General features: G+C 42.3%; 2 protein-coding genes and 2 long non-coding RNA genes across 8 annotated transcripts in view; 2 read left to right on the top strand and 2 right to left on the bottom strand.

Moving 5' to 3' along the window:
- Slob (Slowpoke binding protein) overlaps positions 1 to 22,347 on the top strand; it is a 38,388-nt gene extending 16,041 nt beyond the window's left edge. For 4 of the 5 annotated variants that reach the window (XM_075873269.1, XM_075873267.1, XM_075873268.1 and 1 more), the window contains 7 exons: positions 1,769 to 1,869; positions 3,711 to 3,764; positions 4,903 to 4,965; positions 6,414 to 6,455; positions 8,116 to 8,192; positions 8,303 to 8,374; positions 9,651 to 22,347. In XM_075873269.1, the coding sequence (XP_075729384.1) occupies positions 1,769 to 1,869; positions 3,711 to 3,764; positions 4,903 to 4,965; positions 6,414 to 6,455; positions 8,116 to 8,192; positions 8,303 to 8,374; positions 9,651 to 10,155 (914 nt within the window). In that variant the 3' untranslated portion in view covers positions 10,156 to 22,347. The remainder of the gene's footprint in view (positions 1 to 1,768; positions 1,870 to 3,710; positions 3,765 to 4,902; positions 4,966 to 6,413; positions 6,456 to 8,115; positions 8,193 to 8,302; positions 8,375 to 9,650) is intronic. The other variant, XM_075873266.1, reaches the window with a different exon arrangement.
- An 8,124-nt stretch (positions 22,348 to 30,471) lies between these two features.
- On the bottom strand, positions 30,472 to 38,853 carry LOC119163571 (uncharacterized). The gene is made up of 6 exons (XM_037415591.2): positions 38,359 to 38,853; positions 37,051 to 37,181; positions 35,244 to 35,330; positions 33,663 to 33,724; positions 33,233 to 33,359; positions 30,472 to 32,681 (listed from the first exon to the last, which is right to left on the bottom strand). The coding sequence occupies exons 1-6, from the start codon at positions 38,540 to 38,542 to the stop codon at positions 31,656 to 31,658; spliced, it is 1,617 nt and encodes a 538-aa protein (XP_037271488.2). The 5' UTR covers positions 38,543 to 38,853; the 3' UTR covers positions 30,472 to 31,655.
- Positions 38,854 to 48,703: 9,850 nt separating this feature from the next.
- On the top strand, positions 48,704 to 59,054 carry LOC119163350 (uncharacterized). The gene is made up of 3 exons (XR_005108698.2): positions 48,704 to 48,891; positions 56,990 to 57,130; positions 57,850 to 59,054. It is a non-coding gene; the product is annotated as an uncharacterized LOC119163350 (long non-coding RNA).
- A 765-nt stretch (positions 59,055 to 59,819) lies between these two features.
- Positions 59,820 to 66,740, bottom strand: LOC142771584 (uncharacterized). Its single transcript, XR_012886004.1, has 2 exons — positions 66,512 to 66,740; positions 59,820 to 62,357 (listed from the first exon to the last, which is right to left on the bottom strand). It is a non-coding gene; the product is annotated as an uncharacterized LOC142771584 (long non-coding RNA).
- Between the last annotated feature and the right edge of the window lie 5,349 nt (positions 66,741 to 72,089).

Genomic DNA, 72,089 nt, shown 5'->3' with positions numbered 1-72,089 from the left:
CATGTACCACCAAAGGTTGCTTCTCTATAAAAGATACCTTGTTGGATCATGCATTCTTGGGGGTTTTCTAGTTACAGTACAGTGCACGCTGAAATGAGGAAGAACCAGCCATATTTTACTGCGTTACCCCCTCTGATTGTATGTATTCATGTTCAATATACCAAGGTTTAAGAGGGATATTGTTTGACGAAAGTGAAATGAGTGGCAAACTATTTACGTGGTAAGGTTACGAATTTCAGATACCAATTACTGGTCAATGTAATGCACATAAGTGTAAGTGTGTTATGGCGTTCTATTGCTGGCCACTATCATCCTCGAATGTTAGGTAGCACTACTTTATACGTGTATGTACAAGGAACTGGCGCCACTTGGAAAAGTAGCTTCCATTATCAAGAGATAAAAGCTGAACTGTCTTGGATAGTTGCACTGAACAGACAGAGATTAATTTACGAAAATGCACAACAATGCAGATTGCGATGAGCTAGCTGATTACAGTACGCAGACTGATGTATGTGCTCGTGTATAACCTACCACTGTTTATTGCCTGCACCTCTTACTTTGGATTGAAAACATTTGAAAAAGTAATTTAAAAACAAAACTAAAGTGTGCATTTGAATCCTGGATGTATGCTGTTTGTTTTCAGCGGACATTATTGCAAAGACTTCTAGAGTCATGGGGCTACCAAATTCCATGGAAAATGCTAGGAATGATTAGCTTTGGGAGTGGAACATTGAGACGAATGCATAGCAGTGATTAACACAAAAGCAGCTGTGAACTCGAACCTCATTGTAGCGATAGTCACACCTGCTGCGAAAATACTTCAGTATGTCAAAAAATGCATTATAAACGCATATTTGCAGCACTGTATCTATGACATGATTCGTTATATTGAGGTCTGAATGTAAATAAACACTTTAGTCACAGTGGCACTACTGTACTGCGCTAATTTGTAGCTGCAGTTCTTATTCGTGTAAGGAAAAGCTGAGACTTATTCACAAGTACATACAGCACTCTAAAGCAGGTTCCGTCTTTGTATTTGACGTAGCTGTGCCCCGCCGCGGTGGTCTGGTGGCTAAGGTACTCGGCTGCTGACCCGCAGGTCGCGGGTTCAAATCCCGGCTGCGGCGGCTGCATTTCCGATGGAGGCGGAAATGTTGTAGGCCCGTGTGCTCAGATTTGGGTGCACGTTAAAAAACCCCAGGTGGTCGAAATTTCCGGAGCCCTCCACTACGGTGTCTCTCATAATCATATGGTGGTTTTGGGACGTTAAACCCCACAAATCAATCAATCAATTGACGTAGCTGTGTATTTGCACGTTGCTGGCTGAAATTGTGCACCCTCCAGTATGTAGGCTTATTACTGTGTGAAACGTAGTTGGGGATTCTGCTGACTAATGTTTTACGAATAAGCAAAAAAAGTGTGTGTGTGTGTGTGTGTGCATGCGTGTGTGTGTGTGTGTGTGCATGCGTGTGTGCGTGCGGGCACGCGCATGCATTATCTTCTTGCAGTCCTTTTTAGCGATAACCTAGTTCATGATTTTGCCATTACTAAAATTGTCATTTTGTAATTCCGGCTTTTTTTGTATGTTTTCCATCATTATGAGTTTGTGTAATGAAATATTTGCTTTCATATGCCCTCCCTGCTACAATCTCTGATGAGATTGGCGGTATTGTTAAATAAATAAATAAATAAATAAATAAATAAATAAATAAATAAATGCGGCACCCTCTTCCTCAAATGCAGTTTTTTGTGTACTTTCGAACACCAGGTCATGCTCTGTTTGAAATGGCCGCCGGTTACGAAATGTCCACCACAAAGCCTACGGACAAGAACTATGCAGACGTTGAACACTGCCCCGAAGTGTATCAGGTTTGTGCATCTGCGCTGTTACGTACTAGTGCTTTTTGAATGATCATGCAGAGACGATCCCTTTCAATCGCTCTCGCTCGTTTTGACAGAAGAATGATGACACTAGAGACTATTCCCCAAGCTCATCTTGTAGAGTCGTATAGCATTCAAGCAAACAAGTCATTGCTGAAATTTTCAAGGGCAACAGACTTGCACGAGCGGCCGTAGACTCCTAATGATGTCGTATAACCGCACAAGACTGCCACTCTGTGCTGTGGTGTTATGTGTGTGCGTGTGTGCTCCTCCTCCGTTTCTCCCTTTTTTTTGTAACGATATAGAGCGGCAACGGAGCTCTCACGCTCGCCCAGCGCGAAAAGATGAGAAAGACGAGGACTTGTACTAATGGAAGAACCTGCCAACAAATGAGCGTTGTGTCTACTTGTTTCATGAAACTTCATACTCTTCTTCAATATCCGCCTTCTCTTGCCCACGTGTGGGGTAGCATACCGGTTATGCCAAACTGGTTAACATTCATGCCTTTCCTCTCTCTCGTTTTGTTTCCTTCCTCTAAAGGGACTCTAAAGAGGAACGACTTGTTTTGGATTGACAAAATGCTCTCAGAGAACTCTATTTCACATTTTTTACTATCATAAGTTTATTATTAGTGGAGAAAATGAAGATTAAAGTTGCATTCTTGAATTTCGCGCCAAAATCTCCATGCGTGATGTAAAAAATTTCAAAATGTGTTTGCGGTATTTTTGTGGAATTGGCTAGATATTTTCTGAAACTTCATATGCTAAGTCACTGGCACCAACAGATTACCATGTACTTCATTTTCATCAATTGGAAGCTATGTAGGACCCACTAGACGCCTTCGAAATTTCTTGCGTCATGATGTTTGGTGCAGGATGCTCAAGGTGGCTTCGCCACTTGCTTTTTCTTTTGGTGCATTTTCTCGCTTACAAAGCGTCGTGTTGGCCTAAGAGTGGCGTTTTTGGGATTGTAAAATTGTACTTTACTAATATGCAAAGATTCTTTATGCGTTTAAGTGTCGCCGGCGACTGCCATTTTGCTGTGGCGTGCCTGACGACATGTGCAGTGTGGAGCGGAGTTGCTGCCTTCTATCAGAGTTTCAGGCAGTGTGAATCGTTCAGTTTCTTTCCCAAGCTGAATCCATCGGACATTGCTGGGATCGCGCCAGCAGCTGAGCACTTAACGAAATTGTTCGCTGTAATGCAGACACTAGCACAGCAAGCAGCTCCTTACGTCACGCCATGAGGGTGTGCCAGTGTTGCCAGACTCTCAGGCCCCTTGCATGTTTATAAAAATATTAAATAATAAACTAAGTGCTCCACCAAATGCACTTAAAATTCTCCACCTTGTTTGTCAGTGTGCAAGGATTTACTCGCGTAGCACATATTAGGATCGAAAATTGGATTGTCACGGCCTCTTTAACCCCTTCATTCACTGTGTTACCGTTTATAGATTGAACTTCTTTAATTAATAAAATTACACAACAACGAACTGTTCAGGAGCACCTGTTGACAGAGATGTCTGTCGAACCATATATGCTGGATGAACATGGGGTGTTCATAGAGGCAAAAATGGGAGGCAAAGTTTGCATACTAAATGGTTTGGTTTCTGAAACTGAAAAATTACTTTGGCACATTCTTCTTTCTTTCTTTTTTCTTGCTTTTCTTTGGTTGCTTGCCCGTGAAGGGTTCGTATTTCAGTTTCAATGCTCATCGGTCCCATACTTAGAGAGGCTGTGGCTTGCATATCTAACATGGTGCTCCTAACAAAGGTTGAATCATGTACGGAGGTGTGTTCTTTAAATTTGGCTTCTTTCATTTGACATCCAGGTTTTGAGGTTCATCTTCGAGAACCAAAATCACAACTATCCAACTCTAGAAGAGGTAAGTTTTTCTTGTGTGTCGAAACTGTTTTACAAACCGTGAACATTACTAACGTATCAAACACCTAGTAAAGTGCACCAAGCAGGGGGACAGAGAAATACATAAACACATATCAATAGTGCTCTATGTACAATAAAGCTCTGGAATTCCCTCTCTGGTCACATTCATTCCTTACCCCTAAAAGATTTCATAGTTGCTATCGATGAACGTCTTACTAATCTGTAATCAACTTTATTTTCATTATTGTTTGGTTATAAATGTATTTGCCTTACCATTTGTAGTATTTCCTTGCATTTCTTGTGTTTTTGGAGTTTAGTATTATATAACATCTCAGTCCTGCTATAGCCCCAAATAAGGCTGCAATATGTATATATTAATAAATAAATAAATATGTCAACCTCAGGAGCATCGATTGACAGAGAATTCCTACCTGACACTTGTTCTTAAATCGTGGAAGTGGGAGCAGTGGGGAGTGGTAACAGCATGGATAAAAGGATGTTGTAACTTACTAAGCTTTGAAAACTTGTCTTCTAGAAAAAAAAAAAAAACATTACATGATGGTATCGCGTGGGTTTTTTTGTGTGGCACACAGAACAGAAGCACTTCAGTGAAGTATAAGTAACTCTTACGGGGGGAGCCTAAGATTTTTGAAGAATGCTATGCATAAATGAAGGCTGAATGCAAGTTTCCATTGCCAGACTCATTTGATAGCCTTTTGTGTGGTCATGAAGATTCCATGGGACGGCTTTCCACTACACCCAAGACAGTACCCAAGGCAGTACCCAAGGCGTGGCATATTTCTTGTATAGCATCCAAGCAAGACCAAAGATTCAAGATTTTTGTGTTAGATTGAAGCATGAATCAAGCACTTCCAGCTGCCACTGTAGATAAAAGCTTTGTCATTGCGCTGATAGGCCCAAAGGCACGATTTCGATTCCCACAACTGCCATATTTTGATGGGAACAAAATGCGAAAACACCTGTGCACTTTAATGTAGGTGTGTGTTCAATGTTCTCAAGCTGTCGAAGTTAATGTGCAGTCGCCGCGAAGGTGTGCCTTGTAATGATACTGTGTCTTTGTCATGTAAAACATCACAAGTTTTGAGAATTTACGATTGCGACTCTCTTTCTTTTTGTAGGTCGCCACGCTGGATTTCTTTCGCAATATTGACCTACGCGAGCTCACCACTCACACCGTGCCTGTGAGTTCCGAGGCGTTTTTACGTTCAACCGCATCTTGTTGACATTGCTAATGCTACATCAAGACAAGTTTAGCTTATGGCTCTTCGATATCTTAAATGGCAAACAACACTGTAAAAGTTACTTCAGTCATGTCATCACAAAGCCCTTGCTTCGTGTTTTTCACGATGTGGCAATTTTAGATCAGCAATGTTTTCTATAAAGTAATTACATGATATGCTGTGAATCAGACGTCACGGTATAAAGCTATATTAAATAAAGTTCATATTTTCCCACTTTCGTGCTTCTAGTATGCGACATCTACTCTGTTTTGGTTGTTTGAACTGCAGCTGCTGCTATCAGAAACATATTTTCGCCGTGATTTTTTTTTTGCTCCACATTCAATCTCTTTTATCCCACAATTACTGCAGGTCAGTTAAAGGGGCCCTGCCACACCCTTTCAGCACAGTCACAAAACGCCCCTTATCAGTCGTCCATGCTCCCGAAAGCACGCGAGCCAAATATTGTGGCATGACACGTTACCTGAAATTTACGATGAATTTACAGTCAGCCAGGAATCGTTTTTTCTTCTCTCTGCAAATGATGCCATATACCATACTCAGGTTGCTGCTCCATATACCCAAATATACGGCTATGGGCATAATGCTAGCATAATGAGTTTCATAGTTAGCATGGCCCCCAATAGATGATGCTGTGGTGTGCCCACGCACGCTCACGATCGCACCAACAGTAAGCTGCATGTTCGAAGAAAAACAAAAGAAAAGAAATTGTTCAAGCTCTTGACTTGTGCAGATGAAACGGCGCATCTTTTTACCCCTTGTTGTCCCCCTCCTCGCATAGCTTTCAGTGCGCTCCCTAGTATGAGCGGGGGACAGGCTCGTGCAACTCTGCCATACTTGGTGAATTCTAAAAATTTTTTTGTGGCGTTTGATTCGTGAGGCAAGAAGTTCTTATAATGAAGCCATTCTATACTTAAAAAAGTGTAGCAGGGCTCTTTTAAAAGACTACAGATGGCACCCCCCGTGCTTTCACGGGCTTCTTCATCTGTCGGCTTATTATGGTAGGGCTGTAAATATTCTACACTTCTTTTGTAAATTTTGTAGTGATCAGATTAATATCTGCCATGTCCCTTATGGAATAAATGTGTACTTCATGACATGAAAGTGTTGAAGTCAGACCTTCTTACACAGTTGATTCCTCCATCTGTCTTTCAAGTGTGAAGCACAATTTTTTACTCATTGAGAACAGTTAGGAAAGTGCCTCTGGCCGTCACGGCATTACCTGCTACTATTTATCAAACAAAGCGGAGCGCTGCTCGAGTAGTGAATTTTTCTAAATGAATCAAATGCATACGAATACTTAAAAAAACAAAATGACATCTGAATGTGAAATCAAATGTGGAATAAACGTTTCTCGTGACTAAAGTTAATGACCCGGCATCCGTTTACAGCTTGGCGTCTGGTCAACGGTGAAGAGCAACATGACAACAACTGTAAGGAAATGAAGACCGCATGTCACGAGTGCTACGTAGAATGTTGTGTTTGTTGAAGGAATCGAGTGGAATAGTGTTGAATCATGGCTTGTTGGCTGTTCTTTATTAGCTCGTGCCTTGTATATAAACGCTTAGGCCCATTCGAAATACAAACTCAAAGATCATTGCTTTGGCTGACAGTTTGCACCTCTCATATGTCCTGGTTGTGACAGTATGGATTTCGTTAGTCTCATTTTCGTTAGTCTCATTTTCGTAGAAACAGTCAGTAGCCAGTGGCCTACTCCTCTACACTCTTCATACATCCTTTATTAAGATGAATATATGCATTGCTTAGCAGTTTGAATCAACCCTACATTGCCCAGCACATGATTTCTGCTATGCTGAGCTTTGTACCTCAAATTTAGAGTTCAAGTACCAGAAACTTACTGCAAAATCTGCATAGTGTAAACTTTTATATGCTAGTCCTCCACTACGGCGTCTCTCATAATCATATGGTGGTTTTGGGACGTTAAACCCCACAAATCAATCAATCAAACTTTTATATGCTGGGCAGTGTAGCTAATCTAGTCATTAATTAACTAGTTGATTACTATATTAAGGAAGCTCTTGATCGTATAATATTTCATTGCATTTGATGTACAAATGTTCTCTTTTTAGCTAGGAGTAAAGGTAAACAAGTAACTTAAAAGACGACTAGCTCAGGCTAGTTTGTATGATAACAGATAGCAAGAATAGTGGAAATTTACGACGAAGACTACCGTGTTGTGTCTTGGTAGTAAATACACGCTATCTACTAGCTATTGCATAATCGCATAACTCTCATTTTTTAGTTGTGGTGTTTTTTAAAGCCAGAGTCGAATTCGTGGGGATCCGTTGCCCACCACACTTTCTAACGCAGCTGTGAGAGCGAAGCCCCGTGAAGGGGGAGAGCATGGTTAAAGCAAAGTGGGTGAGAGGGCAGCCTGGTAGAGAGGGGTAGCAATGTGGAGAAGGTGAAGCTGGGCAGAGGGGAGGGGAGCAGAGGCTATGGTGGGGGCGTATCAGGTGGTGTGGAGAGGAGACTGGAATCGTAGAAAAATGGAGAGTCGCACGTTTGTTTTGAGACTCTCTCCTCGCATTGCCTCACATTCGTGTTGGAACATTGAGCAGTGGCCAAGCTAGAACTGATGCCATCAGATCCATTCTTTAACCAGCCTTTGCGATTAAGTCGGTCGAAACCATAGGTCGGCAAAAGTGGAACTCGCTCAGACTCGCTGAAGAAATAAACCTTGCACTTTGGACTCACTCGGACTCGCCAAACTTTTCTCGAGCTGGATTCATTCGGAGTCACACTTGATAGAATTTTCTTCAACCGGGTTCACTCAGACTCAAACTCGCCAAAATATTACTCACCTAGACTCACTCAGACTGCGACTTGCGGGCTCATTTGATGCTGAGTGAGTTCGAGTAAGTCGACTAAGAGTGAGTTCACCGACCTATGGCTGAAGTTGTCAATAATATTCCTTTACATAGAATTGTGCTTGGGCATTGCAAGACGAACACCATCCGTGAGAGTCCAAGGTGTATGTCATTTTATTTGTGTTTTCCACTGTACTGAATGTGCAATGTGAAGTGATAATCTGCGAGCTTTTGTGTGCATTGCATGACTACCTTATTTCAGCCCATTCTGAGGACCAACCTGAGCTCAACTGCCAAACACCTCCTGCGAGATGTTCAAAGGTTCTATCGCAATAAAGGGTATGTTGGCAGCTCCTGTGTTTACGAAAATCCACGGTTAAAATTGCCATAACGATTACGTGATGGAGAACAGGTGCCCGAGATAGCGCCGCTTGCATTTGTCTTTTCAGAAAACTCAAAACGTCGCGATCTATATCGGTATCTTCGTGCGATGGTGGAGAGTCTTCTGACAGTGAAAAAGCGTAAGCCTGCATCGTTTCTTTCTCGACACTGTCATTGAATCAGTCGGACTTTGTGTTGGTAAAATTACAATGTAGGAAACATGTAGACATAGGTCCTAAAGTAGAAAACTACAATGAGATCCTTAATCAATACACCTTTGAAAGCAAAAGAGCAAAAGTTAATTATCATCATCATCATCAGCGTGACACCACCCGCTGCAGGGCAAAGGCCTCTCCCATGATCCGCCAATCAACCCAGGGCAGCGCATTGTAATCGAAACATATTCTGTACTCTGTTAAAACCAAGGAAAACTGTCCGCTCTATCCACAGTCACTACTGCCCCTCCTGCAGACAATTTTTATAACTGATTCGTCCAAAAGTGCTTGCTCATTTTTGCGACGTCAAGCACTTTTCAAGTATTACAGATAGCCAATATCCCATGCAGACCCACCTTTGTATCACTGTTTTTAAGTTATAAACACGAATTCCATGGTAAATTTCATAAAAAATTGGCATTGCTGCTCAACCAAATATCTTTTTTTAATTAATAACGATGAATCTTTAGCTCTGATTATGCATAGTATTTACATCGGCCGAAAAAAAAAAGCTCTTTTAGTTCGAGCACAAACCAGCTAGCGTGGGCGTTTATCATGATGAAAAGCAGGCACACCGCATTTCTGTGCGGTGCAATCTTTAGCAGTGTTGCTGTTTAAGTCGGACATAAAAACATTGGTGTATACAAAAACAACTATCATCATCATGTACTGGTAGGTCAGATAGATAAGAACTTCTTGCCGGGCGAGCCATTGCATGTCTGTGGTGGGAATCTTTCCACATACAAAAGAAAGAGCAGAGAAAGAAGAATGAAGTAATCAGAAAGGGTATGTGTCGCAAAATTCTAGCAAATCCTACTTCTTACTGCTATTTTACTAAAAATAAAGAAGCCAACAGACGGGTGATGGAAGCCCTATGCGAATGACGACATGTGCCTAGATCTGCGAGAGGTGTGAATGCTCTGTTTCAGTGTAAGTTCCCGTCTGTGCAGCATGGACATTCATGTTGTGTCTGTGATTGATTGTGGTTTGACACAAACCTCTCTGCACTAAGAATCAACATATGAACAACCTAGCATCACCTAGCTAAATCCCAATAACAATTTAGAAGCAACCAACTAAGCACAGAGTATGGTTACAATACTGGTGAAGACCACATTGTTGCACTGCTTTCTGTTTAGCCTATCACGGCCAGTGCAGAGGAACGGGAAAGTGTGCATTGCATGAGTGTCTCTCACTGCAGAGACCTGTTGCCCCGGGGCGTTCGGGCCAAACGGCGGCCGCCAATGAGTCCCAGTCAGGCACCGCTGGTGCTTAAAAAGCCTTGTCTGCCACCGCCGTGTTCCTCGGAGCTGCTCAGTCCGCCCCACGGCTCTTCGTCTTCTCCGCCTCCGGAATTTTCCTCGTCCCCTCCGCAGGCCGAGACCCCGCCTCCCAAGGGCACGTCGACGTGTCCGCCCTCAAAGGCCTCGGAGGACACGTCTCCTGCCGACACTGAAATCCCACCCCCTCTTGACGTAACCAGTCGTGATCGCAAGGCGGAGCCTCTTCAGAGTGATGATGCCGCAGTCACCAACTTCGTCACGCCTATCTTCGAAACCCCACCACCCAAAGTTCCACCCCGTCCGCCCGTATGGATCCAGTCGCAGTCCAGCGTCAGCACCTGTGGCTCCGTCGAATTCTGCACACCGCCGTCCAGCCCGCGTATCGACGCCACCGAGTGGTGTAGTTCGGAATGTATCACGTGACCGTCTGTGCTACAACTACGTAGTTATGCTATTCTAAGCGAAAGCAAAGTTTAGGAATATTTTCACGTGCACTGGGGTCACGTCTGCGAATGGTGGTGCTTAGCTACATTTGCACGAAAGTACAGTCACACCCAACATGAGTAGCAACATGCTACCCATTGTCAAAGCGGCGTCAGCACTGCATGGTGGCAATGACATAAAAAACAATCACTGACATAAATACTGTTTGGACTACTGGTATTTTTAAAGCCAATTTCATATTTGCCAGTGTTACAGTATAGGCTTGGAGCACCTCCAACCACGGCCACAGTGTAGCAACTCATATTAAGTGCCACTGTTCGCACGCAGCCGTCACATTCTCCTTGCTGTTGAATAGGAGAACGTTGAGCGCAGTTTGACTCTGGTTGACATGGACGCTAGCTGACGCTCGTTCGTTCCAGACGTAGGTAAGAGACGAGCACAGGCCAAAGATAGTGCACTTATCTGTACAGTCATCACCAGTGCAATGCCATAGCTGAAGCAACGCACACACACTTGTGCCTCTGCCTTCGCTGTTTGATATTACTGCAGTCTGAATGTTCCACATCAGTTAAGGGGGGTAGGCTGCAACATGGTCATGAAGGGCACGAATTTTTCTTAGCATCTGATGGCATCATCACACAATACTTTTATTTAACACAGTGTTCTTTAACCTCTCCCAAGACACAGACGAGCTGTGCTTTACCTAGCATTACCGGTAAAAATGACCACAGAACAGCTAAGTGTCAACGAATCTTTATCTTTTGTGCACTGCCACATACATCCTGGCCTCATCTCAGTGCTTAGTCGTGCTCTGGTAGGTTGCAGCACACATACAATTAGTTTGTGAAAGTAGGAAGGAGTCCAATAATGAAAATTGGGCCATTTTTGTTCATAATTTCGGATGCTAGTAAGGCTGGCACTGAAAGCGTTAACGTACCTAGTACGAACAGACTAGGCAGTAGTCATAATGGTGCCCCGCAAGCTTATCAACATTTTTGTCATTGGAACCATGATCGAAGTGAAGCTATCTGAAGCTGTACGATGGCTGCAGTGCTTTAACCTTAAATGTGTCAGGCATTCGTTTCAACATGACGTTGAGATCGTGTCACGTACCCTTCAGTGCTCTTCATTATCTTTGAGAAAATGGTGACATCACAGTAGTATCGTTATTTTCTGCCAGGTAGCGCCGCTTGCACAAGTTTTTGACTTGAATCTGCCAGGCATGCTCTCTCTGGTTTCTAACGAGGACTGACCTATGAACATTAGTTCTAAGTATGCGGAAGAATACACACACTAAGTGTAGCTTATTTCAAGAAGTTCAAGAGTAGAGCAACACTTGTTTGGAAGAAACAGTAGGCTTCCATATTCAAGTACAGTAACAGTGCAGTGTTGGTGGCTATTCATGTATGTATCGTAAACCTTGAGGAAGCAGTTTGGTTCGCAGTCTCTCTCTCTCTGCAATCTTTGAACTTGTTCCTAGCAGGTCAGATCCCATGCAACTATGTTAGTAGGCGATGTAGCTGCAAACTGGCGTTATGCAGATATCTATGGAAGGGAATGATAAGTGGTCGTCCCGGTCAGAAGTTCGCAGTGTTGGGACTGACAGGATGGTAAAGGCAAACTGGCCGATATTGTGTGAACAAGGGAGGCCTCTTCTTGCAGGCAATATTTCAACAACCGTATTTTTCTTCGATTGGTCCGCAAACTAAGCAGATATTCACGCACACGAATACCTTTTGCCGGCTGTGTACTTGCTCAACATTCATTGGCAGTCACTTATGTTCCTACTTATGCTCACTCATCAGTACCAACTCGCAATCATAGTCGCCTCCATTCACGCTTATTCATACTTTGTATATTGCCTCTGTTCCTACTTGCCAGCACTCCTTCACATACATACTCACTTACCCTTACAGTTGCTGACAGTCTGTTAAGTTCATATTCACATCCACTCAAGGTCACGAGCAAAAACTTTATTATTTATTTATTTATTCAATACTGTGGGTCTTTTCAGGCCTATACAGGAGAGGGCATAGAAAGCAAATAAGACTTAATATTTCGGAAATGAAAAGAAAGGGAATATATGCAACATAAAGCAGCCAAAACAAGGATATAACAGCATAAAAGCAATAAACGCTTTTTCGGCACCCATTCATCGTTATTTATTTATTTGACTGATCGGCAGATGAAGTATGATTGTTGCGTTATTAAACATGGGAGGCAATGGCAATTGGTTGCCTTACTAGGTGACTGATTAGCACATCTACGCAAACTCACCGGCACTAACTTTGATCTATGCTAAAGCCCCCTCGCTTGCTATTTCTCTAGCTGATGCCTGTGAAATGAGCATTATGTGAGCATGAATTGGTGCGCTTACGAGTGCATCAACTTTGGTTTGACTTTGCCCGGGGCTCACCAAAATGAGTACTGGTATTGCACATAGTGAATTGTTTCCGCCAAATTACTTGGACGAGCACCGGAAGACGTACGACACACCGCTAGACTAGCAACTTGACAGTTCGGTTGCTATTCCAGGTCAGTTCAGTTCATTTTAACAATTCAGTTGCTAGTCTAGCTGTGCGTTGTACTCAAACTTCAATATATCGAACCCAGATATAATAAAGTATCGGTTATAGAGAAGTAAATGGAAAATAGTCTTGCTCTAATATAGTGTTAGGAATATACCTTTATAGGTAATTTTTTGATATAATGAACCTATCTTCGTGTAAAATGCAACTTTGTTTTAATGAGGTTTGAGTGAGAAAATGGCGTACTTACTTGGCATTGAGATTACAGAGTACAAAAACTGTTTCGCTCCATAGAGCTGCCTTACTCCCGTACATCTTTCTGTCCTCGTCCAAGTAGTTGGCTGGAATGGAACCCTTCTCGCAAAATGAGCATGTCTTGTCAAAATATTACCTCAATGCCAACGCTTCTCTTGCCGACATGTGCTATTGACTGTGACGACACATGCGACTTAGTCACCGTCTCAATTGTCACTCTACATGTTGGTATTTGAACTTGTGCCCGCGTTTATTGAGCATTGACTTGTTCATCAAACGTAATTATGCTGTTGCATAACACGCTTCTGCATAAGAAAGCATTCTCTTCTTTCAGTTCACTCAGTCTAGCAGACACAAATGCCTAATGAGGACTTTTTGTTTCTCGAGAAAGATGCACTCGTGATGCTGCTGATGTCGATATAGCAAGCGTATGTAGGCAGTTGTTCTTGTCAATGGCTAATTGAGTGACCTACTTGGATATCACAAGTGCCTGTGGACTCATAACCAGTGAATTGAAATTGTAATGCTTGTCAAAGAATTAAGTTGCTTTTCTTCTGGTGGGAAAACTGTTTGGTGCTCTGTGACTGTTCAGAAAGGTTACACAAATTGGTATATCTACGTTCCATTTTTTTTCTAAATTCTAGCTATCGCCATTCATTGCGTCTTTTGAAGGAAAGTACGTTTGTTCATCAGCTTTTATCATCGCTCACCAAGTGAACAAAAAAAAGTAGTAGTCGTGATATCTCACTTGCCTGCTTCTCAAAGAAACATGCGGCATATCTTCATAGCTCTTTTCAAATGCACGATTTCTCAAATTGCTGATCTTTTGTTATGCGTGGTCTCAGCGGCATCTCTGTCACTCGTCAGTTGCATTAAATTTGTTGTTCCAACGAGTTTTCTATTATTGAACCGGAATGACCTGCTGCAGAGCGCTTTATCATAATGCTACAAAGAGAGCCATGAAACTTTCCTCAGAACCTTTAAACACAGTGATAGCTGAATTGCTCATGATAATGTATGGTATCAAACTTCAAACCACTGACTTGGTTTCAAGTATCCTCAGATCTAAGTTGTTTTAAGTTCATCTCTGATCTTTACATTGATATTGATACATGTGCAAGCCCAACTCTTTTCACGATGATTCACTACTAACAAGCCTGCATTTTAGCTCATCTTTCTGTTGTCCTTTTTAAACCAAGAAAGTGCTCCTCACGAAGAGAAGGCATTCTACTCAAAGAGCTACATTGCAGGTTGTTGCTGCAACAGAACAAGTACTCATTTTACCATACACGGTACAGACTGGGATCTTGCGTTTTCTGCGTAATTATTACAGTACAGCACATTTGTGAAGACAAGCATGGGAACCAAATTTTATTTGTGCATTATATACTATACATATCTGCGATCATTATATCAGTGTTCAGCTCAAAGGTCAATTGCAGATGTACCGAAAGTAATGTCAATGATTTTTTATATAACAAACAATAAGAGGCCAACGAAACCTCGATGAACGCACTCATAGGAAGCACACTTAGTAGAGGTGTGTGGAAAGTTTCAAAGTGCTTTTTAGTTGTCGTCTTTACATTCTATCACACACTGACGACGGGAAGGTGTAAAGTTTATATCTCAGAAGCACATGGGGCAGTGCCATAATTCTGAAGTAGAATCGTTGGCGACGTAAGTGAAGAACAACTCAATCCTCCGTAAGCACAGAAAGTGTCCCCTCTTTTATTCAGCCTCTGTGTCAAAACGTTTTCAACTGTTGTTGCAACATGGGATATTGCCCTAGTTGTCGTTTTCGTGAGTGTAGAAAAATGTGAATGCTGTTTGGTGCTATTTCTTTTCTAGCATCAGCCACAAAAGTTTAAGTACGTACAGTGGTGTACATCGTTAATGGTAATGCACGAGTGTCAAGAGTGTGCTACTGTCTTAAATTTTGACAAGTGTACAATAGTTCGAATATAAAGCGGATGACTTAAAGTGGTTGGTTGGGTGACTTTGGTAACTTTCTACACTCAGCGAATCGAGGTAGTGCAAGCTAGTACTCGCATCTAAGCACTGGCAGAGTGATGTTGGAGTATTTCCTTTAACGGCTGACCACACTGTATACGTAGTGCATGTTTATCTCAGATGTAGCACCGTCCCGATACATTTCCAGTTCATGAGACTACCGCTGTTTAGAAATTTGTATGGCAGTAAACTTTTTAAAGAAGTCATTCTTATCGTGGACATTCTGAGATCTATTGGCAAAGTTTACACTATGGATATTAAAATCACCTTTCTGCTCTTTCCTGGAAAGGTTGCATTTTTGTATTAAGTCTTAGACAAAATCTAGAAATCAGGGGGTGCCTCTTGGAGATGTGTTGTTGACATTGAAGGGATTGTGTAATTTTCAGGGGGACTCTGTCCTCATGTTTCCTTCTTACCGATAGGTTGAATTGTTCCTCGAGCAGTTGTTGGAGGTCACACGTTATGGATGTGTGTTTCGTTATGAGTTGGTGTTTCCTTCAAAAGCCAGAGAAAAACATTTTTTTACGGCAGAATATATGTGTAGTAGTGCTTGATGTTTGACATCGCAAGAGGAAGGTCTTTCTTTAACGTGTAATGATTCCTGTATGTATAGAATTTTCTGTGAAAACTATCATGCAGAGATAACTCTGGTGCTGCATTTGATGAGCTGTTGCAAGAATGATGGGACATGCATGTATTTGCCTGATGTTTGAGTTTGTAGCTTCGATGTTTTTCTGTCCTTCAGACACCTTTGTTAGCGTTCCCTGTGATAGTTTTTGTAGTGAACTCTAAGCCTCTATGTGCCACCCAACACACTTGGTTTGCCATGCATACTTTGAATTTGTGTGCACCTTTGCCCCAAAAGAATTGTGCATTGGAACAAGTCATTCATAATGGTTCCGAGTGACAAAGACAGTGCAAATGCTGCATCTTTGTTCTCTTGTCTCGCGTTCGCGTCTTGCACTTGGAACCATTATGAATTATATTGTAGCTCACTGGTACGTGAAAACCTAGCGGAGTACTGACGAGAAACTGTTGCCTTGAAGCGTGCTCTGTTGATTTCAAAACATGTGTGACTGGTCAGTACGAGAGTCCAAATGTTGATTACCAATGCACGAGTCTCCGAAGTCGTGTGAATTACGCATTTATAACTACATGTTCCATGCAGTGAAACGAGAAGGAAGGGAATTCTGAGGGCTCGTTTTTTTCTTTTGACGTAAGCTCAAAAGACTTATAAACCACCTTTTGATATTTTTTTAATGTTTCAAGTAAATGAGCGCATCATGTGCAGAATGCCGTCGCGATCAACGATTCTAAACCTGGCAATGCTACGAACCGCCGGCACGCCACAAATTCCAAGAAAGAATCCCTCCTCATTTCCGGGCTTTTCATGCCTCTGTGTGACATGCCGTTCCTAGATCTCTGACGCACTGATCCAAATACGCCGTAATTGGTCGAGCAAGAGCCTGCGACTTCCGATCAGTCTGCAAGCAGCTGTGCCCGCGTGCATGCGTTCACTGACGAATCAACTGCGGGGGTTGTCTGGCACAACGTGTCCCCGAACGGGTCCACCGTGTTAGCGATTTTTTGAAGGCATGCGCGCAATGCAGGGTCCATACCGGCACGATTTGTATAGGCGTGGCAGTCACGGTTCGCCAGCAAGCACGCAGCTACAATGCCACTGACGGAGTCGGCGGATGGGTTCGTAGAAACCAGAAGTAGACGGTGTTTCAAGCAGCGCGTCAGCGATGACGTACGCCACGGGAGATTGGGAGGGGCATGGGAGGGGCACAGAGCGAGAGGGCAAAGCAGCTTAGCAAGAGGACACCATGGAGGGTAGCTCAAAAGAGAGCGAAAAGAGGGATCATCGTGGTTTCCATAATCAAATGCATCTAACTCCGATATTATGACACCGTTTCAAAAAATCCTCACGGCTCCGTGTTTGTCTCACTCTCGTGCTCAATTTCTTCACAACTGAATTTTTACCTATGGGTGCTTAAGGGCCCTATGATGGATACCTGCTGGTTTTTATGAATGCAGGAAATTTTAGCTATTGAAAAACCGTGTACTAATCTCCAACATAGACAAGCTATAGTGTTGCAAGAGCACTCTCGCTCCAATAGCAGAATAATCGAGTTACCTATGGCCCATGAAACATGCTAAGCAAGTTGTCATGAAAAAAAAAAGTACTAGGTGTGATTGCAACGTCACGGTCACGTCACATCCTTCTAGCAATCAAGATCGGCACCTGTTTTTGCAAATGTGACCTCAATCGCTACAGCAATGACCATGTCATCGCATTGTTTCACTGGCAAAGTCAGTTCATCACAAGGGAGATCTTCCAGACTGAAAGATAACTTAAAATTTAACATCGTCAGGGTTCCTTCAACACATACTTCAGTGATGTAGGGTTAAGCCTTTTTTTATTTCACTAGTTTATTCAAATTCAGTCAAACCGAACTTTATTTGCCGGATGTATATCTGTGTATCAAGGTAGTCTACATGCCTTCTTGTATGATTCAGCTGTAGTTCGCAGCCAAATACCTCATGAACATTTTCTTTTACGGCATTTTGTACTGTACTGTGCTTTGTTTTCAAGCCTAAGTTCAAGAGAGCCATGAGTTGGGGCTCCTTTTAAAACAGTGAATTGATGGTGATCATCTCTTTTTTTTTCAGTAAATGAAGAAGTTCAAGCTTTATACAAATAAGAGTTTGAATGCACCTATTGTGCACATTTGCCTTTTACACAAATGAGAACACCCCATGTTGTTGCAGAATGTTATGCTTGGAACGGTTACAAAAAGGCATTGCTAGGTATGTAGGCTACAATTGTGAAATATGTGAATTGGCTACATTTTTTAAGGTTCTAGTGCTGAGCACTAGAGGTCGTGGGTTTGGTTCTCAAGCCACTGCTGCTGCATCCTAACGTGTGCAGAACGCAGGAATGCACGTGTGCTGTATCTAGAGTAATTTGCGCATTACGTGAATCCGGAGTAGTCGGAAGTTATCTACAGCAGTCCACTGCGACGTATTTTATTGTCCCATTATATCTTCTGTATGTGAACAATCGTGAATGGATCAACTGCTTACAATGAGAGCATAAGCGCAGTGTGTCAGAATCTGAAATATTGAAAGATTGATGGTAATATGGCCAAATATGTAAACAAGCCTCCCACATTTTCGCGAGCTGTGTAAATTTTCTTTTCCCGGCTTTGCTTTTTTCCAGTTGTTAGTCACCATTTGTGTAGCACTGACTTCTTGAGCCCGTGTTTGCATGCACAGGCTTTTAGCTTGAACACCTACCAATTATCTCAGCTCTTTATTACTGGGGGAATAGTTGCTTGACACTACTTAACCTGCTTATGTTTGAAGGTTGACTGAAACCTTCAAGTTGATTGAAAGGTGATGTAATTTATCAGCTGAAATACATGCTGCATTAGTGGCTAATGCAGTGTGACTACATCAGCTCCCTCAAAATTTTGATTTTCATTTGAACCATGTTGTAAAGCATAAAGCAGTATACCAGACTAGCCTGATCTAGCACTTGCCTTTTTAAGAACCCTTGAAATGCACTGCATTTCTTTGTTTGAGCACAGCTGTGATATGTTCCACCACCCAAGACACTGCGGCTTGGGTGACTGAGTGAAGTGCTGGCTTAACTGAAGTGCGGGACATGTTTAACTGCTTCTTACTTATATTACCTGGCACAGAGAACTTTCCATGCATTGTCGTGAGTGGTGTGCAATGTGCATTTCCTTCTGTCTCTCTCTCTCTCACTGTTTTTGTTACTCCTTTATTCCCCTCTCCCCACGTCTGGAATAGCAAACTGGATGTAGTCTAGTTAACCTCCCCAAGTTTCTTATATTTTTTATCTATTTCTCTCATGCATTGCTGCACTGAGCAGACCTGGCAACAGCCTTTTAAAGGCCAACTGAGATGGAATTCTACATTGGCTGAATTAGTTATCAGTCAGTAGTATATAATTCTATAGTAAACCACATGAAGTGAAGCCTGCTTTAGTGCCAGTTTGTTTAATAACACTGCTTCAAAACTGCAATGCTTCATCTGTCAGAAACAAAAATGGGATCCGCACATTGTTGACAAATTATGCCAATGCATATACGTTATAGATGTAAGCAGTGCGAGACAAATGTGTTGCATTGTGTCAGTGAACTTGCAAACCAACGAAGTGCGAGTCCAGGAATAACTTTTGTAACAACCGTTTTCTCGCTGTTATGTCGATGTTTGTTGTTGCGCCAATGTTTGTAGAGTCATGCATTGGATAAGCCAATGAAAGTGATAAAATGTCAAATATTGCTAACAATAGAATTGTTGCAAAAACGTGACATATGCATAACGGAGAGATATTGTGATGCATGTCCAATCTAATGCTCAGAGCCTGTGTCCTGATATGACAGTTGGTGTTTGTCAGGGATTTGTCGCTGAATTGCCTTACCATAGCTGGCCTTGTGTTCTGTGATTGGGCAGTGAGAGCGTGGGGCTTGCTGATCAATACGCCAAGCTTTTTGCTGTTAATGTTAATTCTCATTATATTGCGTTTAATTCACTAAGAAGTGTCTGAGGTTATACTGTGGGTTGTTGCATTTTGCTGAAATTATTGAAACAGATGAAAACTACCTTGTGGAAAACTTTTTCGTTTAGTTGCGTGCACTGTAAATGAGGCCCTTGCGCATAGGCGTGCGCAGGGTTACTGATCAAGGGGTGAGGGGAGGGGGCAAAGGTTCATTGCAGTGCCCCTTCCCCCCATAAAGATAATGTATGGTGCAAAATTTGCCCCCCCCCCCTCTCCCCCTCTTAAGTGACTAGGGGTTATCACACACCCCTCCCTGATTTCCTCCTTGTGTACACATCTGTGCCCTTACACATGAGCAGGAAGATACAAGTCTGTAATTGCCATGCAAGCTTGTCACTAATGACCATTCTGAGGAAATTGCCTGAGAAGAGCAGTGAAGTTTGCAACTATGTGATAGAAGCAGAGGACTACTGCTTTGAGGTTGTGTAAGTAATCCGAGCGAATTGTTTCTAGAGTGAGTGCGATCGCTGTAGCTTGTAGCATGCTTTGGCTCAGAAACTACAATGGCATAGTGTCGTTACGTGCTCCGACAGAAATACCAGAGGCCAAAAGTAGTCCACTTCGCCCGTTGTAAAAAGTGCCGCTATATTTCTTGCAGTTCCCGGCAAGCCCTCAGGTTTCACGCATTCATACTTGCTTGTTCCACTTGAAGCGTAGTCATTTTTATATGAAAGCACCCTTGTAGTATAATGTCCAAATACACCTCTCCTTGCCTTATGAGACATGGCAGGGACGTTCTTCCCACAACAAAGCGAGCCCTGTAACAAACTTTTTTCTGTGGTGTGACGCTGGAAATGCGGTTTCTCCCCGAAAGGTGCATTGTCGACACCGCGTGAGTTTGTACTGAGCCCGTTTCCGTAATACCTAGTGTGTATGACAGTGGGTGAGCAACCACACAGATTAGTCTGCAATTAAGTGTCACGGAGTAAGATGCCTCTCTCACTCGCACAGTGTGCTACGTAAAGTGCTTGTGGCAGTTACTCTTCAAAAATGTTTCAAGTGATTCCTTATGCCAATGGCTTGATCACTCTCACAGGATTTTACATGGCTATCAACACCGGACGCATTGGAGTGAGGGTTAAAAAAAATCTTCCAGTGCTCTCTATTGTTTACCGGCAATACTACATTACAATTGCCGACCCCATAAGTTCTGGTTTGCTCATAGGAAAACTCGCAATAAAGAAAGTAATCTATGCAGAATTCTGCAACATAGCAAAAATTTTATGATGCGATAAAAAATAGTCATCCTCCCAAAAGCAGCATGAAGTACGATGACAAACACAAAGTTGTACTTCTGAAGGATCTGCCTGTGGTTTTGAGTGTAGTTCAGTGCTAGCTTTTCATATATAGCATTGTATGAAATGTCAACATTCTTTTCCTTATCTAGACATTCAGCCTAGCTACCCTTTCTAAGCTCAAATCGGTGATGAGTAGTGGCAAAGAGAAAAGTCTCGAATGTAGAGTAGTTGCATAAGCGAAGCATGTGTTGTGCTATAATCCTGAAACGGTGCGTTGATTGTCTTCAGTGGGGCTACGCATCAAATGAAGCGAGTAGCCTGTAGCAACAGAGCTACACCCATTACTGTGTAATCATTCCGTGTAGCATAGTCTACTGTGCCTACTGGCATCTTTCCTCGCAGCCTTATACAAATGTGGACCAAATATCCCAGGGAACACCTAATTGCTCATCCTGGCAATCATTCTTGACCACTAATGCATCCATGCTCTAGAACATGTCTTTATTGTGTTCAACATTCGTTCTTTGTGCCATGGTTGAAGCACTATGTGACATAGCGTAGAAAGGTCATGCCCAGCCATGTAACCATGCCTCAAGTTGCGAACCTACAATTGTGCAGTTTTGACTGGAAAACACCAGACACTGTGACGCAGCAATAGGCTAACAGATAACAGCTGTATCATCCTTTTTTGTTGAAAAATTGAGTGAAACTAATTGTCTAGAGTGTATGACATGTATGGTGTCTTACACACACATGATGGTATCGTGTATTTCATACCGTGCCATGCCATACGTATCTTGTAGTATATGGTACAATAGACTCTGCTTAAGTGAAACCTGAAGGGACCAGGAATATGTGTTTTGTTTAACGGGAGTTCCGTTTACCGAGGGGTGAACAAGGGTGCAGAGAACACGTATGAAACCAATCGTGCCGGAGGCAGCTGTTCCATTTACGCAGCAGTTCTGATTAACAGATTTTCGTTTACTGAGAGTCTACTGTATATTATATATTTAGGAGGTTACTTGGGGCAAACATTAAAAAGAAATGTGCAGAAACTTTTCGGGAAAAGTGTCGTGTGTTATACGTTTTTGAAGTAATTGAGTCACTTGGGGCTTCTTTTTCTCAAACTTTCTGGTGTAACCATCTCTTCGTTATTCGCATGTAGATTTCATGCACAAATAATCAGTGACGTCTCTCCAAGTGCAAAGCAGCAGGATGGAGCCTTTCGAATTCTAACCAAGTGTTCCACATCGTACCGCACTACAGTGTACAGTGCTATTGAGGGAGATATGCCCGTCCATGAACCAATGTAACTTGCATTTTATCCAGTCAAAATACTATGTACATGCCCCCTTGAAGCAGCCACTTGCATCACCCTACTACTGTTAGGCTCTTTTTCTTCGCAGTGCTCTTCACATTGTACAACTAAACTCTATTGCCTTAGTGGCTCACTTTTATGCCCGAGTTGTGCTAGTCATGTTTTTCCACCTCTTGTACAAGTTTGTTTCCCTTTCTTTTTGCTAATAAAAATGTTTTAAGAAAGAAACCTGGTTTTCATTCCTGTTCATGCGGCTGCTCAGAAAGTCAGGAGTTTGAGTTCAGCTGTAGCAGTCGTGTTTTGACGTAGGCGAAACGCTAGAAGCCTGTCTACTGCGCGATATCGGGTGCACGTTGAACTACACCGGATGATGGAAATTTTCAGAGCTCTTCACTATGGCATGCCCTGTAATCATGTGGTTTTGGCATGTAAAACCAGAAAAGTTATTTTGTTTTGTTCAGGCTATTTTGTTTTGTTCATGACCCTCGACTTCTGGGGACACACTGTGTATGTCCAGCCACATATATGCATTGTATCTGATTCGAACCCCACATATATTTAGCGATTAGGAGACACCTTAATGACAAGAAGCTCGCTCACATTACACAATGTTAAGATTCACATCAGTGTTGAATCAGGTTTTACGCTTGATGGTTTTAGTTGATGTGCGATTGACGTACAGCTTGCAAACGTTATCGTATACTATCTTAGGCCGTGTATCAGCATTGAATTGCGTGACAATTACTCCTAAACTAGAGTCACGTGCCAATGAAATGGAGCTTGCAAATAATTTACCGTGTTAATTTGTATCAAATAGGGTGCCATACTTTATGCTTTTCAAAATTTATGTGACAGCCAACAGATATAAGCTTGCTCATATGCTATTCTACATTGCATCTGTAGCTAATATAGTGGTAAATGTCATATGTCTTTTAGAAGTTAAGTGATGTGTTATGGACATAATAGCTGGCAAATGTTATATACCATACCAGCCTGCATCTGTCGATCACATTGGTTGCGATATTTGATTCCTTTCAGAAGTGATGTGCTATTGATGCACAGATTACAAATGTCATACTATGTTGGTGGTTTGCGTATTACCATCGAATTGAGTGCCTCTACTATGCTTTCATTTATTAAATTAGTCAACTTTTATGAAAAGTGACACTACTTTAGTGTAGACCACTCTCTTATAACAGACAAGAATGAAGCACCTCCGAAGTGTTTTCTAAAACTGCAAGGATGACAAAAATATTGGATGCACGCGAACAAAAAAAGGTTACTACAAGCCCAGCTAGAATGATTAATCAATTTACATGCGCACAATTCTGTCCTTACGAGGCTGTATTTTTGGGCTCGCCAACAGATATGTTTGCCATGCAATGTGAAATTATCTTACTGGAGCCAATTGATTATCATTTTAAACCACTCGCTCTCTATTAAAAAATAAATGAGTATAATTTTATTATTGACACATCACATTCAGTGTTTATGGGGTATGGTAGGGTAAAGAGGTCATCCTGGTTTCAGCTTTACATCTCCAGAACTGTACATTCCTTTAATTCCAGAAATTTTGGTTGTTTAATAAGGGAGCTATTGGATTTCAGTTTATAAAATTTTGACTCTGGTTTTTCTTACTTGCTTCTGGTGGAACACCGAATTCAACATGTAGTGGTATTATTCCGAGACTATAAAAAGTTGCTCTTACATTTATCTCTCATGAAAAAAAGATATATTGCTCTTGCCTGTGACGTGCCGTAAGGGAGATTATCCAAATAATCTATATTTTCTTAATTGTAACTAGAACAGTTTAACAAAGATTTTGGTTCAGACTATTAGGGAAGCTTTTAGGTATAAACTGAGAAAAGTTGAGCATGCTTGGTTCAATAGTTGTCCAGGAAAAGTTCATCAAGTAACGAGCGTGAGAAAAACACGTTTTTGAGTTCGAAAATGCCCGCAAAATGTATTCGCAACAAAGAGTCATTGTTACGTTAAAAATGCATTGTCGTGGGAAAATTTGTGATCAAATAGTACGAAAATGGTACGAAGTGAATATATTCAACCTATAAGATCATAATTATCGTTAAAGTTACGTATACATGCAGAATTAATGATGGAAAAGAGCCCGCACATCCGTTAGGAGACACGGTCTCTGGTGCCATTTAAAAAAAAAAAAAAACTGGAGCACTCCAACACGCTTGCACCTCTGCGTGTGTATTATTCTTTAGTTATGAAAAAAACATGAAGAACCACCATCTTGTGCTACTTACTTGATGTGCTTAGGCGTTATTAAAAAAATTAAGAAAAGAAAACAGGAAAGGAGATATAGTTTACATACACAATGTGCTGCTTTGAGAGTGTGACCCTGGTGTTTGAACTTGCACTTAATTTACTTCTGTAGAGTGTGTACGTACATGAGGGTTAATTACTAAGAGGGGAGCACCTGTTCACTGAAAAATAAAAATGGGCACCTGTGCCAGACATTTCTAAATTATAACCAGGAACTTGCTGCTGCCCACAGAGCAAAAAAGTGTACAATAACTGCACCCAGCTGGCACTGACATATGGATAAGTTAGAGGATTCATTTATCAATATTTATACCCCTTGACCGTCATCTGTACACAGATATTATGAAACTGATGCATACCACCTTCAGGAGTTATGATGCAAATGCGTTCAGTTCACATGGCATGGCTTTAAGGCACTCAATCTTGCATTTCTAGAAAAAAAATGAACAAATTTGTTGGTTTGTAAGAGGAGCTTCAGTAATTTATGTTAATTAGCAAGCAATTAATTACCTAATCTTGCAAGCAGTGAGCTGCAGTCCTTCATAAAAAAGAATCAAATATTAGGCCCAAAATACATGCACAGTTCGTTATTAGGTTGTACTCATTTCGAGTGAAGAAACAGAATATTCTCGACGTTGCTCCTGCATCGCGACATGTTAAACGGTCGTTGAACGTAGTAGCGCCTCTAAAGGTGATTCTGTGCAGCAGTACCCAGCACAATGAAGTTAAATGACTGTAAGTTATCCACTCGAGAAGCCTGCACAAATGTGTACACTGCATTTCAAGCCATTTCGAGGCACATGCGGTGCCCCGCCACGGTGATTTAGTGGCTAATGCACTCGGCTGCTGACCCACAGGTCGCGGGATCAAATGCCGGCTGTGGCGGCTGCATTTCCGATGGAGGTGGAAATGTTGTAGGCCCGTGTACTCAGATTTGGGTGCACGTTAAAGAACCCCAGGTGTTCAAAATTCCCGGAGCCCTCCACTACGGCGTCTCTCATAATCAAATGGTGGTTTTGGGACGTTAAACCCCACAAATCAATCAATTGAGACACATGCGCTGCATGACGTGCCTTGGAAGTGTGTGTACAATTGTGCACACAGCGCCTGAAGGGGATATGCAACAAATAGCTGAAACATGGAGGATTAACTCGAGCAGTAGCTAAGTAGGCAGAGTGCTATGCGACATAAAAGGAGAGGAAGACGAAAGCTCAAAATGGAGAGCAAACCAAGGTAACCAATATTTTAGTTGACACAAGGGGACAAGGGGGGGGGGCGTTAAAAAATTTGGGGACACTTAACTCCGCCTTATTTAGTTGAATGCAATAGCGATATCCTGTTCATGCTTCAACCTCTAAGTACGTGCCATTTAATTAATGATGTTACTCGAGAAGTTTAACGTGTGGATTACTACAATGTAATCAATACATTTGAAAGCGGATTGTGTCAGGGAAGCTTTCGCATATGGCTGCATTTTGTCTAATGGGTAGCGTACTTTGAACCACCGGCAATCATGCGTGCGAGATATTTTCGAACTTGGTATGCACCCACTACGGTGTCTTCAGGGAATAGTGCAGTAATGTGTGTGCATTTTATAACTAGTGGGCGTCTTTTAACCACGAAGTCCTTATGATAATCATATGCTCTGATGCCCGATGGCAATGTAGGCGCGTACCATGCAATATTATTGCGATATAGCGTGTTGTGTTGTGAAGCACATATACAGGACGCATTGTTTGTAGAGCATAAACATTATTTTCACTGCATTTCGAAGTAGATGCGTGGCTGTGTGGTAAAAGAGCTCCTTGCCACAAAAACGGCCCGGGTTCAAACCTTACTCGAATTCAAGAATTTTTATTTTATTTGCATCTTGATTTCTCGGTCATGCACAAGATAATTTTTCACTCACAGCCAATGACGCTGGAATCTGCGACACAAGCTTTTAATGTGATATATATAAAAAAACACTACTCGAAACCACTTTACTTGGTGAAGACATGCGACACCGGCAGAGCTTACAGGTGCGAAATCTCCTACGTAGAGAACGCATGAGTGAAGACTTCTACAGCAAAACTGCGGCCTTTCCTGGGACACTTTTCGATTGAGGTGAAAATGCTCGACGCCCATGTGCTTAGATTTAGCGCACGTCAAAGAACGTCAGGTGGTCGTAATTTCCAGAGTCCTCCGCTATGGCGTCCCTAACAGTCATATGGTAGTTTTAGGATATTAAATCCCACCATTTACTATTTCAGTTTATTAACTCAGAATACAATGTTCGCAGTTATATGCAGACGAGCGTTCTAGGGCTATCCCTAGAATGCTATTTTCAGGTTGGATTGGCCCTGTATCTCCTTTCTAGTGTTTGTCAGCATCATGAGTGGCTCGTTAACGACTTAAGCAGATGGCAAAATGCATGTTTGGCACAACATTTTCGCGTGCCTAGAATTTTCCTGATGCATATTATTCTTATGTCAGCACTGGAAAGAAGCAAGCTGCAATTAACGAGCGACGTTATTAGTTTTGCTACACGAAAACTGTAATAATCGCATAGAGTAGCCGTTACTGACAAATTCAAAATACTTAACTTTAGGTAAGCAACTTCCAGTAATTTAATGATACCTCTACAATGTCCTGCAACAGGTTTTGATTCCACCAAGAGTACAACCACTGTATATTGTCACGTGCGTCCCGCAAAAAGGACGAAGGCGACAGCGCATAATGCGCATCTGCACGCTTTTATGCAGAACGCAACAACGAGAAAGACGAGGAACTCTCTCTCGCGCGTGGTTAATAAAAAGACCGACCCGCTGCTGTTTTCTCAGCATCTTCAAGTACGACCTCTGTCTTGACGTCGCGACAATATCAATGGGCAGCAGTTGTGGCAGCCATGCCACCGCAGCAGCCAGTGGCGAGACGACAATTGCTACTGTTTTTGGTCTATGAGCTCAGTTTATGCACGAATCGATTTGCTGGAAACTAGCATATGATGGCCATGCTGTAAAAATTACGCCGGTTAAGCCATGCATTGCTTAGGACCGATAACTGGTACCCATAGTGACGGAAAGGGCATGCAGTGATGGGAACTGCAGCAAAGCATGGCAAAGCTAGGCGGGGTGATGAAGTTTGAAAACTTGCAGGCGTAAAATGGATGCAGCTCGCCCAATACATGGGAACTCGGTAAAACTTGTCGTTGGGCTAGTTGGTACGTGCTTATCGAAATATAACAAAGATGCATGACCATCAAGGAAGGACTTGAGACAACAGAAAAGGTCTTTTTGCGATGATCACACATCTTTTTTCCGCTTCAGTAAGAAGTGGTTAATTGGAGATCATTGAAAGAGGCTCTCGTTTTGCAGTGGTCATAAAATAGTGATTTTTTTACTTCTGCGGCAAACCAATAGGTAATAACAAACTTAATTCAAGAGTAAATGGAATATGAGATATTGCTGTGTGCAGATTTTAATTCATAGTAACCTGTGGCTTTGCCAGGCTCCCACATGTCATTGTGATTTACTGGTCGTGGCTTAGCACAATGTGTGCATTTGTTCCCCAACTGGGCAAGACACGGTTCAATGGGGGCAAAAATACAAAAACACTTGTATTCAGGTCAAAATTGAGTAAATCTAAAGTATTCAAAAATAATTTTAAGTTCTCTGCTATGGAATGTCTTGTGTTGTTTTGACACATAAAACTCTAAAAACATTTTTCTAGTCAAGCTATGTCGACAGCTTTTTCCTGCTGATCGCCAGCATCATAGACACGAGCTGCCGATTCCCCTTTTCCATTTTCCTGTGCTGCCCTCAGGGGTTCAGTAGGGGCCAGGAGAACCGGCATTGCTAGAACGAAGGCCTCCGGGACCGGGAGTCGTCTCCCGATTTCTCCGCTAGAAAAGGGCGCATGCGCCGCGCCATCGTGAAACATGCGGATTGCTAATGTCCTGGTTAGCTCAATTGGTACAGCGACCACCCTGGAAAGGCATTGGTCCCAGGTTCGATCCCTGAACGGAGACGAATTTTTCGGCAACTAAGAATCTTTCCGAGAAAACCGTCCGAATTTCCTTGTCGCTTCATGCCACTAATGGGTGGCTGTCTAATTTTCCTTTCTTAACCCTTCGGCTACTTGCGGGTCTCCACATAACCGATTTGCAGGTACAGTGCAGTCCACTTATAACGATATCGAGAAAACCTAAAAATATGATCGTTATAACCGGTGATCGTTATATCTGGACTGCCGCCAAAAAATCGTCGCCGGACGTACCTCTTGTAGCTCCAGGCTTCATTTCGCTATTTTCACCAATAAATAAATATTGTAGATAGTAGGATGTCAAAAACAAGACTTTATTTCTTACTCCGAAGAACGCATCACGGGTTCGCTGAGGAAGAGAGACTGACCGACGGCGGGGTGGGAGCAGTGGGAGGAAGAAAGCACAGCCAGAGGTACATAGAGATTGTGGTTATATCAGAAGAAAAGAAAAGAAAGGTGCCGACCCGTAACTGTCTCTCCTTACGAGGACACCTCAACAGGTCAGCAGAGGAATGGGATATGGGGAATAAAAGATATAGGGAGAAGGAAGGAGGGATGAAAAGAATAGAAGGAAAATAGACGGATAAGAAGCCGCCAGCCAACGAGAGGAAAAAAAGGAGATAGGAAAGTGGGGATCCGGTCGAAACAGTCCAAGGGCGGGGTGCCACAATGCGAGAGCTGCACGGCATCAGGAGACCGCGGAGGGCGAACCAGTCGGCGGGAGCTACGCTGAAGTCGGAGATCGCGAGGGCACAACCGTCCAGCTTGAAATCCTCCGAGCGAAATGCAGAGGTACACAGCCGGAATGCCAACGAGGCCCCGCCCCGATGCCGCCGCGCCGCTTTGCTTTTCGCTTTTTTTTATTTTCTCTCTTTTTCCCGCTTTCGCTCGGCAAGCTACGAGTAGCTTGCCGGCTTGCCGTTGTAGAAGGCGGGGAGCCGCGGAGCGCGGCGCTTTGCTTTTCGCATTTTTTTTTTTAATTCTCTCAGCCTCTCCGCGGTCGACGCGCGGCGAGGCGCAAAACGTGACACAGCTGGCGCCATCGGTAGCGCGTCGCGCCAACTCGCGATGCTCTCCTCGGCTTTTTGAACGGCCGGGACGCGCTGCCGGCGCTGTGCTGCAGTGGCGGCCGATACGTACTCGCCTACGCTAACTTTTCGTCTTGTCTCGGCATAGTTCGTTTCAGAGGAACTTATCAATCTAAATGTTACGATTATTCTGAATGAAACATGCCGTCCACGGCAAACTTTTCATCGTTGTATCCGATATGCGGTGGATAACATATCGTTATATATGGTTTTTTTCCCCATAGCCCCAATGCATAAAATGAGACTGTTAAGTCGACCCATCGTTATAACCGATATATCGTTATATGTGGTATCGTTATAAGTGGACTGCACTGTACTAGCATGTTTCGACGATGTGAATGCTTTTACAATTATATGTCCAAACTTTCTTCAGGTCTCATAAGGGATATTGATGCTAGACTATAGAGGCAATGACATTTAAGTGCACTGGAAGAAAATTAGATGCAATTAACTAGAGACTTTGTCAGTTATGCTACACTCATAATCACGTGGAAGCAGCCAATACAGACAAATGCACGATGTGCCTAGCTTTAGCTACACAATTTACAGTAATTTAACGACATCTTTGCCCGCGACGCCATCCCGTGTTTCATCACTGAGCACGAGGCATGATCCCATTTCAGTTCTCTCTTATTTGCAACATTTCGTGTCGACCAAAACCCTAGCTATAAATGGCGGTTATCTATCAAATAATGCAAGTAGGAGTTCTTGCTGTGCTTACATGATCAACTCCAGACCTCACTTATTTTGTTTAGAGATTGTAGAAAATTTGATGCAGGATTCGGAGGCTATTTTTTGGGAACCCAAATATGGAAACATGGCTAGTATTTGAACACTTCAGTCAGAAATGTAGAAACTCTGACATTGCAAGCTTCATAATGTATGTGTTCACAGCTCTGCACAGAACAGGAATTTCCGTGCATGCAAGTTGTTCCAGAAAAAATGAGACATATCCTTCAAAATCAGTTTCTTCTTTCAGCCGATTATTTACTGCACACAACTCTTCCTTACTTTGCAGAGTTGCATGGACATTCCAGTCTTGGGCTGTAAAGATCTCCCACAAGCTTTTTATTTTTTGGTAGCTGTTCTTGGAACAGCACAGCACTGCCGATGCTGTAGTTAAAGAGTTCAAAATAGCACAATTCCACACAACATGCCCCATTGTCCCATATGTAGGCATATAAAGACTTTGCATGCATGTCATGAATATACGCCATACTCTTTGCATATGCATTCAAGAAAGCAGTAGTTCACAGCATCAGTCAAATCACACAATTATAGACTACTGTTCGAGTTCACCAGGAGGGGGGTAGGTGTAGAGAGGTCTATTGTGCGCCGTCAGTCTATAAACTATGTACAATACGCCTTAACAGTGAATTCTGTACAATGAAACTTTGTGCATGAGATAAAGAGACAATGACAACATCTTAAAATCAAACCGGAATGACAGACACAGTCTAGGACAGTTTAAAACCACATTATATACAAAGTTGGGCAATGATACGAATGATGTGGGACAATTGCTGTAAATATGAATTTGCTTTTGTTTGCAACAGATCATCCACTTGACATCCGGCTTTGCCGTGTGCACGAGATCCGACAGTTTTTAACTTATTGGCACTTCGGTATGTTGGAACGCTCCCACTGGTTCCTCTATCTTTATCGTAGTAGCCACTACGCAGCACGCTTTCACGCCAATCAATCTCACACCAAGTCAACCCGATTGCAAGGACAGCACGCCCATGCCGAAAGAAAGTGACACTCTTTGGCAATGTCTCCACTAGATGCATTGAACAGAAGTCTCTAGGAATAAGCTATGCAAGTTTGCAAAGCCCCTTAAATAGTAATTTCTAGAATGTCCTTGCAGTGAGGAAGCATTTGAGGTCCTTTGTAAAAGTACTACTACAACGTGATCTAGAAGAAAAAGGTTCTTGCAGGCGTAATGGAATAAATGTATGGCGAAGCACTGCCTTCACAGAGACAGTTGCACAACAATGAGCAAGATGAACCGTTGAATGATACAGCTCTTTTAATGCGCACTCACAGGCTGCGACCGGAGGAGCTATACTCCCCTTTGCATATGCAGTGGCATTATGAATTGATGAACCCAATTGATGACACAGCTTTGAGCCATGCTCACTGGCTGTAGTAAGGAAACTGCGGCTCCGCACATGTTCGCTGCTGCATCATGGCTCCCGGAGGCGTCGACGGCGGAGGCGGACCAGTGATGGGCCGGGGCGGCGGCAGGACCGTGGAGGGTCTTGGAGGCGGCATATTGGTTGCGCCACTCCAGTGAAACGTGGGCTGGTGGCCCTGCTCCTCGTAAGGCAGAGCCGTCGCGAATCGTGGTGGTGGCTGTGGAGGTGGCGGATGTGCAAACTGGGGCGGCGGCTGGTGCACGAACTGTGGCGGAAGAGGCCGCGCTGGGGGCGGAGGCGGCGGCGGGGCTGAGGCGTTGTACGTGGCGGGTGGAGGCATGCCTTGGGTGTATGGAGGCTGCGAGGGATTGTAGGCCATGGGCGGAGCCGCCGGAGCCTGTGGCGGTGGGTACGACTGCTGGGGCGGGGGCGGTTGACTCATGTGCGGAGGTGGCTGCTGCGGGGTGTACTGCGGCGGTGGGGGAGGCATCGACGGAGGTGGCATGTTTGTCGAGGCAGCGTTCACGGCCGCCACAGCAGCGGCCGCGGCAGCCCTCTTGTGGCTGTCGTCCTGAATTTGGACGGTGATGAGGTTGGGCCGACTGACAGTGGGGTTCTGCTGGCTCTGATACGCCCTGGGTGGTGCCACCATTTGCTGGGGCGGCGGTTGCTGGCTTGCCATCACAGGTGGTGGCATGTCTCGATATTCAGGCGGCAGGGTCTTCTGCGGAGGCGGGGGTGGTGCTTGCTGCTGGGGTTGCTGTTGCGGTGGTTGCTGCAGGACGCTGGCACGAGACACTTCAAGGGGTGGGGGCGGGTGCTGTGACACCGGTGGTGGATGCTGCCGGGGGTCGCGAACCATGAGATGTTGCGGCGGCGGAGGGTGGCTGGCCACCAGTGCTGCCATCTGCTGCTGCTGCTGCTGAGAGGGCAGGCCGTGCGACAATGCAGATGACTGCGAGGCAGCCGCTGCAGCGGCCGCTGCCGATGCTGCGCCTTTGAGGTGGCGATGGGTGATGTGGGCCTGCGGTTAAACCAGCATTGCACAAATGCAAGTCACGCCACTGCCTTGCATCCAGTCACAAGCAACATGACAGTGAACAAGCAGCCCGATTTATATAGCTCAGTGCAGCTTCGAATGTAGTAGTACCAATCGTTTGTTACATAATACTAAAGGATAGCTGTACTTCATCTAAGCATACTACTCATGCAACACCTGACTGTTCCTTTATTGACAGCTCAAGTAAACACCGACGTCCAAATCATCTCTTCGGCTCCTGCGCCATAGCATTACTTCGAAACCGAGTACGATACTATGCAAAACCAAATCGAATTGATTACATTCAATGACAAGTTCAACACAAGCCTCGTATCATGTGTAAAAGCACTGCTGTGAGTAACTCCTGGCCAAATCATTACTACGAGGTCTGGCCTGTACCTGTCATATCACCGTGTATCCCTCCAGAAAGAATGAGAGAGCACTTACTAAAGCAGTAAATTAGGCACATTACAAAGCAGTGAAATGTCCATTTCTGAGTAACATTTACACAGCTGACATGGCGAACACGTAGTCACCTGAAGGTCCCTCTGACTCAAGTATGTCCGTCGACAAGAATCCTTGCCCTGGCGACTCCCACCATAGGTGCACATGAACACTGTCCCAAGGTTGCTCTGCTCAAGGCGCTGTACTTTGTCATTGCACCTGCAGGCAACGATTAATGACAGGCTGTAGACAATAACAATCGATTGGTGTGTTGCATAGATGCCACATACAAAAGACAAGCACAGTGCTTCGATGGCACATCATCAGTAGCACGATCTAGTGTGCATTCTACAATGAAATGTTCATTCTAGTCGGACGCAATAAGTCAAGGGTCCACTCATGATGCTTACGCAAGTCTTCAACAACCACGCATGGCTAGAATGAACGCTCTATTACAGGATGCATACATTAACGCATCCCAGGTAATGTAGGTAGCTGCATAAACCTGCAATGACGACGTACCTGTAACACGTCTTGTCAGCCTTTTTAGCGCAGTCATAGCAAAACACATGTTTACACGGTATCTGAAAGAGAAGGGAGACATTACAGGTTTATCAGCATTTCAAAGTAAGCTTGCATCACACTAGCATAAAGCTCTTTTCTTTCTTAGTGACAGAAATATTTATGTGATAATTGCTAGTTCAATTTTCAACTAACCAAAATACACAACAAACCACCAACCAATCTGAAAACAAACTCTCAAGATATTCTCTACAACTCTGTGTCGCAGTAAAATCAATTTCATTGTTACAGCACCCAGACGTTTGCAGCTCACCTGCTGCCATCTCACCTTTTCTTTTTTCCTTTAAACACAAAACACTAAAAGCATAATGTACACTTTTCATTTGCACTCTCATGTGCCCTGATTATGAAATGCGGTTAACTCAATTTGTGCAGCACGATTGAACAAGACGCAAGGAAACAAATGATAAACGTTGTTACGACTCGCACTGCCGCCAACACTGTTGCGTAGTGCGCTAAGGTCACAGGCCGCGAAGGTTGTTCCGTAGCGCGTTTCTCAGCTCGCGGCTGCTTCTGTGCAGAGCTGATAGACGAGCGGACAAGACACGGTGAATTAAGGCAATGTTTATGTACAACATAGAAATAGAGGCGTTACATATTCGGCACAGCGGCCAACAGCTTAGGGACTTGAAGAGCCAAGGTGTCTTCTCTCTGACGCATACGTCGGCTGCTTGGCATCGCGCCACTTGCTTCTTTATAGGCCCCTGGTGATGCCTTACGTCACCAACGTTCAATCAGAACAGCCGCTGGGTGCCGTCACGATCCTCCAATCCGGAGCCACTGCGCTGAGTTGCACCCATGAGCAAGTGGTATTGCCACGCGTCGCGTAAGACTCGCCAGACTGAATGGCGTCGATTGCATCGTCGAGCTGCTATCGGGCCCGTGGGTAGAGGGAGCTCGCCGTGCGTTGCGTAAGACAGACCGGCGCCGCGGGCTAGATGACGTCGTTGAGGTGATGGTGTCGCGCGCGCTCGCTCGCCTTGACACAGATTGCCTTTCCAGAGGCAATGACGTTCGGTGTGGACTCCCAGGCGTGAAAACGTGCGGGCGCTAGTTTTTTGCCATATGTAAACATCAAGCCATCTATTACACACGCAAGCATGTTCTCAAAACAACAAACACACACCACAGGTGACAACACTAGAACTGCAGTCAATTACTAATGAAATTTACACAAGGAGCACAATAACAACCAGCTTTAGAAATGCGAGCAGTCTTCAATCCCTTCTACTTGTGTTTTTGTATGCATCAATAATGTGGGCCCATCAATGCGCAGACAGCCTACCTAGATTTCTTCTCAACACGAATGTAAGGGGACAAGCCACGCTCAAATCAGCCACGTGACATATTTCATTGACTACCTTAAAATGGTGTAGCATAATGCTATGTTAAGAGTCTTGACATATGGCCACTGAATGCCTCAAGTGTTCTTATGTGACATGCCACATGGCTTCACCATATGTCAAATTGCTCTAGCCATGCACACTTACAAAAGAGTTACTGCTCTTTGAAAAGACTCACCATGCGTCCGTAAGTCAGAATGGGCAATGTGCACTTGTCGCAGCAGTGAATCATCGGGTTGATCAGCTTCTCGCCGATCAGATTCACCTGTAAAATGAACCCAGGCAATGAGCACGACAGGCACAAGATTCCAGGCACAATAAGAGACACTGTCAGCTACGTGCAGTGGACGTTACTTGTGCTATACTATGCCAACAAATAATTACCAACTATGTGTAATAGTACAGTTACACAGAGTCAAAATCGTTAACAGGTTGTTACATGCTACAACAAATGAATCCTAACGATTATTTGTAAAGCAATCTGCCGCAGCGGCTAATACTAGTGTCAAATGAGCACTTTTGATTGCTATGAAAGCTGACCGATATCGTCAATGGTCGGTTCTAGTGGTCCAAATTCAGATTATGTCTAGCACTTGCCAGCCCAACTGCGACGCACAGATCACAATTAAAAGTGATCGTGAAACAGCAACTGATCCTGATCAAGACTATTACGCATCAGCCCCCCCCCCCCGATTATGATAAAATATGGCCGTGCGACAAAGGTACTGCACGTGTCATAGACGTGACTCCTGGTTATGAACTCGAATGGGTCAAATGCTGCTGTAATTAGTTCTAGATGCATCTCATCTCAATATACCCTGGCTAGCTGAAAGTTAATTGATAGGCCTCGCAACAGTGCTTTTTGTAGCCTGTGCTGTGGGTCGACACTATGCACCCTGTTGAAAACTTGGAACATTTCCCCGGAGGGAACCTTGATGGAATGCGAAGCAGCAGCGTTGCGCACTAGTTGAACAGCGCTAATGCGGGTGCTGCGGTAAGCAATGGGAGATTCGTTTGATGCGATGGCTAGCGTAGGTCTTGTAGGTGACATGTACAGACATGTTTCAGCGCGTACGTTAGGCACGCATCAGGTTTATTGTCTATGAACCGACGAGTCGGCGGTGTAACAAGCGGCGGTCGCGGGAGGGGAGGTTTTGCGGGTGAACAGACGAAGCGGCAGCTGCGGGCGCCGCGGTGAGCACGCAGCAGGCGAGAAAGAGAATGACATCAGCACACACTGCGAGGGGAGCGTGACATCAATGCGCAGCAGTGGCATGACCTACTTGGCACTGCGCCAACAGCTGCGGCGCATTCGTATCGAAGGACAGCATTACACAGGCTAGCCAAAGATCTGCTTTGCATCTAATACCGAGCAGAAAAACATGGGCAGAAAACATGAACAACCCCCTCATAGGTAAAGTGCAAAACCAACACAACCTAAAAGGCAAAAGCTAAAACCAACTCACCAGAACGATTGCACACCTAAGTTAATATCTAAACACATGCAGATCATGCTGAGAGTTAATCTCGAGTACTGGGCAACATTCTTAGACACTACAAACCAATTACCCACACCTCCACACATTTTACGCTGCTCAAAGTATGAATAGTACGTCTGAACTTGATTGTCTACAGGGTCAGAAGAGATTGCCGAGCCATGTTAGACTTGGCGATCTGGAACATCACTCTTGCTAGGCGAGGACGCCAAAACATGGTATTGATGAATTCCAGAAAAGAACGGAACAAGATAGTCTTGCCTACGTGCTTTGAGTAGCACCTGTGCAGGCATTCGTGCTGCCTCTCTCGCGATTCAGTGCTTTGAGTCAGTACACGTTAGGTGCAAGCAATTTATGGGAGAATTCGCTACATCCACACACACATGCACAACAGGTGAACTCCGGCACACTGCAAGTTCGCCAGCGTGAGCGCAGTTGCAGCGCGGCTTCATTTTTTGGGGTTTTCTACGAGAAGTTGTTTTCCCCCACCTTGTGGTCCCATCTAAGCTTCTTGTTCTGGTGCAGCGGTTCGGGCGGTCCCGTCCGACCCAACGGTGAGAAGGTCGGGGGCTCAATTGTATCGGCTAACAGACTTCGGTCATCTTCTTCTTCCTCAAGCTCTGCAAAAGGGAGTTGTTCGAACATTGTGCCTCATTCAACAAACACTACGACTTTAAGGATAACTGCGATTTGGGAATGTTAGTATAGGTTTATATACAAGAGAGGACAAGTCGAAAGCAGGTTAAGAACGAACACAGGATGAAACATTCACTAGTAAGTGAAAACTTTTACATGGGAAAGAACATTCCCGTATACATGTGATATGAATCTTAAGACACCATGAGCCATCATTACCTAAAAACAGTATTAATCAATGAATGTTTAAATACAACAAAAATGCGTGTGTGAAAACTGGATGCGGCCATTTGGTGACTCGCAACGTTTATATATAACAACACTCTTTTTCACAAATGTTCATTTGCTAGTTTCATGCTCCATCTTGTGTTCTCTTAGTTTCCGATAAAGTCACTTTTTTTTTTTGTTTTCTATTACGAAACACCACCGCGATAGCAACATTTCTAGAACTGCAACACAAGATGTGGGCATACTGCAACAACACTCCACGCGATCCCGCCACTCACCGCTGTAGTTCTGAGGTCGGTTTAGGATCGCACCGAAGCCGTTTCGAATTATATCAAAAGGATCGCGCTCACAGGAGTCGGTAGTGCCCAGGTCGTAACGGGGCAGCGGCGAAGTCGTTCTAAACGCGTCGCCTCCGTTCGGCAGTCCGAAAAACGGGTGCCTGTTCGTAGTAGTAGCGGCGGCGAACTGGAAAACACCGCGACCCGCTGATCCGTTGGACACGGGATTGTCGCAAAACGGGAACCTGCGAGGCGGCGGTGATTTGTACAGGTACATCGTGGGCCCGCTACAGAAGATCGTGGATGCGTTCGGAGTGAGCGCGACAAGCGTTGGTAGCAATACAGCAGGGTCGCGGCACTTATGGCGACGCGGGAAAGGGCTGGGTTCAAATGAAAGCGAGATCACTGGAACTACAGTGGCGTTCCACCTGCACGCGACGCAGTGAAGACAAAGCAGATTACGAAACGCACGTGCACCTCGACAATAACGAAACACCGATCCTCAGCGAAAGAGGAAGAAGAGGCACTCGGTGGCACGCGCGGCACAGCACACATTTCGGAAACCGGCACACAGACGCACCACACTTCGCGCGCGGGTTTTCAGCCCGCAACCAATGATCCCGGATGAGATGAGAAGGCATAGACTACTACGTACTGTCGCACACGGTGGGCTCGTCTTTCGCGTTGTTCTCGCCATCTTCTTCGGCGGCCGATAGGTTCTGTTCGAGTTCTTCCTCTTCTTCGATGGCGGCGGCATTCTTCTTTCCCGCTGCGGTGGACGAGGCTTTGCGTCCGCGCGCGCTCTTACGACCGCGCCCGCGGCCCTTGGCTTTGCCCATTTTCTTCGCCGTAGTCGCTGGAAATCGTGGAGGGGGGCAAGCGTTGTGATTACTGCGGCAGGCGAGCAATTGGTGTGGATTCGAGAGCGGCTGTTGCCGGCTTATTCGTTTTGCAAGATACGCCGCGCCGTACTGAGCGGCGACGTGGGTGAGTTAAAAAAAAAAAAAAAAAAAGCTTGCGCCTTGGTTATGACAGCTGTGGTTCACGTATGGGAACTAGCAGCCGCAGCTTCGCAAGGAAGTCTGCGGAGAAGTACGAAAATGTTGCCGCTACATACGGACACTGGCGCTAGAAACGGGTACCGCAGTAGGCGGAGGGAAGTGTTTCGGTTCCCCCGGTGGCACGAACCTTTTCGAGGCAAAACGGTTCGGTTCACCCAATAGCCGCTTAAAACCGGCTTGACTTGGCTTAAAGTGTATGAATAGATGGCGTTAGAATCGGTGTGTTAAAAAACACTTTTCAGGCGATTCGGGCGTTCTTTATTCTGTGGTTCAGGTAGAGTTCCTCACTAGCTTGTGACACACAGTCTGTGGCGGGTTCATCGTATTCTAGTCGTGATGTTTTTTTCTCCGATGTTGGTGTTGGATTGGACTGTAATCTGTTTGAAATGGCGAGAAGCGCCTCTGCCCGTGGGGTCGTGGTCGCTTTCTGTTGTTAGAAAGTGATTCATACGCAAGTCGCTGCCGCTTTTCTTAATTCCTGTGATGTCGCCGTGTTTATCGAGTAGTGAACGTCATTCGCCCGAAGCACAGAATTAACACCTACCAGCCCGAAGTGTTTGCCACCAAATCTACAAGCAATGACAATGAGCATAAAATAAAGGCCTTTGGAACGCGATTTGTGAATATTTGTCTGATGCATGTACTACGTGGATGTATGGTAGGTGCATGCGTGTTGCTTGAGGACCGATCAAACAGCTCTAGAATGCTCTAGTAAAAGTTGACGCTAAAGTTCAGCTGAAGTGTTTAAAGTTTCTTGCAGCTAACCACAGCAACATTTCTTTGTCTATGTGATCAGACGGACGCTCGTTACTTGGCATGCCTTTTATAACGCAAAACGTTTCTTTTTTTTTTGTTTTTCATTTACTCAACAGTCCGGAAAAAATCGGGGACATTTGTCCCGACTGCGAAATTCGGAATTCGACTGCGAAATTCGGGACGGCTGGTAACACTAGTTTAGGCAAGTGTATAACAATGAAAAAATTGTAATAAAATAGAAATTTAATTGCTGGGAGCATTGTCGAGCTTCAATTGCTAACCCGTAAAGGTCTTTTTAAAAGTTAACATTGCCGCAATACACCAGTGTCATGGGGTGAAGTGCTTGCAGTGTATTGCAGTAAAGCATACATTATGCGCGCGCGTGTGTGTGTGTGAAATGGAAGCGTAGCACTGCTATTAGGCCTAATGCGATGCGCCGTGCTTTGTCTCATTACTGGTCATGCGACAGACGGCATCAGCACCAACTTCAACCTTTGTAAAGAGTCCATATGTTCCCCCCATAATTATTTTTTTTAATTGTGGCAAGTGATTCACACTGCAGTAAACTTCTAGTATATCGCATGAATAATTTAAAATTGTTGCATTACCCCTAATAAAGAAGTGAAAGATACCTGTGACAGACTCCTTGGTACTCCAGATTTTGTGCCATCAGATATGTGCTCTAAAATGAAAATGATCATTATTAGTGAAATATATACTCAGGCTAGGTATTGGAGACGATTGTGCATGTTTTGCAAATTTCCTTTTAAAAGCTCATGCTTCACTTTATCGGGCTTTCTTTAGTTATTAAGAAAAATAGCTCCCCAAGAATGGTCTAAAATTAAACACACAGTTCGTCATGGGGCAAGTTGAGCTTAGCAAGAAAATGATTTATGAAAACCATTCTGTCGCATAACTAAGAGCAAGCTTGTTTCAGGAAACATGTTGACCTGGGATGATGGCACGTGTTCACGCATCTTACAAAGGCTGCTTGTTGTTATAATGTGGCTGTAATTGGACAAATGTCTGTCATCAGGTGTGGAGATACATCGCATCTCTGATGATCAAATTTTTAAAGAATAGGTTTTCAGGGGATGCTAAAAACTTTTTTTGAAGGGGTGAGCATTAGAGAGCATTACTTTATTAATGTCTCCAATTTCATTAGGTTAGCACTGAGGCTTGCAGGTATGTTAAATGAGCATGGTCACTTGAGTAACACTCAGAGGTCAATAATTATAGGGTGAACAGCAAGGCATGTATGAAACAGGATTATGCAAATTGCAGAAATAGACATAATGAAGTTGTCGAGAAGACTTTGTTAACAGTACATTTACAGGCTTCATGCAGAATTTGTTTTCCAGCAGGGTGCATTTACTTTCGCTGATGCTTTCGATGGCATCATTGCAGTTCATAAGCACTGGTTTTACGGACTGCACGTGATGATCTTGTTTTTTCAAGGTTCATGTACTGATTAAAAGGTATAGAATCAAGAAACTTACATGCTGTCTTAAGGCATAATCAGGCTCACCATAGAGGTAAGTGGTGAGATTTTAGTTAGTTGTATGTGGGAGGTCTGTGTACATAACATCATAGTAATCTTGCAATGCTGTAGCTTTATTTGTGTAACGAGTGAAGCTTCTTTTCCTGTCAAAAATTTCTGCCAAGCAAACAAGTTCCAACAGTAGGATTTGCCCTTGGGTAAAGCAGGTGGTAAGGGTGAGCTTATTCAGAAGCCCTTCAAGAGTACCCACTAAAGGAATTGATACCTATAGGGCGAAAATTCCAGTGCACCAAGAAGGGCAAGGGAGGACGGTGCAGGTTAACATTTCAGGAGGACATCTTCTCGACATCATCCTTCTCTAGCCACAAGCTTGTATGGCCAATGTTTAGCAGACTCCTACTAACATAAACTAGGTATAAATGTTGCTTCTCTATTGCAAGATGACACACCATATACCTTTTGAGAGTCTCCTCACCACAAGCCCTTACATTAGCCTAAAAATATTTTTTTCTACGGTGCCCTTTTTTTGTCCTAAACAGTTGTCTGAAGCAACAATATGCACATTGTGACAGTCTAGCTGGTGACCACAGAGATGGCTCCCGCCATCACGATGTATACTCCACTCAAAATGTAAGACACTGCAAAATCATAGTCCGGTGTGCGTGCATACGACCTTGAACATGCAAGCAGTGACCACTTCTCTTGTGTTCTCTGCACTGGCGCATGCTTGTTGCACACCAGTTCAAGATTGTGACAGTGAAATTAGTTCTGGCAATGCTGTCTCAGAGGTACACCCTTAGGAACACCATGGTGGAGCGAGCAGAGATTCATATCAAATGTAGTAATAAACTGGCAACACCATGGTGATATAAGCACACTTGCATTAATTTATTACATTTTTATTGAGGCAGGCATCACACAGCTAAGCCTAGTTGTGATCTCTTTTCATTATTGTCTACATAGTTTTCCTGTTGGTCACAGCACAGGAAGAAAAATTTCTCTGTGGGAGCACCATATTTTAAGCTTGCATGACTCCAATGAAGCACTGTGCGAACAGATATATTAAAAATGTCAATACTTCGGGTCCTATAAATGGTGAATTGGTTGTCACATTCAGCCGGTGATCCTGCAGGAGCTTTAGCATATACTCTAAGGTCATTTTGCATCAACAATGCCACATACAATAGTTTAACTATGGTTGTTAATGGGCAAGATGATGCATAGCTTCAGGGAGGTAATTAAGCTAAGGGGGAAAATTATAGATGCCTAAGCACCACTGGAAAAATGAAAAAGCACAGAAAAAGAGCATCGGTCGCAGCTGAACTACAGAAAATATTTACACTGCACCACACATTCGCATCATCTAGAATTTTCCCTAATAATGTTATACCAACCTGCCTAGCAGCAAGTACTTCTAAGGTAATAAAGTGCAGAATGACACTTGCATAAGACAGGGAACAGGACGCGAGTTAACTGCCATCTATCTTTGTTTGTGGCTTTGGTAGAAAATATATAAGGAAACAGACACATGTGAAGAGTGACAGTGTGCAATGTCACAGTCATCAAAAACATCACTTAACATTGCCTGCTCGAGAAATTTTCCTGGTTTTCAAAGTTTCAACAAATGTGTCACAATTAAATACACCACTTCTTTTCCAGCTTGAACTGCTTCCAATAGTTCACATCTATCAGGACTGCTGCCTATAATCTTTGTCTGGTATTTAATCTGAACTGACATGCCCTAATACTTACACACAATCAGCCATATTCGTCTATCTATCCTTAACAGCCTGTAAGTTCACGTGTAACAACACACGCTCCACCCTTCCAGTGGTCATAGTCCATACGGGTCATTATATCATTCAGTTAGCTGGCTAACTATACTTTCATTCATTCACTTCATATTTCTTGAAAATAGAGATATGTGAACCCTACAACTGCTTTGCAAAAAACAAATGAAGTACCACACTTGCTATGATGGCTTAATTAAAAAAATTATTTCACGATGATGGCCCAGAAGCTTTCTCTATAAAACATGTAAAGCCCGTATGGAGAAGTATGCGTCCCAGGGAAGTTCTGCAACTGCCAAATTCGAAGAGTGTGAAAAATATTTTACGATTTCACATACCAAGTTGAATACTGTTCTATTTGATTCAGTCGCCATTATTTGTAGAACTAAACATTTTTTACTAGTTTAATAAAATTTAAAATGTTAAGTGCACTGAAATAAAGCGAAAATGTGTAAAAGTATCATAAGTTTCATCCCTGGCAGGTTATACGCATTAAACATGACAGCTTATCTAGTGCAGCTGGCTGCTTCGCTCTAGGAAAGTAATTTTGCTACCTATACAATTGTCACTTACCCTTTCTTAACACTTCTGTAGATTTTAAGGGCTTGATGTTTTCGCCAGATACTCGATTCCTACTTTTAAGATTTCTAGGAGCCCTTATCATAGCTGCAAAGGGAGATACAGCCAGTATTTGATGTACTTGTTTTTATATTGCAATGGAAATAATACATCAACTGGGAAATAGCAATGAAACATTTTGTGTTAAATTTTATTTCAAATTCGTTTTGCTGCGCAACTTGTGTACCAAACAGTGACTGACAACCATTGGGTGTATTTGCACCATGCTCTGCCATGACGAAGCACATGCATGAAACTTGAGAGACAAAAGCTCATGCATGCAGGTGCAATTATTATGTAGTCATCCCTTGAAACATCCTTGGTAATTTTAAATACTTGGCTGGGCAGATGTCTGTTAAATTATTCTCGAATGTCCAGGCTGGCTACAAATGAGCAATGCTAATAATGTTCTTGGCTTGTGCCACAAATTTTTTACCACTCATTCTTTAAAAATATTTCCTAACGCTGTTGTTGTACAACCAAACAAGAATATGTACATGCTCTTTAGCATACTGTTATTCACAAACTAAATGCCAGTTCATTAAAACTCAAGATAGTTAAACATTCATATTCCATAATTACGATCAAACTGCAGGTGAGTTACCACAACAACCAATCTTCCACTAATGTCATTATGTTTTCATTATGAATTTAGTAATTTGCATGCTTGCTTCTTTTTTTAAGAGTATGCATATTATTATACAAGACACCACAACTAACTCATTTATCAACTTGAGTATTTTATCACTTTCAATTAACCATCATATTGCAAAGTCTTGAAACAAGTCACTTTTAAGACCCACAAGTTTTGTTGTGCCCTTACAGTGCATTGAAGGCCCAGAAGTGTCAAACAGGCCAAAAGGCATTGGTAAGGCTTGTTCATAGGCATTGGACAAATCTGTTTACAAAATGTGTTAAAGGCACATGCGTGCACATGTTTTGGTTTGATTGTACGTTAACATTAAGAAAGGAAGGAGTGGTGCGACATTTTTCGCACAAGCCAAGCATGTGGTTAGCATTGCTAACTTTCACTTCACTTCACTTTATTATCTTAAAGACCCCGGTGAGGGGGTATTACATAAGGGGTAGGTTAACAAATGGAGGTTACAGAGAGTGATCTTCTGACAAGCAATATGTATTTATGTTTTGTGCAAACGTTGATGAACACGTGATGGCTGCAATGTCATGGGGAAGGCCATTCCAGTCCACTACTGTGCGAAGAAAAAATGAGGCAGCAAAAGTAGTAGTGCGAGCGCGTGCGCATGCAATTGAATAAGAATGAGTTGTGCGGTGAGATATGCGCGTTGGTGGGATAATGTAAGGTGCTTGATTGAGGGAACTGTGAAAGAACTTGTGAAACAAACAGAGGCTGGCGATGCGGTGATGCACAGAAAGATTATCAATATCATTGTCATGTTTTAGAGATGATATGCTTATTTCGTATGAATATGAAGAGTGAATGAACCTAGTGGCACGATTTTGTACAGATTCTATTTCGTTTATTAGGTATATCTGGTGCGGGCTCCAGATGGGCGCTGCATATTCTAGTTTAGGTCTGATGAGCGATTTGTAAGCCACAAGTTTTATGTCTAGTGGTGCGTGACGCAAATGACGCTTTAGGAAACCGAGGGGTCTGTTTGCAGATGATATGATGTTGTTTATGTGAGTATTCCAGGAAAGGTCAGATGTTAAGGTGACGCCTAGGTATTTATGACTGAACTTGTTCGATAGCGGAATTAGAGATTAGGTATTAGAATGATAAAGGATTACGCTGGCGTTGAAATGAGGCGAGTTTGCATTTAGTACGGTTAAGCTTCATTAACTAAAGATCACACCACTGTTGCACGAGATCCAGATCCTGTTGGAGTGTAGTTTGATCAGAAATGTTAGTAACTGTGCGATAGATGACACAGTCGTTGGCAAATAAACGGATATGGGAAGATACATGAACAGGAAGATCATTAATATATATTAGGAACAAGAGGGGTGCGAGTACAAATCCTTGGGGGACGCCGGATGTCACTGGGAGGGAGCTAGAACGGGTATTTTTAATGGAGACGAACTGAGAGCGGTTAGTAAGAAAGTGTGTGGTCCATGCAAGAATGTTGGGGTGCAGGTTCAGCTGGGAAAGTTTTAACAGTAGGCGTTTGTGCGGTACCTTATCGAAGGCTTTTGCGAAGTCGAGAAAGATTGAATCGGTCTGAAAGTGATGGTCGAGAGAAGAGTGTATATCATGAATAAATATAGCAAGTTGGGATTCACTGGATAATGATTTATGAAATCCGTGCTGGGAAAAATGAAAAAAATTGTTGGTGTCAAGAAAGTTAATGATGTGTAATTATATGATATGTTCCATGATTTTGCAGGGGACGCTTGTTAGAGAGATGGGTCAATAATTTAGGGGGGACTGTCTGTTACCTGATTTGTGGACTGGAATGACCTTTCCCTCCATCCAGTCATCTGGTAAAATTCCTGTTTCTAGTGACAATGAGAACATCATCGAAAAGTACACTGCAATAATTTCCTTAGTATTTTTTAACAATTTAAAGTTAATATTGTCTACGCCAGCTGATGATGAAAGTTTTAATTTGTCAATGAGTGATGAAATGCCACTAACGGATAACACAACAGGGTCCATCGCTGGTAATGTCGTAGCAGGTGGCGTGAGAAACGGTACGTTGGCTTCTTTAGTGAACACTGATGAGAATGCGGTGTTAAAGATATTGGCACAAACAGTGTCGCTTACGTCTTCGTTTTTATCATTTGTAAGCGTGATGTCTCGTGTTAGTTGCAGGTTTATGATTTCCGAGAATTTTCTAGGGTTATATTTCAGAATTTTAGTTAAATCATTGTGATAGAATGTCTGTTTCGCTTTTCTAATTTCAGCATAATAAGCATCTTCCGCAGCATAGTACTTGCCCCATGCGCACGCATTACCATTAAACTTCGCAGCTCGGAAGAGGCGCTTTTTTTATTTTCAAATGTTTTCAAACTTGTGGAAAACCATGGTTTATTTTTATTGGCAGTAAAGCTCACTGTGGGGATGAATTTATTAGTCAAGTCAGTTATCTTGTCCTTAAGCATTAGCCAGCTGTCATTGAGAGAACAGGAACCGAGATTGAGTTCAAAGTATGGTAGGAAATCTCGTAATTCACGATTAATTAATTCATAATTACCCTTATCATACAAGTGAATCGTTTTGCGGAAAATGGAGCGTATTTTTGGGGTGAAGTTAAATATGGTATGGATGACTTTGTGATCGCTAATTTCACGTAAGTATGCAATAGATTTTAAGCTTTGGGGGCTATTTGTTAATACCAGGTCTAAAATGTTTGAGGATTCACTAGTGACGTGCGTTAGTTCGGTTACCTGTTGGAGGTTAAAGTTGAGGCAAACATCGACGAATTCTCTTGCTTCAGTATTTCCCCAAGGTTGGTGAATCCTGATTGAGCCAATTAATGGAGGGAAAGTTAAAATCCCCATAAAGCAGAACACGTGCGTTAGGGTGTTTATTAGTTAGCTGGGATAAGATTTCGTTAAGTTTGCGGGAGAAGTCTGGGTCAGTTCGAGGGGGCCTATAGCATACGCCAAGTATTATTGCTTCGGGAGGGGCACGGCATATTACCCATAATGATTCTAGTTGTGAAGATGTGTTGATTAGAGAGCATGATAGTTCTTTTTTAGTGGCAATGAGTATGCCTCCGCCACGTGAATTTTTACGATCGTGACGAAAGAATATGGTATTTATCCCGCACTAACTTTATAGTTAGGGCTGGAGTTTCAGATTAATTCCAGCCTATTTTTTTAGCAATATATCTATAACATGTGGTACAAATAGTTTCTGTTAGTAATTTCACAAATGACAACACTATTATCAGCAAATCATGACGAAATTTAGATGATAGCAAGAAAAGGGCATTGGCAGTTAAAATGAGAAATAAGCTGGGCTTAGCTGAGCACAAAGTGAGTTCAATTTCATGCGAAGCATTCAAAGTACTAAACTTTGTTCGGTAGTGCCAAGGTCCAGATGACTTAATTTTAAAGTAAATGTTTATGACTGACCTTGTCAAATGTGTTGGAAAATTCTAAAATAATTCAGTCTCTGAATCACTCCATCAAGAGAATGGCACAATTTATGAGTAAATAAGTGGAGTCTAACTTTGAAGCGTAGTTTTAAATCTATACTGCGTAGTGTTGTATGAAATGTAGGGTGATATAGAGGTACTTAGCTGCTGAATAAGCTTTGTTAGAATATAATATTAGTAGTGGTATTACAACATATGTGCAAGTTAAAATGAGGAAAAATAATAATAAATTTTTAAATTCCAGAAGAAAAAAAGAAAATTAAAAAAATTACAGCATATTCATGGAGTGATTGATGATGAGTGGGGTGAAGCGTCCGTCCATGCATGCGTCTATGCGTTCGATCGCGTTTGAGAATGCAGATGACGCATGGGTAACACCGATGAGACGCGTGCCAAAGGAGCCGAGCGCAAGCGTCTTTAACGTGTCCGCCACTCTGCTTCGTTCATGCCCCACCAACGATCCACTACGTATGGTGACTATAAAGGACACTGAGAGATCCGCTCATTCTATGCATATCCAGGCACAGCCCCCCATGCAGCCAATCTGAGAGTAGGGGTACAGCGCCATCTAGTTATCTTTACCCAACTGCAGTTTCTATGTAATTTTTAAGAAAGCGCTGTCTAATATACTGTTCGGCAAATACTGCCTTCCTTTCTTTGTTTTCTCTCCTCTCGGTTATGCGTGATGCTTGTACCATATCTAAGGACACAGTGAAAGATGAGGCATCAGTACCAAAAAAACTTATTTGGTTTACATTCTTTTATAGTTTGGGGAAGTATGAATATTTATAGCAACTTGATTTAAAAGTGTATTTATTATGTGTTTGTGAGTTCCTGTAAGGTGTTAACTTAAAATGACACAAAAAAATTACTTTTGACGTGTCGATGTTTATGTCACTATGAATTAATTGAAACAAAATCTTTAGTTTTGCTATTTTTGCCCTACCTTGTAGTGTTAATAGACCAGCTTTCGTTTGCAACTCAGTAGGAGAATTCGTTAGATTGAATTTGTTATAAATATACCTCATTGCCTTCCTGTGCACCCCCTTTTAATCCTTGCAATTAGTTACTTTGTATGTGTATACCCCACAATACTATTATAATCATGTTAGTAATATATTCATTATTATTATTATTATTATTATTATTATTATTGCATTGATAACATTGCACTTGATTTGTAGTTTACTCATTAAATCTGTATTTCAGTGTTACACTGTTCAAGGCAGTATTTATAATGTCCTTACAAAGACCTACATATTTTAACTGCATTTAATGGACTCAGATATATCAGCCAGTCTTGTGGCACACCCTACAAAACAAGAATATTTTCGTCATTACAGGACATCCCGGGGATGTTTTGGATTTTTGAAGGAGGTATGTATTAGGGAATGACTGATGCACGGCTACCTGTTTTTTATGCAACCTTACCTTATCTCCAAAAGATCAGGTGATGGCAGTATGAGGCAAAGGAGTTAGACCTTTTCAGAGTAGCTTTATGCCTTTCTATAAATTGCAGTGCCATGTCCTCCTCTGGCAGAGAGGTGCTAGGCAATAGGAGGTAAGGGAGTGCCCGCCCGTTTAAACTTCGATGCAGCACACAGCAATATTTGGTTGTGCATATGTCCGGTGCTTTACACAAACTGTTTTTTAGTTGTTTGCAATGCTTGAAATACCCTGTGCCTTTTTGAAATGAAACTTGTACTGGCATACAATTAACTGTAAATGTTGTCAGCATTAGATGTACAAAAAAAAACCATCATGAAGGCAATGTGCCTTATCACTTATTTGCCTTGCACTACAGCTATTCTGGGATGAATAGAATGGCCATAAGGAAGATAATAATAATAATAATAATAATAATAATAATAATAATAATAATAATAATAATAATAATAATAATAATAATAATAATAATAATAATAATAATAATAATAATAATAATAATAATAATAATAATAATTCACACCAACTGGTTTCATTATAACAAATGATTCCAGCTGATTCCATTTCCAGGCCAGCTGGTTTCATTTTCAGTCTCGAGTGGTTCATGCTTGGACCAACTGGAACATTTTGCTAATGTGTTGGCTTGTACTTAGTCCCAGCTGTATAGAGCCATGGTTTCAGTTAAAGTGAACTGAAACCGTGGAGTATTTTCACCTGGAAAGGAAAGAATGTAGAAAGTGATGCATCCAAAGGCAGAAAAGAAAACAAAGAGGAAAGATAAAACAGGGAACAGAGCAAGAAAAAAAAGGCCAGCTCTCAAAGAGAAAGAGAGAAGAAAAGAGAGAAAGAAGGAGGCACACGCACATTGAACTTCTCTCGCCCTCATTTTTGAGGGCTCCTCGTTTTTTCCCTGTGTCACTTTTTTACCGTTACCTGGCTAAATTTTCGCTCCTATACACAGATCGACTGAATCGACGGCACACTCAGATTTAGCGTACATGCTCGTTGTCACATTCTGTCCCAAAATTCTCATGCCTGTCGTGCCAGAAAACAGCTTTGCAATGAAAATCACTACCGTGCAGCTGAGGAGCTGTATCATGCACAGATCATAATGTCAGCCTGATCGCACGAAGTAACGGTAATAACTTAGTAGTACACCATGCATAACACAAGCGTTCAGTGGGCCCTTATGTTATGTCGTCTTAACTGCAAAAGTGCAAGTTGTGCTTTGCCAGCATTTTCCTCAACTATGAGGCATACACTACAGCTGTGTTTTGTGTGAATATAAAAGAAAGTACTGCTTAAAATGTTAAGTACACTGACTATACAATTAAAAATATGGTAATCGGCATTTCTAAGAGTTACGTTTTCTTGTAAAAAACTGACACATACTTATGTCAAGACTCGTGCCGAAAGTACGTCTTGCCCAAGGATATTTCTGAAAAATTCAGCATATTCCACGTAGCTCCGGAATCGACATTATGCGAAGCATGCGGAGACATGCTTAGCGTGACCATGTTGTGATTTTTTTATAGCGGCACGTCATGAAATTATGCCAAATATACGTCCAAATGTTCCACACACAGACATACATTGAAGAATTCCAAGTGTTTATATAACCAGTTGTTTGCACTTGTGCAATGATGCAAACATGAACTTGAGCATTAGGAACACCAGAATCAATAAGCTGGTATGAAGTGCTGGTGCTAGTGAGGATGGTAGCCCTGGACGCTGCTGCATAAATCAACTTCAGTGCATGGCACCTAGCAACAGTTGACGTCAACCCGATATCACAGCTGCATCATAGGAAATTGGGCGACCCTTAAGGTTCGCTTTCAAGAATTGAACACGATAATGATACCCTGGCCCTAGTGCGTACTTCAAGCACTTGGTGCATGAAATATTTTCGAACTTGGTATGCACTCACTATGTGGTCTGAAGGAAATGTGTGCAGCAAAATGTGTGCGTTTTGTTATGGCTGGCCACCTTTTAACTATGATGTCCTTAAGATAATCACATGTTCTGATGCCTGATTACAATGCACACTTGTATCAAGAAATATTACTGTGATATTACATATTGAATTGTGAAGGAAGTATACAGGACACATGTGTTTGTAAAGCCTAACATTATTTTCACTGCATTTTCAAGCAGATGAAGTTATTTTCCTTAATTTCCAAGCAGATGTGTGGCTGTGCGGTAGAACGCCTGCTTGTCATGCAAACGGCCTGGGCTTAATCCTCCCGCAAACTGGGAAATTTTTATTACTTATTTTATTTGCATCTTTCTTGATTTTTCCGGTTGCTCACAAGGTTCATCACTCACAATCAACGATGCCCACGAGATTTTTAAAACTATCGCGTTAAAACTGGCATAAAAGGGTAACAATGTATGACTGATTGAATAAGCTTTTGCAGCTTATGCCAAATCACATTGGTGTGATGTTGAAATCCCTAGGTCCATTGTTAGACTACCAAATGTCATGGTTTTCACTTTTATGTCTGTTTAGGGGTACAGCAATTAACTGGCCAGGAAGTGTAAATAGATCTTTATTTGGAAACATGTAGAAGTATGATAAAGTCAAGCTCCCTTTCCCTTGAGTAATTTGAGTTGTATATGTATTTTGAAATAGTGTTTGAAAATCACAGCAGCTGTGCCATTACACCGCTTCGTGGCAAAAGCTTAGTATCGAGTTCTGGAGAATTTCTGAACGTTGCCTGCTGCAGCTCAGACAATCGTTAGTCTGGCTTAAAATTATATAGTATATATATTGCATTCTCACTTTCAATTTTGCTTATTATGCAATTTAACTTACCCTTTGTGAATTCATCGATATTTTTCACATAATAACAGAAATTTGCAGAACTTCATGCCTAAAAATAGTGTGACGCAATCTTCACTAAAATATGGCCATCAGTTTATGAGAAAAAAGTGGGACGCATGTGGCTCATCGACCCATGAAGCATCTTTGAATAAGTGGGGCAACACATGTCACATTGTCTCATAAGGGCACTAAGCTGTAATTCTGCTGCCAAATTTCTTGCCCAAAAAGGCCCAATGAAAGCAGTACAGAGGAACACTTCGAAAACTGTGGGAGAAAAATTGCAGTGAACCTTAATTTCAGATTTTCTACGCAATTCTGCGCCTCTGCCTGTGGCATTGAGTCTAGCGGCTCTGTCCCAAGGTCTTCACATACACGTACCCTTTCAGCTTGTGTCTGTCTGGTCGGTAGGTGGCGATAATATTGAAACTCGTCGAAAACAAGGAGAAAACAGCAGGCATAGATGAGTGCACGCATTCATATGAAAATAAAGAAAAAGGAGAATATTGCTTTTCATTCACATTTAACGAAGCTGTGTCTACGCATGTCTTGTCTTGTATCTCCAATGAATAAGGGCGAACATCTTAGTTAAGCCTGCATTTTCGCAAATAATTAAAATTGTGGTAATGAATCATGGCAAGCCACTTTGACGTGGTGTCAATGCACTGAATGCTGTAAGTGTGTTAACAAATGCTGCATCATATTCGTGAACTCTATTCAGGTGTGACATATTTGCTTTTCTCATATATCTTGCATGATTCGATGATCTTGAAAATTCGTGTTCTCTTTGGCTTCCTGGCTGTATGAAGCAGCGATTTTGCCATATTTTTCCTTTGGCACGAAATTTTAGCAACAGTGTCTTAGCCACAGCTTTTGGTCTCATCGCCTCTCCTCATAATGATAAAAAATATCAAAGAATGTGCTGTTTTGTGGCATCCATCAAACATGAAAAAACAGTTATGCATGTATGCTATGTTGTTAGGCTATGCGAGGAATTGCTTCATCATTTTTCATTCGAGTGCACTTCCACAATGATTTTAGGCAGATATAATTTTTGCAATTTAGAAAGAAAATCTATAGTTGCATGCTAAAATTCTTTAAAAAATCTGAGCAGAAGAATACCATAAATTTGAAACTTTAGCTACCTGGTACGCAATATGACACCGGCTGAAAAAAAATATTAACAGAATGAAAGATTTTAAACTGAACGTATCACTGATACATGCATTGTAAATGTGCAATATATAGTGTCTCAGTTTCCTTAATGTTTCTGGTACACCACAACTGGAAGGCATTGTGCTGATGGCAACTTAAAGTGGCAGAGAAAGTTTTACTGAGGAAAAAGTGGGATGCATTCATCCTATTAACCATCAAAAGGTTAAGAAATTGATGCTCAGCAGTGGAGCTTCCTCCACAGCAACAAAAAACCTGCATTGAACCACAGTGCATGCACACACCATTTCTCCAGCACTTTGCTCATGCACTCTGTCATGGCAGAATTTGGTACCAATGCAGTGAACAGCTGTAGGCCACTGTTTTCAACATGTGTTGCATATAAGACTCCATCAGCAACAACGGTTGGTGAAAACTGTTTCATTGCCTTTTTTGTGTTGCCAATGCGTGATTAGATATTCTGAATTACGAGCTTTCCAGTGACATAAAAGAAATGTACATTAAAAAAATTGATTGGCCGTAGGAAATAATCAGGCCCTCGAAATCCACAGAACCGTTAAGAAAGGGTAAGTATTCATTGGTACAAGCACATTCCTGGAGCTGCGCTACACAACTTCTCAAGTCTTTTTTCTTTTAATGTTCCAGGGCGGATGCTGTGTATCATACTGTTGCACAAGTTTTCTTTGATTTTGGTGTACTTAACATTTTGAAACATTAGTAAACTTTTAAAACATATACAGTTTTGCAAATCATGACTGTTGAATTGAACACAACAAAATTAAATTTGGAGTGTTAAATCACTTAATATTTCTGGAGATCGAATCACACTTGTCTAAAGCACCCAGCCGACCGCTTCAGTTGCTGTTTTCTGCAGAAATATGTTAATGCCGACGTCGTATGAATATCTAACATGGCATACGGTGTGCTAGGCCTTTGTGCGTTAATTTAAGCGTGAACAGAAGCATGTAGCTAAGGTGACGTAGAAGCCGTCACTAACAAGAGCCATGCGCTCCACTGCTCTGGACAAGTGTGATTCCACCTGTACAGCTGCAGTGTTGGCATTTTTTTGGTGCATGAAATTCTCCATGTTCACTTTACATCTGGTCTATTATATAAAAACGTGAAAATAAAAAGAATAACAAATAAAACCTTCTAGGTCTGAGTGAGAATAGAAGCCAAGCTGCTTGTGTGGCAAGCAGGCATTCTACCACAAAGCCACGTGCCTGCTCAAAAATAATTTTCATGCTTTACAAATACACGCGTCTAGTATACACGCTTCACAATACAATATGTAATATCGCAGTATTTCATGGTACAAATGTGCATTGCCACTGGCCATCAGAACGTGTGATTATCATAATGACTTCGTTGTTTAAAGCAGCCACAAAAAACAAAAGGCACAAGTGCTACTGGAGTATTCTCTTAGGACCATGTACTGGGTGCATATCAAGTTTAAAAACATTTCATGCACATAGTTGCTCGTGGTTTAAAGCATACTACACAGTACTTGTATTGCGTGGTCTATCCTGTGTCCCATCTCTGCGCTCTTCGAAGTAACTATGTGTACGTATCAACAAGCTCGCTTAGCCACCATTTAGAAATCCATTACGCAGACTGCAACTATATGCGAAACCCTTACTAGCACAAGCCACTTTAAACATTGATTACGTAGTAATAATCTGCAGTATGAACTTTTCAAGCAATGTTACCCTGCAAAAAGTATGCACTAGGTGGTTGGAGTATGCACTAGGGATAGGATATCACTGTTGTGTTCTACTCAAACCTTGAGGGTCCCCTAATTTTTTTCACCAAACAATTGTAAGACTCATAGATAGTAATGTTCCACAAGCATGGTATTGTAAATAATCACCCTTTTGGCCTATACTGGAAGAGTGGAGGGGGTATTGTTAGGAGTGAATTTACAGGCTGTTAAGAGTGTATGGAAAATTTGACAGATTGTTGTGTAAGTATGCAAGCATTAGGGCAGGTCAGTTCATATTAAATACCTGAAAAAGATCACAGGCAGGGGTCCTGATAGGACTCTTGAAAGCATTTCATCCTAGGAAAGAAGTGATCTGTCATTGACACATCTGTTGAAACTTGGAAGGTCAGAAAAGTATTTCAAGCGTAAGTATGTGACGTTTCTTGACAATACATGACTGTGACATTGCACACTTCCATACTGCACATGTGTCTGTTTCCTAACATACTTGCTAGCAAAGCCACAACAGGGTGTTTATCAATTTAAATTTTTTCAAATGTAGTGATTTTTCCAGGTTTTTCACATAGATTAAAAGCAAACTCCATGACCATAATGTCTTCTTGGAAAATGTGCGGTGGAAAGAACACTTTAGCAGTAAAAAAATAAAATAAGAGGCACTCGTATAAAACAAATGAACACATTTTTACACACACACTCATAATGTTGTGAGTGTATGTGGTAAATATGAAAAAATGTGTGTATCTGGTCAAAACAAAACTTGCGACACAGGCACTGAGGAAGTTGGCTGTTTGGTTTTTGGAACAACCAGAACACAACCACACAAATAAAATCAACTGTAGCTGCAAGTTTGAAGGAGCCTGCGATAGTCCAACAGTGCAGCCAATGCTGCTATGAAACGTAAAGGTGGCGCCATCTCGTGGCATTCGCGTAAAACAAGGATGCAACAGCCCGGCCAGTTGGCTTACTGGAGCACATTCTAGTTCATTATAATGGCTATAGCCTGCAGGCAATTTAGGATTGGATTAGATTACCTTGATCTAGACTGCTGTATTTACTAATGATTTGCATCCCCGTCTCATTTGTATATGTCTAAAATATACTTTTCAGCAAAAAGGAGTACTTACGTATTTTATGCGACCTTGTCTTGACAACGACTAACAACAATGTCGCGACAACGAAACTGTACAGCAAAATTTACTTTATCCTTTCTTTCACTCTCTTTTTCTTTTTTACACAATGCACACATGCTTGTTGGTGTTTTATTTCTCTGGGTTCTGACACGTGGAGCACAATCAAAGTACTCAGACACCTGCAATAAAAGCTGCGGTAGCGTTTGAAGCGCTGATGTTTGAATATGGGGTGGAAAAAAGGAATCTGTCAGACCGCAACTGCTTCCCCGATTCCATAGGTAAATAAAAGATGCAGAATCGTGAGTTAGGCAAATTGGTGAGTGTTCACCGTAGAATATTTTACAAAGGAACGGGTTAGAAGCAGTCAGAGAGGGTCACAGCGCTGATTTCACAACTGAAATTTATTTGGAAAAGGAAAGAACATATATAGAAAATATTGACTCATAAAAACTATGCACATGTACACATTTGTTACAACACAGAATGATTCATGTCTTCTCTAAGACCTTATGTTCTTCATCTAGACGAGTGTTACATGAAATACTTGTGCACTTGTTGTTAGATCTAATGAAAATGCTTTGGCTACTTCACACATGCGCTAATCAACATGTCAATATTTGATATTTGTTTTCTACAAGTGGGGCACACACAGGGCTGGGTAGTATCGCAATAGTACTTAAGAGATACTTTTGAGTGTCTGTATTGCTGTATCGAGGCACTTTTAAAAAATGTATCTGTATCTCAGTAGTGAAATACTTTCACGGCGTATCGCATGTATCGCGATACTATCCAGGACACGGATATCTTGTTAATTTTTTTTTTTTTGTAAATGAGCTGAGACGTGTTGACAATGGGGAAAAAAATTTCTGCTGTGACCTTGGCAGTCTACGGCAAGATATGCACCCACCATTTCTACATTTCTGCTGAGGGCGAAACTGACTCCTACCTTCTTGAAAGCGAGCTAGTTGCTTTGCTACTCACATCCCATGATGTGTTTGAATGATGGCCTGCTTCAGCGTGACAACAATGTTATACTGCTATATTGAATTCTAGCACAGATATTTTCATTGTGAGGAGTATTGTATACTGCACAATGGGCGCCATTTTTTAAATGTATTTCCTCATGCCAATCGAATGAGTAGCGTTTGTTTTTCTAGTTTTTTTTCCAATTTTCTTTTGCAGCACCCATTTGAAAAACTGGAGCTTATTGCGGAAGCCACAAACCACCCAAAGAGAATTTGGTGCCATGTGCCATCTACGATACTTCTTTCTGCAGAGCATTTCTGAAAAACGCCAGCATGGCCAAACAGCGATTTGAAAAAGGTCTTTTTGAGTTTCCTTTCGCATTCCTTGTTTTGTCCGTTCTTAATTCTTTCTGCCTTTTCTAAGATGTTTCTAGAAAACACTACACCTTCAACTGGAAGTTCGTTTGTTTATGGTTCCAGCACTTCGCTTGAACTATGCTCCTTCTAGCATAACTAATAGTGTTGCTGTTGAGTTCCGGATTTCAGTGTACAATGCGTGTGACTGATGCTCTCATATGGCATAGTTTTTTATTGCAACTGATATCTGTAAATATGTGGTTATTAACAATTATGTGCAGTGTAAGCATCCTTTGTAGTGCCTTATTGACACTCGGAGAATGCCGAAAATATAATAAATCAATTTCATTTGCAAGTTTCAATGTGCTGCACATAACAAATGTTTGTATGGAGTATAACTATCCCCGACATAGACAAAAATATTTTAGTATATGTATTCTGGAATACTTTTTTGTCTTTTTGCAAACGTATCTCTGAAATATCCTGTCACATGAATTACAAATTTATCTCAGTATCGGTATTTTATGCTTCCAAACCACGCATTTCGATATCTGCATTCCAGAATACTTTTTCGGGCATCTCTGCCCAGTCCTGAGCACACATCCACATGGCCTACAACGAGCTGCCAAATTAGACGTGATTTTAGCATCTGATAGCATTAGCCCATGCTCTCTTAAGCACTAGCTTATGTAATGCCCCATTTCACCTAAATATTCGCAGCTGCAAGACAGTGGAATCTCATGAACCACGCCAGTAGTGCAAGGAGCATATCTGTGGACATGACTGGAGACACATTTGTTCCCTTTCCCTGGCTGCTGACACAATGCTCTATCCACCAAAGTACACACATTATGCACTTTATTACGTGCTGAGAATGACATGTTTATGCAATAACGAGCACCAACATTTTTCAAACCATGTGCTATCCTGTGTATGTATAGGATAACTGCCTGCCTCTTTTTCTTGCTAATTTCTAGTGCACTTGAATCACAATGATAAAACTTCTCGATCTTTGAAATAAGTTTTTCCGACAAGGAGCAAATCCTTCACCCAGAAAGCCAGAATTTGCAAGGCGAGCAACTTGTGCATCAAATGCATGCGCCATAAGGTGCTCGCGTAACTTCTGAAGAGCGGCACCCAGCACAGTTGATGCAATGACTCCCTGTATGGTTTTGAGTGGCCAGAATTAAAATTTAGAATTGGCTTTATGAATCTAGGTTGGTATTGCTATATATGTGATCTTTGACGAAAGCCTGTCTTAAATCAAGAAACTGTAGCTCATCAATTTTTTGAAACTCCAAAGTGAAATGCTGACATTTCGTTTTCCTTAACATCTTTCTTTATATTAGCAACCAGTAAAGAGCAATTGTTAATGTCCAGTAGAACTAAGAAGTCATGGACATATCAAACAGCGTGTGATGATAACCAATTCAAATGCTTTTGCAGCTGCCCGTCTACATACCCAAGAAAAATATAACTAATTACAGGTATATTCATGATTCAATGCAGATATCAGATTTTTGGACAAAATTATTTCCCTTCCAAGACACAACGGTAGAATTTAGGTGGCCTGCATGAGCTCTAAAAACGACGCAATAGAGATGCCACACTGGCACTGAAACAACAACTCATCATTATCTTCTCTCATGCACTGCTTTATACACTTCAAATCTTCACATTGGGGCAAACAATAATATAAATTTTTTACGTCTATACCGCATGCATTACGGCACAAAGAAGGTTGTTCACTTAGTGATAAGATGATAGCTTCTGAGTTAGAAATTCTTAGCGGATCACAAGTCTTCAAACGCTCCGAATTTCTTTGAATATACTCTGAAACATTTATTTACCAAGTGTCTTTTTCTGAAACAACAGCTCTTAGTGGCAACATGAATCTTCACTGGAATAAAAACTGATAGTTTTTACCTTTTTGCTTTTTTCACACTTGCCGCTACATGTTCCTGATTAAGCGTTAGTAACAGGGCATAAACTTATTCGTTCAGTCACCCGCTTTGTGCATCAACACTTTTTTTTATTAATATATACCCTAAAGGCCCATTCAGGCATTATGCAGGGGGTTTTAGTTATACAATAAATTTGCAAATCAGAACATTGCCATTATAAAATTAAAGTGGTAAACAATGTAAAATACAGTTCCATAGACAAAGATGCAAAAGGAAAAAAAAATTGTGGCAGGAATGAAAACTCAATAAGAGAGACACAGCTATAGTGCAAAAAATATATATATACAGAAAATTGCCATGAAAAAAATTGCCCCCTATCTGCATATTTGACCAAAAATGTCGTCGAAAGACTATTGTATTTCGCCTGAAAAGAGTGAATAGACAGAAATATTTATTTGATGTTTTGCACGAGAAAACTGGTGAATGGGATCCTGGAGGTGTTGCGTGAGACATGAGTGCCATCTGGCGGTAATTTCAAAAAACGAAAGGATGGCCTTTGTTATAGCGAGCACGCAGCACGCAGCATGCGTGCAATCTTGGAGGCCATATTTTGTAGATTTCAAGACAGGTAGCAGCACAGTATCGTCTTAGCAAAGCGTAGGAGACTCGCCTTTCCATGCGAAGCATCGCATTGTCAGCTGCAGCGCTTAGAATTACTTATTTATACCTTTTCTAGTGTAAATAAACACAGTGCACAATATCGACGTGTTGATATTGTGCCTCAAATATGCTCAAAGTTTGCTTTTTATTGACAATCGTACAAGTATGAACGCAGAAACTTGATCAATACTGGTGGATGCTGTGGATGTGGTCGTACTTGAGCCTTTTTGCTGACAGACCAAAATTTTTGCATTGGAGTATCCCAAGCAAGACTATCATCTTTAAGGAGGAAATATATTTACAATGAAAGAAGAGTAAAAATAAGCACATACATGCACTTACAAACTCACACAGATAGGTAAGTCATATGTCCAAGAAAATATTGAATTGGTTTACAAAGGTGGCACGATCAATGAATCAAGCGATGTCGCTTGGCAGTGTGTTCCAGTGATGTGTGCTTCGAAGTAATGGTGAGTGTTTATACATAATTGTGCGTGCCAAAAAAGGGTGTATTTTGAATTGGTGATCAATATGTTTCAAAACATTATGAGGTGTGTTTGTACAAGCTTCATGAAGGCACATTTACTATGATAAAATGTACGAAAATGCAACAACAGTGACGACAGTCTGCGTTTTTCAAGAAGGGGTAATGAAAGTGAGTGCGTAATATATGTAGTGCTGCAGTTGCGAGAATACCACTTGGTGATAAATCCTGCTGCTTCATTTTATTTTAATTCTACTTAATCGATGAGATATGATTGATGTGGGTTCTAGATGATGGATGCACATTCTATCTTTGAACGGACAAGTGTAGTGTATGCTAGCATTTTAGAGGTATAGTTCACCAAGTAAAGGTTTCTTTGAATAAATCCAAGTGCTTTTGACCCCTCACTAGTTATGATATCGATGCGCTTATTCTAAGGCAGGTCAGAAGATAAATGAATTCCAAGATACTTAAATAGGGATACTTTTTCAATGGGGAGAGCTTGAATTTCATATTGACTCATTTCTGTTTTATGTGCTCTTGTAAACGTCATGGTCTTCGTTTTGGAAGTGTTAATTTGCCATGGTGACACCAAAATGCGAGTTTATTAGGGTCCAACTATAATGACTCGTTAGCTTGGGTACTGTCAATTTTTCTATAAATGATGTAGTTGTATGTAAATAATTTGATAGTAGATGACAAACCATGTCCAATTTCGTTGATGTAAATGAGAAACAAAACTGGTCCCATGATTGATCCCTGGGGAACACCAGACTTTGCATGTGAAAGTGAAGATGCATGTCCATCCACATAAATTGATTGGCTGCAGTTGCTCAGAAAATGATTTATTCAGCTTTTTTCCAAACCAGTGGCTACCTTATCATTATACATAGAGCCATCTACAGTTTAAAAGAAGCCTTCCTTGTCAGCAACCAAAACATGCAACTTAGCTTCCAGATGCGTCTCAGACAGCATGAACACCGTTGTGAGGAGTGACTAGGCTATGTACAACAAAGGCAAGCTGAAAAAGCCAGTAGGCTTTTTTTGTGAAGCTAAGTTGCGTGTTTTGGTTACCTTCATTTACGTACTCTTCTATGAACATAATGATAAAAAATACTCATGGATTTAATAACACCATCTCAAGGAAATGAAATGAGAAGACAGTGTGCTACTCTTGAAATATCTGCAATAAGTGCATAGCGGAGGACGTTTGCAGCTGCATCGCCAATAATAATAATAATAGCAATAATATTATACAAGGCAAAACATAGCCCAGCAAACCTCTTGTGATGGCAGTTCTAACATAAGCACCAAACTAAAAGGCCTTCAAGCCAAGCCGAATTTGTGGCCACGACAAATATGCACAAATTTACCGATGTGAGAAATGCTGTGCTTGGAAAGTCAGATATGATATGTGATATGTAGAAGGAACATACATCAAAATAGTGCATGTACCAACATGGAAGCTAAGGAATGCTTTAGTCAATGGGAAGAATAAGCTGCCGAGCGAACTTTCTGTAGTCTTCTTTACACTGTAATCTGCCACGAGTGTGACAACATGTCAGTCTATGAGACCTGTGATTTCAATGAAAGAGTTAAACAACACAACAGTTCAAAATGAAGTCACCAAATGATGGGTGGCCTTGGATGCCTTCGCTGAACATGCGGAATATACAGGCTTTCAAATTGACTGGTCAAGCAACCGTGTTCTGGTCGAAGAAAACAAGCTTGCATCATGCCAGCACCTGGAATCCCTGAACATTCACACAGCTGCACATATACTCAATAAGATTTATGGAACGCTGACCATATACTTTTGGTGCGCACATCACGCACCTAGTCATACTTAAATACGATGTACCTTTCTTATGGCTGTCATTCAGAACAATATCAGGTGCCTAAACATCTGTAAACTTTGTGTTATTTTGGTCGGTGCATCCTTTTGTTTGTACACTAAGAAGAAACAGTTATGCATTGCCTTTTTTTAGGCCTCTTCTAGCTGTTCACTGTCGTTGCAGTCGAAGGAGTGACTTTTTGATTATTGATCAACGGTAATGCTTATTTTTGTGATGGTGGCACAGACTGCCGCCAGTTTCCATGAATTAGCCAGGTTTTACCAAAGTTCCTGCAGTTTTCCAGCAAGGCCCCAATTCCCCGACTTTCCCAGGTTGATAGACACCCTGCACAAACAAAGATAGATGGCAGTTAACTCGCGTCCTGTTCCCTGTCTTATGCAAGTGTCATTCTGCACTTTATTACCTTGGAAGTACTTGCTGCTAGGCAGGTTGGTATAACATTATTAGGGAAAATTCTAGACGATGCGAATGTGTGATGCAGTGTAAATATTTTCTGTAGTTCAGCTGCGACCGATGCTCTTTTTCTGTGCTTTTTCATTTTTCCAGTGGTGCTTAGGCATCTATTATTTTCCCCCTTAGCTTAATTACCTCCCTGAAGCTATGCATCATCTTGCCCATTAACAACCATTGTTAAACTATTGTATGTGGCATTGTTGATGCAAAATGACCCTAGAGTATATGCTAAAGCTCCTGCAGGATCACCGGCTGAATGTGACAACCAGTTCACCATTTATAGGACCCGAAGTATTGACATTCTCAATATATCTGTTCGTACAGTGCTTCATTGGAGTCATGCAAGCTTAAAATATGGTGCTCCCACAGAGAAATTTTTCTTCCTGTGCTGTGACCAACGGGAAAACTATGTAGACAATAATGAAAAGAGATCACAACTAGGCTTAGCTGTGTGATGTCTGCCTCAATAAAAATGTAATAAATTAATGCAAGTGTGCTTATATCACCATGGTGTTGCCAGTTTATTACTACATTTGATATGAATCTCTGCTCGCTCCACCATGGTGTTCCTAAGGGTGTACCTCTGAGACAGCATTGCCAGAACTAATTTCACTGTCACAATCTTGAACTGGTGTGCAACAAGCATGCGCCAGTGCAGAGAACACAAGAGAAGTGGTCACTGCTTGCATGTTCAAGGTCGTATGCACGCACACCGGACTATGATTTTGCAGTGTCTTACATTTTGAGTGGAGTATACATCGTGATGGCGGGAGCCATCTCTGTGGTCACCAGCTAGACTGTCACAATGTGCATATTGTTGCTTCAGAAAACTGTTTACGACAAAAAAAGGGCACCGTAGAAAAAAATATTTTTAGGCTAATGTAAGGGCTTGTGGTGAGGAGACTCTCAATAGGTATATGGTGTGTCATCTTGCAATAGAGAAGCAACATTTATACCTAGTTTATGTTAGTAGGAGTCTGCTAAACATTGGCCATACAAGCTTGTGGCTAGAGAAGGATGATGTCCAGAAGATGCCCTCCTGAAATGTTAACCTGCACCGTCCTCCCTTGCCCTTCTTGGTGCACTGGAATTTTTGCCCTATAGGTACTAATTCCTTTAGTGGGTACTCTTGAAGGGCTTCTGAATAAGCTCACTCTTACCACCTGCTTTACCCGAGGGCAAATCCTACTGTTGGAACTTGTTTGCTTGGCAGAAATTTTTAACAGGAAAAGAAGCTTCACTCGTTACACAAATAAAGCTACAGCATTGCAAGATTACTATGATGTTATGTACACAGACCTCCCACATACAACTCACTAAAATGTCACCAATTACCTCTATGGTGAGCCTGATTATGCCTTAAGACAGCATGTAAGTTTCTTGATCCTATACTTTTTAATCAGTACATAAACCTTGAAAAAACAAGATCGTCACGTGCAGTGCATAAAACCAGTGCTTATAAGTGCAATGATGTCATCGGAAGCATCAGCAAAAGTAAATTCACCCTGCTGGAAAGCAAATTGTGCGTGAAGCCTGTAATTGTACTGTTAACAAAGTCTTCTCGACAACTTCATTACTTCTACTTCTGCAATTTTCATAATCCTGTCTCTTCATACCTTGCTGTCAACCCAAAAATTATTGACCTATGAGGTGTTACTCATATGACCATGCTCATTTAACATACCTGCAAGCCTCAGAGCTAACATAATAAAATTGAAGACTTTAATAAATTAATGCTCTCTGCTACTCACCCCTTCAAAAAAAATTTTTAGCATCCCCTTCAAACCTGTTTTTTTAAAGACTCAACAGGCACAGTGACGTGACTCATGAAAGGCATATCCGGAGCTTCTGGTGCAACTAAAATCTTTTTGGAGCAGCTTAAAAGCTGCCTGAAGCTTTTAAGCTAGAGCTGTTGCACCACATGTTACAGGGAACTAGTTCATGAACATATGCATGCATGTTCACTTGGACTTCTGCTCAACATAAACGTAGGCTTTTTGCATTTTTGCAGACATCCCCAATTTATATAAAGCTACCTAGCACTTTCCAGGAATTCACATGGCATTTGTAAATGACTCTGGCTTTCAACGCTAGTTTAGCTACAATATTGAATCACAGACTGGTAAGACTATTTATGCATTGTATTTACTTTCCAAAAAAAAAAGAGTCTGATTATATTAATGCTTTCATTAGTACAACCTAATAGTTCAATCTGTGGAGAAGTGGTTGCTGTCATCGTTTATGTACAGAATTGTTAGGTCCCCAATTAATGAGCACTTCATAAAAAAAGGGTTTTGTAACTGGTCCTTACTGCCAATTATTTATTATGGCTCGACAAAATTTATAGTCATGGGGGAGTAAGTAGTTACACTTGGCAAACTGTTTGACATGTACAGTCGTCGAGGTCGAGAAGCCCAGCCGAGACATACCGGAATAGTGGAACACCATGCTTTCTAGGAGAAGTAAAAGTGATTGTACAGCATGCGGTACTGCTGATAAAATTTGCCCACTGTATGGACTTAAAACTCAACCACCTTGTATGAAATATTTTGAAAGTAAACTGTAACAAATAGGACCACAAATAAAAAAAATAACTAAGTGGTCAGTTCTATATGCAGGTACTAAATTACTGTATTTTAACACAGTAAAGCAAGACTGTTGTCCAAGCACAACTAGCTCATTATTACTTTTATCTGACAATAACCACAACAGTTAGAAACTATTTGGCTGAAGTCACGTGGTAACTTTTGTAGTATAAGCGAGTTCAGATTGTTAAGAAAGTTGGTGCCCAGCAACGTTTTCAACTACATTGCACGTTCATGTTTACTGTGATAACATCTTCAAATTGCAGGGGTAACGTATGGATTTCAAGCGTATGCCATATACTTGCTCCCTGAGGGAACACAACGAAGAGTGCATGCATGCTTGACACAAATAATGAAATTTATGAAAAAGATGTAGCAGGTTTCGTCTCTTGGTGCAGATCCCTGCAGGCACTTACCTAATTCTCATCCCATTTTGCCAACAAGCAGCCCATGTAAAACGTCCGAACATGCGCTATTATGTCGGGTCATAACCAGTTTCCTCTAACCACCTTGCACTTAGTTCTGGCACGACATACGTTTCAAAGATCTATTTCTTGCAAACTGTGTGAGTAATTGTAGACCATTCTTCAACAGTTATTTTTGTGCTTACTCGATAGGAAAACATGAGCTACAAATTTTCTAAGTTTCTAAAATATGAATGGTAACTGAATTGTGAATGGTAATCTACACCCAGCCTTAGCATATTTCCTTTATAATCATTTTCAATTTGAGGCATGGCACAAATTTTGAAGTACGACTGAAGCCTCTCATATGCATGTTTCGTTTATTTGAACGTGCCATTTAACAATCTTGAATTAATCCTGCAATGAACTAACATCTGAATGCCTTGCGAATTGCCTGCCACAAAATATATTTTACTAGGTAAATTGTTCTGTGCTTGTTACACAAGCTGAATATGATGACGATACTGACTGCCGCATCGTCACTGATGAGGCAGAGGATAGCGCGTGTACAATTTAGGTGCACACACGAGGCCCAATGTCAGTGCTACATTTCCAATTTAAACACGAGCGCGCGCAATATGTATGTTTTACCGCAATACACAGCGTGCACTTCACCGCAAGGCACGACTGCCTTGCGGCACTGTTTAATTTTAAGAAGACGCTTAAGGTGGCAATTTTGAGCGAATATTTATAGTGCTCCCAGCATATCTTCAACTTTATTTCTTTTTTTTCTTTGTATACACCCACAAGAAAAGACATAGCTTAGAAAACCGATTATCGTAATCGGCGACAACATATTTAAGCCACTTAGAAAATAACGTCGTGTGAACGACTGGTAATATTCCATCGCTTCCAACTTGTGCATTTCGTATCTGTCTCACGCAGTTACGCAAGAAGAAGCTTCAATGAAAGTTTTGGCGCAAGCATACACTTCACCGAAGCGACACATCGATCCTTACGCTACACACGCACTTACCAGACATACACGTACGGCATACATCCACAAATAGCATAACACACGGTGTTCATGATCGGGCAAGTCGTTAGCACATTGCTTATAGACAGTATTACAAAACGAGACCACGTATCCATGCGCAGAGGCGGTTCTCGCGAATGCATAAGGCTCCCGGCCAAGCAAAGACCACGGATAAATAAATAACCACTGCACGGTAAAGATCCTCACAAGTTAGTGAGGAACCTTAGACCTTTCGTTCCCACCACCTAAACGTCCCCAAAAAAATGTCCAACACGGCGATTCTATCGCCGTCTATTCATACGTTTTCAGCCAAGTCAAGCCGGTTTTAAGCGGCTATTGGGTGAACCGAACACTTTTGCCTCGAAAAGGTTCGTGCCACCCGGTGGCAGCAGACGCGGCCGTAGGCGGAGTAACAATGATTATGTGCAAGGGCAAAGTTGGCAGTCTCTCCGGGAGGACCTACAATACTGCAGTCCATAAATAGATGACGCAAGTACAGCAAAATAACAAGCGATTTCGGCGCATGTTAGCCGTTTGTGTACCTGCGTCCGCCATCTTGTCCCGATCAGGGACGCAGTGACGTAGTGGGTGTTCTGTGACGTAGTGACAGACAACGCCTCCTCTAGGAAGATGCCTGCCGCATAAGCAGAAAAACAGCTGCCTTACTCTTTCTCTCTTTTATTTTAAAGTGTTCTTCGTCGCTAGCGTCACCTGTGGCGGACGGTGCAACAACGCAACACTTTGCATAGCCTCCGAAACAGTAATGCACAGTTGCAGGTCTCGAACAACTCTCGACTGACGCGCTCCTATGGGCCGTAGATTTAAAAAAATGCCGCCATATCCACGAAGTGAATGATGATGAGTGGGCGAAGCTCCGGAGGTAAACCTGGTAAACCATGAATCCTCCGTACATTTTGCCCACTCGATTTTATTGCAACGCTCCCCCTAGCGTACGTCGCCGCACTATATCGAACGATGACACGCGCCATATGTGGCATCATTCCTATTTTATAACACCTCGCATCTTTCATAATCAACTACACGTACCGCCGTCTAGTTTATAACATCTTGCATCTTTTGGACGGACGGACGGACGGACGGACGGATGGATGGATGGATGGATGGATGGACGGATGGATGGACGGATGGATGGACGGTGGGCGGACGGATGGATGGATGGATGGACGGACGGACGGACGGATGGATGGATGTATGGATGGATGGAGGGACGGACGGATGGATAAGGCTGTACCCTTTAGATCGGGCGGTGGCTAGCGTAATACTTAGAACTGAACGAGAGGTGGCTACATACAGGGGACGCACAGCCCACGCCTTAAGGAGCTTCGCTCCTATAATGCTTAGCTGGTACCGCCCGTCGCCGTGATGATAGATAGATAAATAATGTGGCCAAGTACCCTTTGCAACGGGCGGACTCAATGAAGTGTCCTAGCCATATTGTAAAAAAAAACACGAAAGAAAACACGAGTTAAAGAAAACACACACGTCAGAGAGCCACACACTTCCAGCGCCGTGTGTGTTTACCGTGGGTGACCGTCTTGTGTCCCTCCATCACACTTCGAGGTGAGCTTTCGTGGTGCGCACACTTTTGCCACAGCGGTTTCCCTCCGCATCAAGAAATCCGAGGGTTGGATGGATGGATGGATATGGCTGTACCCTTTAGATCGGGCGGTGGCTAGCGCCACCAAGCCGTAATACTTAATGAACCCAAAACTATATTTATTTATTTTTTCTTAAAAAGTGAGTTTGAATATTCGTACTTTGGAGTGAAGAGTTTAATTTTCACTCGTGCCTTGACTTTAGCCACCAATCAGATAACCTTCTTCTAGTTAAGTCTACTTGCTTAAAGTCTATTTTTCCCTCCCGGTCCCTAAACCCCAGTGCTTTGAAAAACTCTGCGCCATCATCCTGAACTATAGAGTGAAGCCCTTTACAGAACATTATCAAGTGTTCGGCAGTTTCTTCTTCCTCTCCACATGTACTGCATACTGTGTCTACCCTTTCGTATTTGGCCCGATATGTCTTGGTTCGCAGTACTCCCGTCCTTGCCTGAAACAGTAGAGAACTACCCCGAGTATTATCATAGATCCTTTCCTTGGCAATTTCCTGCTTAAAAGTTCGATAGATCTCTAGTGCGGACTTCTTAATCATGCCCATTTTCCACATGTCAGTCTCCGTTTCCTTCACTTTCTTAACCGATAGTTCTTTTTGGTTTTGCCACCTGCTGTTTTCTAAGTATTTATATTCTAGTACACTCTAGTATTTACCAGTCAACTTCCTGGTTCACTTCCTCCATTTTGTATCGACATTCTTCATGTACAACTTACAAGTAGCTGAAAACCTTCCTAGCCCAACGCTCCTCCTTCATTTCTCTCAACCGCTTCTCAAATTTTATCTTGTTGCTAGCTTCACTGCCCTCAAATGATGTCCATCCGATATCACCTTGTACTCCCTGATTTGTTGTATTCCCGTGAGCTCCTAAAGCAAGCCTACCTATTCCACGTTGCTTAATTTCTAATCTTGCTTGAACTTCTGATCTCATGCACAAGACCGCAGCGCCGAACGTCAGCCCAGGAACCATGACCCCTTTCCATATTCCTCTCACAACATCATACCTATTGTAATTCCACAGTGCCCTATTTTTCATCACTGTTGCATTCCTGTTACCTTTAGTTGTCACGTATATTTCGTGTTCCCTCAGGTACTCGGTCCCATTGCTTATCCATACGCCCAGATATTTGTATTTATCTGTTATCTCTAGCGTGACGTCCTGTATGACAACGAAGGTAGTTCACTACCTTCGTTGTCATTGAAAATCATGACTGCTGATTTTTTCTTACTGAATCTAAAATCTAACCTATCTCCCTCATTACCGCAGATGTCCATCAATCTCTGCAAATCTTCCTTGTTGTTGGCCATTAGCACTATATCATTTGCGTACATTAATGCTGGTAGTGCCTGATCAATAAGTTTTCCTTGTTTGACTAAAGAGAGGTTGAAGCCCAGCCCACTTCCCTCTAATTTTGCCTCTAATCCTTGTAGGTACATCATGAATAATAAGGGTGACAGGGGGCACCCATGCCTAAGCGCCCGTTTTACCTCTGCAGGCTTGGATACCTGTTTTTTCCCACTTTATAACTACCTTGTTACCTTTATAGATACCCTTTAAAAGATTAGTGACCACATGTTCCACGCCTAGTGTGTCCAGTATTCCCCACAATTCCTCTTGAACCAGGCTATCGTACGCTCCCTTGATATCCAAGAATGCTAGCCACAGGGGCCTGTGTTCCTTTTCTGCTATTTCGATGCACTGCGTCAGTGAGAACAGATTGTCTTCCAACCTCCTGTGTTTCCGAAACCCATTCTGCAGTTCCCCCAGCACCCCCTCATCTTCTATCCATGCCTGCAGTCTTACCTTTATAATCTGCATCGCCAGCCTGTAGACCACTGATGTCACTGTTATAGGACGGTAGTTGTTTATGTCAGCTTTGTCCCCCTTTCCTTTATAGATCATGCTCATCCTGCTAAGTTTCCATCCATCGGGAACTTCACCATCGATTATTACTTTGCTCACTGCCTCTCTCAAAGCCTGCTTAGACTTCGGACCTAATGTCTTTATCAGCCTGATTGGAATGCCATCTGGGCCTGTTGATGTACTACTAGGAACCCTTTTCTCAGCCCTTTCCCACTCTCGTTGTGAAAATGGAGCCATTGCACCACTTGATTCGTCCTTGTCTATTGTGGTGCATAAAGTACTTCTTTGTTGAAATTTTTCTGTCACCCTTGCTCTTATATATTCAATAGCTTCGTCCCCTTCTAGCCTGGCACCTTGGGCTGTAGTTATAAAACTCTCCTCTAGGCTCGTCTCATTTCTTAGGGAGTTTAGATGGTTCCAAAATTTCGCAGCTGCCTTTCTATCTTTTTTGTGTACTTCTGCCAGCCACTGAGCTCCCTTCGTTCTAATCTTTTCATTGATCAGAAGGGATGCATCCCTTCTACAGCTTAGAAAGGTTGCCCATTTTCTTTCAACATCATCTGTCGGTTCACCCCGCTGCTTAGCATGTCTGTGTTCCCTAGAGGCTTCCTGACGTTTTGCTATGGCTCTCTTAACTTCCTCATCCCACCAAGTTTTGGGTTTGTGTCTTCTTTTCCGGGGTGACTTGTTACGCGTCTTAGCAAGCTCTAGCTCAAAGAGTCTAGTTAGATTCGTGTATGTCCACATTGTCTTATTATCCTCCGTGATTACTTTCTCAATTTGTTTAGTGGCTATTTCAATTTGCCTTTCTGAATAAAATTTTTCCTGTAGTTGCTCATCTTGTCTCCTCCCCACTTTCACTGCTCTTCCAAAACTTAGCTTGATACGTTTGTGATCACTACCCAGACTTCTGGAGCCACCTTCATCTATGTGCATTCCTCTGAGCTTATCACACATCCTATGTGACATCAGTGCATAATCTATCGTCGACTGCAGCCTTCCTACCTCCCATGTTATTTGCCCTTCACACTTCTCGGTACTGTTGCAAATGATCAAATCAAGCCTTTCACACATATCCATGATCATTTTGCCTGTCGGGTTGGTATACCCATCTATATCTTCTATGTGCGCATTCATGCCTCCTAGTATAATTATCTCGCACTCTCTTCCTAACTCCTGAATGTATTTTGATATACACTCTACCATTGCCTGGTTTTCCTCTCTGGCCTTTGCTCCCGTCCACAAGTACATGATGGTGTCGGTCGCGAGCGCCACCGCGCAGGGCTTGTTTAAAACTGAAGGCAGGCCAACTCCGCTGGGAGCGCGAGCCATTCCTCAGGCATCTTTCTAGAGGAGGTGTTGGACGTAGTCACAGAACACCTACGTAGTTTCATATTAGAGGTCCGTTCGATTCACCTGCACCGGTCGGAACCAATTCACGGCTGTGCACGCGAAGTTCAGAAATTGTGCAGCGTGAGTTCAGCGGTGCAGGCACAGCACGACACCCGAAACGAATGACGATGTGCCGACAAGGTGCAGGCCTTATTTCTTTTCGCTTAATGTACACCGTTCAGCAAACACTGACCGATGGCAAATCGAACATGCGGACAGTTTATGAGGCGCAAACATCTTGGCAAAACACACCGCATTTGTAGAGGCGGGTACGGCGCCTAAGCCACCTACGTCTAAGTGCTGCGTCGTCTGCTCAGCTGCACGAGCGCCTGCACCAAGCCGGCACCGTCAGCGAAGGAGGTGCAGGAAAATCATGAACAGGTGCTGCACCTATCCTGCACCTTTCAAAACGAATGGCAGGGTTCAGTGGTCGTCATTGCTGCACCGCTGAAACGAATGGCAAGGTGCAGCACCTCGTGAACTGGTTCACGTGGTGCAGGCGAATCGAACGGACCTTAGGTGTACTGTGGTTTCATTCATTGGAGGTGCATTCAACGCTATCCGCCATTGGCTGGAAATTGGCCACGTGAGCACCTAACGAGCTCAATGCCGACATTTTGCATGCCGTTTTTGTTTTGTGTCAACAAAAACGCGGGTATATTACTTTGCCCTGATAACCAGTGCACAATAACG

This window comes from Rhipicephalus microplus, chromosome 9 (genome assembly GCF_043290135.1).
Source record: "Rhipicephalus microplus isolate Deutch F79 chromosome 9, USDA_Rmic, whole genome shotgun sequence".
In the NCBI taxonomy this organism is placed as follows: domain Eukaryota; kingdom Metazoa; phylum Arthropoda; class Arachnida; order Ixodida; family Ixodidae; genus Rhipicephalus; species Rhipicephalus microplus.
This window is presented reverse-complemented; position numbering and strand designations above follow the sequence as displayed.

Bases quoted from the DNA above. Each gene is read 5' to 3' on its own strand.
- LOC119163571 (XM_037415591.2), bottom strand. From the start codon at position 38,542: ATGGGCAAAGCCAAGGGCCGCGGGCGCGGTCGTAAGAGCGCGCGCGGA. The intron at 35,331-37,050 runs GTGGGGGAAAAC...TTCATTTTACAG, and splicing joins AGCTTAGATGGGACCACAAG to GTGAATCTGATCGGCGAGAA. The intron at 33,725-35,243 runs GTGAGTCTTTTC...CTTCTCTTTCAG, and splicing joins TTCTGACTTACGGACGCATG to ATACCGTGTAAACATGTGTT.